The 59,095-nt window shown below is 34.1% G+C and overlaps 4 protein-coding genes across 4 annotated transcripts; 1 reads left to right on the forward strand and 3 right to left on the reverse strand.

Moving 5' to 3' along the window:
- Positions 1-30,303: 30,303 nt before the first annotated feature.
- On the reverse strand, positions 30,304-30,897 carry LOC124935027. The gene has a single exon (XM_047475494.1). The coding sequence runs from the start codon at positions 30,895-30,897 to the stop codon at positions 30,304-30,306; it is 594 nt and encodes a 197-aa protein (XP_047331450.1).
- A 146-nt stretch (positions 30,898-31,043) lies between these two features.
- LOC124935028 lies at positions 31,044-31,655 on the reverse strand. Its single transcript, XM_047475495.1, has one exon. It carries the CDS (start codon positions 31,653-31,655, stop codon positions 31,044-31,046), a length of 612 nt encoding a protein of 203 aa, XP_047331451.1.
- A 2,231-nt stretch (positions 31,656-33,886) lies between these two features.
- Positions 33,887-36,648, forward strand: LOC124936714. The gene is made up of 8 exons (XM_047477233.1): positions 33,887-34,138; positions 34,413-34,626; positions 34,744-34,806; positions 34,928-34,994; positions 35,162-35,262; positions 35,369-35,413; positions 35,538-36,008; positions 36,306-36,648. Exons 2-8 carry the CDS (start codon positions 34,489-34,491, stop codon positions 36,474-36,476), a joined length of 1,056 nt encoding a protein of 351 aa, XP_047333189.1. The 5' UTR covers positions 33,887-34,138; positions 34,413-34,488; the 3' UTR covers positions 36,477-36,648.
- Positions 36,649-46,823: 10,175 nt separating this feature from the next.
- On the reverse strand, positions 46,824-49,070 carry LOC124937096 (homeobox-leucine zipper protein HDG11-like). The gene is made up of 7 exons (XM_047477609.1): positions 48,647-49,070; positions 48,463-48,567; positions 48,176-48,382; positions 47,899-48,091; positions 47,543-47,811; positions 47,388-47,477; positions 46,824-47,298 (listed from the first exon to the last, which is right to left on the reverse strand). Exons 1-7 carry the CDS (start codon positions 49,040-49,042, stop codon positions 46,912-46,914), a joined length of 1,647 nt encoding a protein of 548 aa, XP_047333565.1. The 5' UTR covers positions 49,043-49,070; the 3' UTR covers positions 46,824-46,911.
- Positions 49,071-59,095: the final 10,025 nt, after the last annotated feature.

The following is a 59,095-nucleotide window of genomic DNA, read 5'->3' on the forward strand; positions in this document are numbered from 1 at the left end:
GACAAACCAGCCATCAATCACACAATCCACATCTCATATCGTGACCTCACACACTTTCACACACCTATTATTTCTCATCAAATCAACCACCAATCTCAATCGACCTCTCATATCATGACCTCACATTTTTTACACGCCTCTTATCACACTCGACAAACCAACCACGAATCTCAATCGACCTCTAGTATCGTGAGCTCACATTTTCACATTTCGGTCAATTAAAATTTCATTCATATTATTTGAAACCACTTATATTTCCTTTATTATCGACATCTTATCCCCACAAATCCCACCTCTCATATCATGATTTTTACCCTTATCGCGACCTCTTTTATCACCCATCGATCGCTTATTTTTTGACTCGCACTTTTTCATATTTTTCTTTATCTATTCGGAAAATCACCCATAAATCTCAATCAATCTTTGTTGGGTTGAAATTTTTAATGTTTAAAAAATAACTTAACAATTTTGATTTGATGATTGATGAAATAGTTTTTGGATAAAACTAAGTTCAATAATTGTTAGTCATATCAAATATATAAATATATATTTAGATATCAACATCTTAAGTGGTGTAGTGGTAAGCATGCCCGCCTGTTATACAGTTGACCTGGGTAGTTAAACCGATTTTATGAAAAACGTCTAATAGACCGATTATATGGAAAACGTCTAATGTTAGACGTGGGGGTCTAACTAGTGGAGTTAGACGTGCATTCTAACCAGTGGAGTTAGACGTGCAGTCTAGAAAGAGAAAATTAGACGTATAGTCTTCTAGGCAGCTGACAGTAGAGCTCAACAAATGAATAACCGCCACATATGTCATAATTCAAATTGCATGTACTGCATTGTACTACCACGATCTCAAGAATCTTTTTCTGCTGTACTACCCAGTACCTCATGGATAGTACATCCAACGGAAAGATGACATGTGTCCAAAAGAAGGATTTGACCGTTGAAGCTTTTCAATAATAAATTGCTGCTTAAGACAACGGACAAATTGCTGGCTGAAAAATACAAGAAACAGAGAGCTGCTTCAATTTTCATTCAAGAAAGTTCCTGAAATCAAACATCTCACTTATCATTTAGCTGTGAATACATTGTATTACATACTGTCTTTTCTGTGAGAAAACTTCAGTGTTGTAAGTTGAACAAAGGTTTTTTTGTTCAACAGAGGGTTAGCTAGATTAGTGAACTGTATTTGATTCAAAGAAGTATAGTGAATCCTTCCAGTGGTTGGAAGAAGGGGTGACGTAGGAGAGTTTGCTCCGAACATCCATAAACAACTTCTTGTGTTCTTTACTTTCTGTCATTCATCTTTCATTGGTTCAAAGCTTCAAATCCGACGAACATTTCCGCACTTGAATCTGTTTCAAGAGTTCGAAGGATTTACGAAGAATAGAAAGAGATATTAATTCATAAAAGGATTTCTATCAAACCGTTTATCCGAAGTCGTCATCAATAGCTAGACCCCCGTCTCTATTGGTGCCGCTGATCCTATCAATTGGTATTAGAACCTCGTTTACTATTCTCAAGCTTCTAAGGAATTTGAATCATGTCTATGGCTGTCATCAACAATGTTCTCATGTTCTTAGAAGAAAACTACGTGGCGTGGAAGGCGAGAGTCCACGCTCATTTAGCTTCCATAGATGATGACATGTGGTTTGTCATCACCAACGGTCCAATAAAGATTGAGAAGGCTAGATCTGAGTGGACTAGTGAAGATAAAAGAAAGAACAACCTCGACAACATAGAAAAAGACATCCTCTACAAGACATTAAATGACAACATGGTACGCAAGATCATCACATGTCCCAGTGCCAAGGATATTTAGGAGAAGCTGACTAAACTGTATGAGGGAAACAAGCAAACCAAAGAAAACAGACTCATGGTTGCCACACAATAGTTCAATAACTTCAAGATGCGTCCTGGAGAGACGATGACTGCGTTCGATGAAAGATTTAGTAAGGTTATCATTTCTCTATCCACTTTGGGCAAGAATTACAGCAATAGAGAGGTTGCGATCAAGTTCATGCGTGCTCTGCCTAGAGAGTATGATATCAAGACGATGGCGATGAGGGAATCTAAAGACCTCAACAAGATGGAGCTCTATGATTTTTTAGCCGATCTGAAGGCTTATGAGTTCGAGTTGAACTATAGAAATGAAGAAGAGCACCCCACATCCACCATCATAACAAAGGCATTGATGACGGTTGAGGAGCCATCTACTACCACTGCTGTGAAGACTGCTGCTAATCAGATTTGCAGCGACACCATGGCTCTTTTCATGAAGAAAATCTGCAAATTCATGAAGAAGAGACACTTCAAGGAAGGAAACAGCAAGCCGAAGCGTGATGAGAAAAAGAAAGATGAGAAAAAGAACAAGAAAGAGCTAAAGACTCTCATTGCGAATGAAAACAAAGTCAAGTGGGCCGACAACGACTCAGATGATTCATCATCCAACGATAGTGATGATGAAGAGGTCACTTGCTTCATGGAAAGAGAAAAAGAAAGCTCTAAGGAATTTGAGGTATGTGATTTCTCTCCAAAAGAGTTTACACGAGATGAATTAGTGGCTGGACTCAATGACATGTTCATTGAGTACAAGAAACTGTCAGACTCTTTTGATGAACTAAAATTGAAAAACAAATCTGACAGCTCTTCTTCATCTCGAAATAATGATTCTGATGTTTTTAAAAACAAAATGGCTGAGCTCTCATCTGAGAATGAAAAGCTCAAGGAAAATGTTTAAACTCTGTTTTCTGAAAACCAATGTTTGACATATGTGGTCGGTTCTTGGACGAAGTCTGGAGATGCAGTTAGACAGCAGATAAGTATGCTGAGGCCTGTCGGATGCAAATCCGGTCTAGGATTTGATGGCAATGACTCAGACAAGTCTTGTGAAAAGTTAAACTCAGAAACTAACAAGTTTAAGTCTATAAACTTTGTCAAAGGGAGCTTAGCTGAGAATGGAACTAATCCAAGATATGATGAGCTAACCTTAGACCATCTCCAACCCATAAACCCATTCTCAAACCCAAAATGCAGTAAACATCCCATCAAACAGTAATTCATCTCCAACCCAAAAACTCATTCTCAAACCCAAAAGAATATTCTTAGAATATTTTTTCTTACACTAACTTTTTAACCTTATTAATATTATCTATATATTTATCAACTTTACATATTTAACCCCAATCTTTTCTCTTTCATTTAATAAAATTAAAATAAAATTAATTATATATCAATAATTCATAAACAATAAAATAATTCTAATACATTTAAATAAACAAACATATTATATTAAAACAAACCTTGTTAACATATTAGAAGATAATTTATAAAATTAAAATTATAAAATATAAAGTAAAAATATAAAGTAAATTATAAAATATAAAATAAATTAGATTAAATTTCAAATATAATAAATTTAATGATTTAATTATATATTTAGAAAATAATTTAACTTTTTATCTTAAAAATAAAAAAAATATAAGTTGAAGGTTTAATTTAAATGTAAAAAAATTAAAAGTTAAAAAAAAAATATATAACCTAAGGGCCATTTTTTAAAAATGGCCAAAATGCAGTATGAATAGTCCAAACGCATATATGCGTTTGGTTAGAGGAGAGAGAGTACAAAAACTTAAAATGAGTTTTTTTTTTCAGTACGGTTGGAGCAAAAGGGGCACCCCAAACGCATTATGGGTGCCCGTTGGAGATGGTCTTAAAGGATGAGATTACTTATATTACGCCGACTGTTAGCTGGCTGAAAGTAAGAAGAAAACAACCAGTAAGTCTGGCATATTAAAACCTGACATGAAGTCAAGGAGTTTTAAACAAAAACTACCCTCTAAGGTTAAGGGAACAGTTGCTAGCAGGAAGACGTCTGCTAAGCCTAAATCATACGCACCGATCACAACGCAACATGGGAAATCCATAAAAATAATAAAAGTATGGATTCCCAAGGGACTAATAAGCCATGGACCCAAAGAAAATTGGGTACCAGATTTATTGTCTTTAAATGTAGGTAAAACAGGAAAGCAGCTTGGAAGAGCCAAACGGCATCTGGACAGCCGGCTGCTCGGACATAGCATATGACAATCAGCATCCTGAAGTGGCTGACATCTTCTCAAAGCCACTTCTCGAGTCTAAGTTTTCTTACCTTAGAAATATTTTTAGGATTGTTAGATTATGATAATGCCTAGATTATGTTTAAATCATGAACTCAACTAGTTTTGATAATTTAGTTTAAATAATCAAAAAGGGAGAAATTGTTGGGTTGAATTTTTTAATGTTTAAATTGGTTTTGATAATTTAGTTTAAATAATCAAAAAGGGAGAAATTGTTGGGTTGAAATTTTTAATGTTTAAAAAATAACTTAACAATTTTGATTTGATGATTGATGAAATAGTTTTTGGATAAAACTACGTTCAATAATTGTTAGTCATATCAAATATATAAATATACATATAGATATCAACATCTTAAGTGGTGTAATGGTAAGCATGCCCGCCTGTTATACAGTTGACCTGGGTTCGAATCTCACCAGGTGTAGAATTAATAATTAGAGTTTTTATGAAAAACGTCTAATAGACCGATTATATGGAAAACGTCTAATGTTAGACGTGGGGGTCTAACCAGTGGAGTTAGACGTGCAGTCTAGAAAAAGAAAGTTAGACGTGCAGTCTAACTCCTTCAGACTAGTCTGAAGGGAACCGTAATTAGACGTGGAGTCTAATGGAAAGAGAAAGATGGGGCGTCTAATGCAGATTGCTTCTAAGCAGATGAACAGCTGGCATCTTCCAGGCAGCTGACAACAGAGCTCAACAAATGAATAACCGCCACATATGCCATAATTCAAATTGCATGTACTGCATTGTACTACCACGATCTCAAGAATCTTTTTCTGCTGTACTACCCAGTACCTCATGGATAGTACATCCAACGGAAAGATGACATGCATCCAAAAGAAGGATTTGATCGTTGAAGCTTTTCAATAATAAATTGCTGGCTGAAAAATACAAGAAACACAGAGCTGCTTCAATTTTCATTCAAGAAAGTTCCTGAAATCAAACATCTCACTTATCATCTAGCTGTGAATACATTGTATTACATACTGTCTTTTCTGTGAGAAAACTGTAGTGTTGTAAGTTGAACAAAGGTTGTTTTGTTCAACAGAGGGTTAGCTAGATTAGTGAACTGTATTTGATTCAAAGAAGTATAGTGAATCCTTCCGGTGGTTGGAAGAAGGGGTGACGTAGGAGAGTTTGCTCCGAACATCCATAAACAACTTCTTGTGTTCTTTACTTTCTGTCATTCATATTTCATTGGTTCAAAGCTTTAAATCTGACGAACATTTCTGCACTTGAATCTGTTTCAAGAGTTCGAAGGATTTGCGAAGAATAGAAAGAGATATTAATCCCTAACAGGATTTCTATCAAACCGTTTATCCGAAGTCGTCATCAATAGCTAGACCCCCGTCACTATTAGTGCCGCCGATCCTATCAATCTTTAATCTCGTGACCTCACACATTTTTACAATTCGTTTAGTCAATATTTAATTCATATATTTTAACCACTAATATCTCATTTATTGTTATCCTCTTTTATATTACCACAACTTATTTTTTTACCCCACTTAGGTAAACCAACCACCAAATCTAAATCGACATCGCATCTCGTCATCTCACACACTTTCACACACCTCTTATCCTCGTCAAACAAAACACAAATCACTCAATCGATTAATTGGTTTGTTGGGTTAGTGGTTGGTTTGACGGGGTATAAAAATTGTGTGATTAAGTGGTATTGATTATTGATTTATTGAAGTGGGGGTAAAAGAGGTCGTTTAAGACGGGTGGATTGTTTGCCGAGGGGGCTAAAGAGGCGTATGAAAGGATAAAGAGGCATATGAAAAAGTGTGAGTCACAAGATATGGGTCAATTGGGGGATTACAAAGTGTGAGTCACAAGAGGTCGACTAAGATTGGTGGGTGGTTTTCCAAGGAGATAAGAGGTGTGTGAAAGTGTGTGAAGTTACAAGACTAAATGTGGATTAGGATTTGGTGGTTGGTTTGTTTAAGTGAGGGTAAATATAAGAGGTCTTTTTAACAAATTAGATATTAGTTGTTAAAAATGAAAAATGAATGGGGAAGTAAATTTGGGAGAGAGAATGATGTGGCACAATCTGATTGGTTGACAAAATAATAAAATTTCTCTCTCTTTTCTCTCCTCACCTTTTATCTATTTTCCGGTCAGTGATGTGGTGATACATCATTCCCTCCCTCATTCTCTCTCTAAAATTCCCTCCTCCTATCACTCCTCGTTAAAAATATATAAAATGGTTGGTTAAAAGAGATGTTTATTATCCGAAGTGGACGGTTGTTAATTTGTTGAAGTGGGTGGTAAAAGAAGTTGTGATAAGAGTAAATATGATGAGATGCGATGTGGAGATTTGTGGTTGATTTGTCAGGATAAGAAGTCAATAATGAAAGGAGATATCTCGGCGGTTAAAAATATATAAATGAAATGTTGATTGATCGGATTATAAACGTGTGCCTGGTCACGAGATTAAAGGTCGAAATTAGGTTTGGTGAGTGGTTTACTGAGGGGATAAAGAGATATATGAAAAATTACGGTCACAATATGAGAGGTCGATTAGGGAGATTTATGTTTGATTTGATGAGGAATAAGAAGTGTGTGAAAGTGTGTGTAAGGTCATGAGGTGAAAGATTATATGAGATGAGATGACGATTGAGATTTATTGGTTAATTTGCCGGAAGTGGGGAATAATTTAAGAGGTTGGTAACACATAAGATATTAGTGGTTAAAAATATATGAATGAGATGTTGATTAACCGAAGTATAAAAGTGTGCGAGGTCACAAGATTAGAGTTCGATTATGATTGGTGAGTTATTTGTCGAGAGGACAAAGAGACATATGAAAAAGTGTGAGTCACAAGATGAGAGGTCGATTGAGTGATTTGTGTTTGGTTTGACGAGGATAAGAGGTGTGTGAAAGTGTGTGAGATGACGAGATGCGATGTCGATTTAGATTTGGTGGTTGGTTTATACTCAAGAATACATTCTTTAACATTGATCTGACCTCGCATAGTCATTTCAAATGCTCGTCAAACCAAATAATAAATCTGACCTCACACTTTTACATGCCTATTACCCCTTTTTTAAAAGTTGTGTCACCATATATTATACTCAAGAATACATTCTTTAACATTGATCTCTCAAATATTTAAAATACTCACTTTTAAATTTGTAAATTTTGGGATTCGAACAAAGTCTTAAACATGAAATGTGAACATCTTAACCCTTAGAACACATGAGATTGTTGAAATAATTTTATAATTTTATAATTTTGTTTATGTATATATATATATATTGTATTTAATATTTATTACCAATTAGTTAATTAGTCGACATCTTATGACTCACACTTTCTCATATGTCTCTTTATCATATTTTCACGTGCCTTTTATCCCTCGGTAAATCAACCACCAATTCAATCACATTATCAAACACCTGTTATTCCTTAGAAAACCAACCACCAAGCTCAATCATAGTTTCACACGTCTTTTATCATTCAACAAACCAATAACCAATCTCAATCGACCTCTAATTTTTTGACCTCACGATCCTTTGTTACCAATCTCATATCTCTTTATCAAACCACAGCCCAATCACACTTTTACATATCTTTTATCCCTAGGAAAATAAACCACCAATCTCAATTGACATTTAACCTCGTGACCTCACACATTGGTTAGTCAAATATTTCATTCATATTTATTAATCACTCTAATTTGTTACCAACCTATTATCCCATAGAAAATTACACTCCAATCACAGTTGGTTAAAGGGTTGTACTTTTTTTGTTAGGTTACATGTTTAAAACATTTATATAGCATTTATAATTTAATTTTAACCGTTTTCAATTTATAGGTGGGTCAACCCACGATCCAACTCATGTATCTATTTACAATTACATATAGATCCAAATTAACGACATCTCTCGACCCAAGTATCCTTTTATCTCTCAAATATTTATAATATTCACTTTTAAATTTAATGTTTTGGGATTCAAACCCTAGTATTAATCATGAAATGTGAACACCTTAACCGCTAGATCACTTGAGATTGTTGAAATAAATTTTTAATTTTGGTTATGTATATATATTTTGTATTTAATATTTATTAAAAATTAGTTAATTAGTCGACATCTTATAACTCACACTTTTTCATATGCCTCTTTATCATATTTTCATTCCTTTTATCCCTTGCGAAACCAACAACCAATTTCAATCACATTTTCAAATACCTATTATTCCCTAAAAATCAACCACCAATCTCAATAACAGTTTCAAACGTTGCTTATCCTTCAGTAAACCAACCACCAATCACATTCGTACTCTAATCTCGTGACCTCACACACTTTAACATTTCGGTCAATCAACATCTCATTCATATATTTTTAACCACTAATATTTTATTTGTTACTAACCTCTTAAATTATTCCCCGCTTATAGTAAAACAACCACCAAATCTTAATCGACATCTTATCTCATCATCATCTCATGACCTTACACACACTTTCACACACCTTTATTCATTATCAAATAGAACATAAATCTACCCAATCGACATCTCATCTTGTGACTCACACTTTTTCATATGCCTCTTTATTCCCTTGTCAAATCACTCAACAATCCTAATTTCGACCTCTAATCTCGTGACTACACACACATTTATACTTCGGTAAATCAACATCTCATTTATATATTATTACCCGTTGAGATATCTCCTTTAATTATCGACTTCTTATCCCCAAAAATAAACCACAAATCCCTACCTCGCATTTCATCATATTTATTCTTATCATGACTTTTTTACCCTCGCTTCAAAAAATCCACAACCGACTAATTTGGTCAATCAACATCTCATTCATATATTTTTAACAAATGATATCTAACTTGTTAAGAGACCTCTTATATTTACTCTCATTTGGACAAACCATCAACTAAATCCTAATCAATATTTCATCTCGTGACTTCACACACTTTCACACACCTCTTATCCCTCGCTAAACCAACCGCCAATTTCAATCACATTTTTAAACGTCTGTTATCCCTCAGAAAACCACACCCCAATCACATTTGGTTAAAGGTTGTACTTGTTTTATTAGGTTGCAAGTTCAAAACATATATTTAGCATTTATAATTTTATTTTTACCGTTTTAAGTTTATGGGCGGGTCAACCCACAATCCGACCCATGTATCTATTTACAATCACATATATATCCAAATTAACTACAGCTCTTGACTCAATTATCCATTTATCTCTCAAATATTTATAATATTCACTTTTAAATTTAAAGTTTTGGAATTTGAACTCTAGTATTAAACATAAAATGTGAACACCTTAACCGTTAAATCATTTGAGATTTTTGAAATAATGTTTTTTATTTTGGTTATGTATATATATATCTAGAATTTAATATTTATTAAAAATTAGTTAATTAGTCTACATCTTATAACTCACACTTTTTCATATGCCTCTTTATCATATTTTCACTCTTTTATCCCTCGCTAAACCAACAACCAATTTCAATCACATTTTCAAACACCTAATATTCCCTAAAAAACCAGCCACCAATCTCAATCATAGTTTCACACGTCTCTTATCCTTTAGCAAACCAACCACCAATCTCAATCGAGCTCTAATCTTTTTACTTCACACACTTTTACATTTCGGTCTATTAACACCTCATTCATATATTTTTAACCACTAATATCTCATTTGTTATCATCCTCTTAAAATATTCCCCACTTTCGGCAAACTAACCACCAAATCTCAATCGACATCTCATTTCATCTTCATCTCATGACCTTACACACCCTTTCACACACCTCTTATTCGTTGTCAAATCAAAAATCATCTCCCTAATCAACCTCTCATATTGTGACTCACACTTTTTCATATGTCTCTTTATCCCCTTTACAAACCACTAACCAATCCTAATTTCGACATTTAATCTCATAACTACACACACGTTTATACATCAGTTAATCAACATCTCATTTATTTATTTTTAATCGTCGAGATATCTCCTTTTATTATCGGCTTCTTATATCCCTAAAATCAAACACAAATCTCCACATCGCTTCTCATCATACTTACTCTTATTGCGTCATCTTTTACCCCCACTTCAATAAATCAACAACCAACCACATCAGTCAATTAACATCTTATTCATATATTTTAACAATTAATATATAATTTGTTAAGAAGACCTCTTATATTTACCCTCACTTCAACAAACCAAACACCAAATCACAATCAACATTTCATCTCGTGACCTCACACACTTTTACACACCTCTTACACCCTCGGAAAACCACCCCCTAATCTTAGTCGACCTCTTGTGACTCACACTTTTTTATATGCTTCTTTATCCCCTCGTGTAACCACTCACAATTTTAGTAAACCTCTTTTACCCACTTTAAAAAATCAATAACAAATTCTAATAATTCACATACCTCTTATCCCCTTGTGAAACCAACCACTAATCCCCCAATTGACCCACATCTTTTGACTCACACTTTTTCATATACTCTTTATCTTCTCATATGCCTCTTTAGCCCCTCGAAAAACAACCCACCAATCTTAGACGATATATTTTACCCCCCCCCCACTTCAATAAATCAACAACCAATACCAATTGATCACACACCTATTATACCTCGTCAAACCAACCACTAACCTCCCAATTTACCATCATCTTGTGACTCACACTTTTTCATATGTTTCTTTATCCCCTCGGCTAACAAACCATCCACCACCTGACATCCATCTAATGATCTCACACTTTTAAATACTCGTCAAACCAACCAATAAATCTAACCTCACACTTTCACATGCATCTTACCCCTTATTTAAAAGTTTTTCCACCATATATTATACTAAAAAATGCTTTCTTTAACATCAATCTCTCAAATATTTATAATACTCACTTTAAAATTTGTAGTTTTAGGTATTCAAATAAGGTCTTAAACATTAAACGTGAACACCTTAACCGTTAGACCACTTGAGATTGTTAAAATAATTTTATGATTTTATATTTTTTTGTATATATATTTTGTATTTAATATTTATTACCAATTAGTTAATTAGTCGACATTTTATGACTCACAATTTTTCATATGGCTCTTTATCATATTTTCATACGCTTCTTATTTCTCGGTAAACCAACCACCAATTTCAATCAAATTTTATAATGTCTATTATTCCTTAAGCAACTAACCACCAATCTCAATCACAGTTTCACACGTCTCTTATCATTCAACAAACCAACTGCCAATCTCAATCGACCTCTAATATTGTGACCTCGAAATCCTTTGTTATCTAACTCTTATCCCTTTAGCAAACCACATCCCAATCACACTTTCACACGTCTCTTATTCATAGGAAAATAAACTATCAATCTCAATCAACATTTAACCTTGTGTCTCACACATTGGTCAATAAAATATTTGATTCATATTTTTTAACCACTCTTATTTGTTACCGACCTATTATCCCTTAGAAAACTATACCCCAATCACACTTGGTTAAAGAGTTGTACTTATTTTGTTAGGTTGCAAGTTCGAAACATACATATAAAATTATTTATTTATTTTTAACCGTTTCAAGTTTATGGGTGGGTTAAATTACAATCTGACCTAAATATCCATTTACTCTCACATATATATCCAAATTAACCATAACTCTCGACCTGAAAACCAAGAAAATTCAAATTAAGCATTATTATATATGTATATATATATTAATTAGTTAAAAAATGAACTTACATTGTTGGGAAGGTCGCATGTTTATCAAATTTTTTGTTTAATTTAAAATATAAAGTCTTATTACCTTAGTTGGTTACAAGGTTGTAGTTTTTTATTAGATTGTAAGTTCAAAACATACATATAACATTTTTAATTTTATTTTTAATCTTTTCAAGTTTATGGATGGGTCAACACATGATCCGACCCAAGTATTCATTACTCTCACATATATATATATATATATATCCAAACTAATCACATCACTCAACCCTAAAAACATTACAATTTCAAATTAATTATTATGATATATATATTAGATTTTTAAAATTTTGTATATTAGTATATATCAAAATATTATTTATAAATTAAATATATATAATATTTATAAGAAAATAAATAATAAATAATTAAATTATAAATAATTATGTTTTAATTTTCTTTTAAGAAAATAGATTTACGCAAGTATTATGAAACCATTATCAACAGATTATACAATTTTAGTAAATTTATTTATTTTTTGAAGATTAAATTTTAAGATATAATGGATTATGGCTATTTGTGTCTATCTAAACTTAAAAAAATTCAAACAGATTTAATATTAATTTAATTATAAAAATATAATTTTTAAATGAAATTAAAATATGTTAGAAAAGTTAGATAAGTTAATCGATAAGTAATTAACTATTTAAAGGACTTAATGAAATTCAACTCTATGTGCAGGTACATACTTTCAGCCTGGCCGGTCAAAACTACTCTCCCAAAACAGCACAAACTGAAACAACTTATTTATCCTCTCGGAAGTCCAGCTCGGTTAGAATTCAAGACCGGTTAGATCAAATCCTAAGGCAACATATACTTTCACCATACAGTTTTAAATCAAAACAAGATCAAAGATATGGATACATTGGCAGTTGACGTGTTGATGCAAACATATATTCCTTGGAATGTGCAGAGGAAGGTCTTCAAAGGTTTAGACTGCGTCACTTGTCTTCTGAAACAAGTCTGCTGATTAGACTAAAGGCAGTTGTCAGGTGAATAGTCACCTGACTTGGTATAAATCCAGAAGCAACCTCCAAGGAGCAGGCAACCGACAAATGTACAGTTGCCAAGTGTACAAATACACAAACGTACAAGCTACCTGACTTGAGCCGGCACGATATCATAATTTGGGAAGCTTCCAATGAATTGCTGATCCTTTTGACCAATCATCTTAGAGAGAGAAATATGATTGTTGTCATATTTCTACTATAGAAGGAAGTTAAAGAGCTGAAGAAAAGCTTCTTGGTCGCCTTCTTCTTCTGTTTTGAGAAAACCTTTGCGCGATTTTTTTCACTACTGCGAACATACTTTGAGAAATCTACAAAGCTATTGAGTGATAAAAACAATCTGTTAAAGTTTTAAGTATTTTACATATTTGTAAAAGTGTATTACAATACTGTGTGAGTGTTGTAAAGTGAACATCAAGTAGTAAATAAGACTCGATCGTGTGTTGTATTGTGTAGTTGAATATTCTTTAGTGAATATCCTTCTCGGTATTTGAGAAGAAGGGGTGACGTAGGAGTTTCATCTCCGAACATCCATAAAATCTGTGTCTTGTGTTCTTTAATTATTTCCGACCATTTAACTAACCAAACGGTTTGCCTCTATTCTAACAGACCCATCTCCATTCTTGTTTCTATCTGATCCGTGTGTGTTGCTTCAGGCTGAAATAAACATTTCCTCTTTGAACTCGGTTCAAGAGTTTGTGGTAGTCTGTGTAGTGTTAAGACCGGTGTTAATTCTTAATCGGTTTAGCGCCAACCATTGTGTGTGTCTAAGAGGTCTCCTTTAGCTGGACCTCGGTCCCATATCGACGATCCCGATCCTAACAAGTGGTATCAGAACAGTTAATCTTAACACTCAAGTAACACAAGCTAGCAAACATGACTCACAATGAGAAGCCCCCTATGCTGGAAAGTGAGGAGTTTACCGACTGTAAGATTCAGATGTATCTACATCTGATTACCATGGATGATGAAATGATGTTCATCCTTAAAGAAGGTCCGATAAAGATCGAGAAAGAGAGAGGTGAATGGACAGCTGAAGATAAGAGAAGGAACAACCTAGACAACCATTGCATGAGACATATCTTCAAATATCTGGACAGAAACACCTTCGGGAATGTTAGAGATTGCAAGAGTGCAAAGGAAACTTGGGAAACGGTGATTCAACTTCATGAGGGAAACGAAAGAACTAAAGAAAAAAAAATACTGGTGGCAACTCAGAAGTTTGAAAACATCAAAATGATGCTAGGTGAAACTATGAAAGAGTTTAGTGATCGGTTCACAAATGTGGTGAATGAGTTGTCTACCCTTGGAAAGAAGTATGACAACAAGGAAACCATTGTCAAAGCAATAAGATCTCTTCCTAGTTCTTGGGACATAAAAACCATAGTGATACGAGAATCCAACAGTCTCGGGCAAATGAAACTGCACGATGTCTTTGAAGACTTGAAGGCATACGAGTTCGAGATGAGATCTCGAATCGAAGATGAAGCCTCAACATTAACCGCAACCAAAGCCTTGGTGACATCCTTGGAGCCAACCGTTCCTGCACCGGTTCAAATCGCTGAACAGTTTACCGAGGATGCGATGGCTATGCTTGCAAGAAAATTCAGAAAATTCATAAAGAAGAATCAACCATCAAACCTAGGCGGTATGCATTATACTATGATTGTTATTGATGATTACTCTAGATTCACCTAGGTGATATTTTTGGTTTCTAAAAATGAAGCTACTCCAAATTTGATTAAACTACTTAGAAGATTGCAAAATGAGAAATCAATACACATAAATAAGATTAGAAGTGATAAAGGAACTGCATTTTTTAAGTAATCCGGTATTAGGCACGAGTTGTATATTGCTAGAACTCCTCAATAAAACGGACTGGCCGAGAGAAGAAACCGAACTCTCAAGGAAGACGCAAGGTCCATGATAGCCGATTCGAGTACTGCTCAAAAGTTTTGGGCCGAGGCTATCAATACTACATGTCATACACAAAACCGATCTATGATTAACCAACGACTAAATAAAACACCATTTGAAGTATACTACGACAAAGTTCCTAACATCCGGTATCTTAGGATCTTTGGCTATAAATATTATATTCACATCAACGACAAACATTATTTGACCGCTTTTGATGCTAAATCCGATGTCGGTATAATGTTGGATTATTCGGCAGTTAGTAAAGCATATAAAGTGTATAATACTAGGACTTTAACTGTTGAAGAATCTTCGCATATTGTTTTTGATGAATCGGTTGAAAGAAATACCGCATCCCCCCTTGATCTACACAATAGGTTGGAAAATATGAATATTCAATCTATTGATGAAGACGAGGCTCTGGTTTTTAGAAGGTTTGTCTATGAACAAACGGTTAATGCTGAGACTCAACCGGATCAAGCTGCCTCATAGCAGGAAGTTGACACCTTAGTGTCCACTGAGGAAATCGGTCGGTTTGACTCTAATCAACCTACCGATATGTCTAACTTGATCAGATAATTGGTCGTTTGGAAGACATTACCGGACCGAACCTTAAAAGGAATAAATATCATCCTCCTGAGCTTATAATAGGTAACCCCTCATCACCCACCCCAACTAGGCATAAACTTTTGGAAGAATATGAAAATTTGGCTTTCATATCACAAATTGAGCCGAAAAAGGTGGATGAAACATTGTTAGATCCCAATTGGATCTTAGCAATGCAAGAGGAACTTAATCAATTTGAGAGGAGTAAAGTCTGGCATCTAGTTCCAAGACCGAAATATCAATCGGTTATAGGAACAAGATGGGTGTTCATTAATAAACTTAATGAAAACAGTTTGGTTACGAGGAATAATGCCAAATTAGTGGCCCAAGGATATAAACAGGAAGAAGGCATTGATTTTGAAGAATCATTTGCTCTTGTGGCCAGACTTGAAGCTATTAGAATCTTTCTTGCCTTTGCGGCTTTCAAAAATTTCAAAGTTTTTCAAATGGATGTTAAAAATGTATTTTTAAATGGTGAGTTAAGTGAAGAAGTTTATGTTGAACAACCTCCAGATTTTAAAAATCCAGAGTTAATTAGCCATGTATATCGGCTGTATAAAGCCCTTTACCGTTTAAAACAAGCTCTTAGAGCTTGGTATGATACTTTAACAAAATTCTTGTTTAATCATGATTTCACCATAGGTTCAGTAGATAAAACCTTATTTAAATTTAAGAAAAAGGAACATATCTTACTTGTTCAAATTTACGTGGATGACATAATTTTTGGTTCAACCGATTTTAAGCTATGTGATAAGTTTTCGAAAATGATGACCGACAAATTTGAAATGAGTATGATGGAGGAGTTGAGTTTCTTTCTAGGTCTCCAAGTTCAGTAGATCGAGGGAGGAACATTCATTAACCAATCTAAATATACAACAGAATTGCTAAAGAAGTTTGGAATGGACAACTACTCTACAACTGCCACTTCAATGAGCTCATCCACTAAGTTAGACAAAGATGAGAACGATCAAGGAGTAGATATTACGGCTTACCGTGAGATTATCGGCTCACTATTGTACTTGACAGCTAGTCGACCGAACATTTTGTTTGCGGTCGGAGTATGCGGAAGATTCCAGGCTAATCCTAAGTAATTTCATTATACCGCTGCCAAAAGAATCTTAAAATATCTAAAGGACACTCAAGATGTGGGACTGTGGTATCCAAAGGATTCCAATTTCAACCTAACTAGTTATTCTGACACAGATTACGTAGGTTGTAAAATAGATCGAAAGAGTACCAAAGGTACATGCTAGTTCTTAGGTGACTGGCTTGTTTCCTAGTACAGCAAGAAACAAACTTCGGTTGCTACTTCAACCACAGAGGTGGAATATTTTGCGGCCGGAAGCTGTTGTGCTCAACTCCTCTGGATCCAACAGCAATTGGGGGATTTTTGAATAATTATTGAGGAATCTCCGATTTTCTGTGACAACACTAGCGCAATAGCTATTACATACAATCTAGTGTTGCACTCAAGAACAAAGTATATTGACATCAGACATCATTTAATCCGGGAGCATGTGCAGCAAAAGAACATCCGACTGGAATACATCTCAACCGATCAACAAGTAGCTGATATCTTCACAAAGCCACTACTGGTAGCTAAGTTCTCTTTCTTTAGAAACATTTTAGGACTTGCTGATAGCAGTTAACTTCTGTCTTAAATGCTTTTGCATGCTCTCAAAAACATTTCTCTCATGAAAAGAATGGGGCATGGTCTTGGGGAGAAGCTCACGCTTCTTAAATCATGCTCTTGGAATTTCTGGAAAACTGATCGGATACTTTTCAAAAAGTTTGCATTCCATTTAAAAAACCGGTCAGAATTTTATCCGTTATGTGCATGAAAAAACAATGGGATAAAAAGTCAAGTATGTTAAAACGGACAGTTGTCTCTAGTTGAGATTGGTTAAATCAACTTACCAAATTATCTGTACACAAATCAAGCGGTTCAAGTGATTCAGATAAAATAGATGGAATTATTTTCTAAACTGAATAACTACTCCCTAACTAGCGGTATTTCTTTAGAATAAAATAATCTATCTCGAAAAACCGGTCATGAAAAACTAACCGATTATGTACACCTTAATTTCGGCGAGCTTATTTTCCGGTCAACATGGGACAGCTGGACATTGTTTGTCATGCAAGCTTGAAAATGATCCTGTGAAAAAGGAAATAGTCTAAATCTCAAACAACGTGAAGACACGTGTCCATCACTATTTAAAGAAAGACTAACACTCCACCAAAACAATATGTTTTGAAAATATAACAAATTTATGCCTCTCATCATTACTTCTCTTGGAAATAACAATCATATCTAACTATAAGTATAATACAACTAGATATGTTAACCGATCCCTGGCCGTTTAAGTACCACATCCCTTCTCACTTCAAAAACACACTTTCTATCAAACTTAAGAAAAGCATAAAGAAAAAATGCCTTGCTTTCTTGCAAACAAAATTCTTCTTGTCGACTTCGAATTGGTTTCTCAATCCGAAGATGTTGAAATTCAATGTCTATTTTGACCTCTTAAAAACTCCGGTCTACAAAAATTCTTGGAGGACCGATACGTTATTGACTACAATGTAGTCAATAAATTTTTCAACACCGCCAAGGTCATTCAGCAGGATAATATCCTCACTGAAGTCCACTGCAAAACCTTTCTTTTTAGTGAGATAGATCTTGCACTAAGTTGCGGTCTACCCACTGAGGGTTTACGGATCTCACCTTCTCTCCAATGGTCATCAATGAGATGCGCCATCATTTTTCTGCCTCTATTACTCCGATCGACACTTGGGGACCCAAGAGCTCCCTTCAAAATGAGTTCCAAATTCTGAGTGAAATCCTAGGCAAAAATGTTCTTGTGAAGGCAAACACTCAAAGATACACCTAGAAAATCTTCGAAATGATGGTTTCCATCACCGAAGGAACTTCGGTAAATTGGTCCCGAATTATATTCAACAACCTGAAGGAGATGATCATCTCTAATAAAGGACAAACCGGATATTCTCCCCATCTATGTGGTATGTTCTTTGACATCAACGTCTATCTCGGCCCAAGTGTCACCTTCTACCCAAATCAGTTGCTGACAAAGGAAAGGATCCAAGCATACATTCACCGATTGGACAAAGTAAAAACCAGAAAAACTCCGGATATTGGTCCATCCCACTATTAGTTCTAGGATCTATCTGCATTAAAATGTGTATCTCAAATCCATACCGATTATTTTGTTGGTCTTTTCGGTTATATAGGTTAACGGTCTTAATGGAATCCATTCTTAAAAATTCGTTTCACTTATTAAATGCTAAATTTATAATCGGGCATAGTCTTAGGGAGAAGTTACCGCTTCTCTCATTTCAAACCAAACAATTCAAAAATAAAAGTTTTTTTTAGACAAAGCCTACACTTAAAACATTTTCAAAGAATCTTGACCGATCAACATAGGCAGGACAGTCTACATTACACTTCCCCAAGATACATCTTTGAAAAAGTAATATTTTGTCAAAGTCTCAAGAAGCATTCATTTTGGGAATATTGACAAGATATTTCATAACTGAAAAATCATTTCAATAAATGAAGACATTAAATGCTTTTGAAAGTACTTCTCTATTTAAAGAACCCTTCATCACAAACAAAAATAACAACATCTTTGGTTTCTCACTCTAGATAAAAATTTCTTTCTCTCAAAATTCTCAAGATGAACTCAAACCTTCGATCATCCCTAATCATCGACTTTGATTCCGTTTTATCCACTAGAACAAGGGGAATCATTTTTGAACCTCTTGTCGACTCCGGTCTGCGAAAGTTCTTGGAAGGATCTGACTCCATTCTAGATTCGAAAGTAACCGAATTCTTCGATCGAGCCGCTGTAATGAAAGATGGAAGAATTATTGCATTCTTACGAGATATGTTCTTCCTGATCTCTGAAGAATCATTTGTTGAAGTCTTCGACTTGCCATCCGAAGATTTTTCGGATTTTCCTTCTCCTCTCATATTTGTACATGAGGAGTTTTCATACATAATCTCCAACACTTCCAATCTGGTAGACTATCACAGTTACAAATTTGACATTGCCTCTTATTTTGAAATCTTCTACGACATCATTCAACGATCCATCTTGGGACATGTGACGAATCAGTTCTACACTCGGCATGTTTATGAAATGATGATCCCAATAGCCTGCAACACGCCCATCAACTGGGCCTCACTTATCTTCAACAACTTGAAGAATTTGATCCAATCCTCTAGAAGAAGGATCGGTTATGCGCCTCAGATTAGCCAGCACTTTCATTCTATCATTCCAGACCTTGGACCGGGAACCCCGGTTAATCTAGGCCTTAAGATTTTTAATTTTGCTGGTTTTAACGAACAGCCGATCATCTTGATGTACGACCGGTTGTTATATCTAACCGGACTATGTTTACATTCTTAAAATAAACCGCTTAACTTAAATGAATGTGCATCATTTTTCGGTTCATTATTTTTTGGTTCATTTTTAATTCGGTTCATTTTAATTCGGTTCATGTCAATTTACCGCTTAAAACATACCGCTAAACAACTTTACCGCCCATTGCTTACCATCCACATTTACCGCTGTTTTTTACCGCCAAAAAGTTACCGCAGTAACTTTTGGAGGGAAAGTTAGCACCTTATTGCTGAGAGGGTGTGACAGTTCAGTGAAATAACCGCAACATCCATCATGTTTATAAAGAGATCTTACATATCATTTTATTCACAACGCTTTATCTCTCTAGAAATCTCTTTTGCTCTTACATATTATCTCTCAATTCGTCTAAGTTCTTCCAAACTTCTACTATGGGACGTGATAGTGCACTTTTGTCCATATCATTCAGGTTAATTTCGAGGAGATCCAAACCAATGGAACAGAGGAATTTCAAAGATTGATGGAATCGGTCAAGAACTCAGGGCTAAAGTTCTTCCTTGGAGGCCCATTCGTCTTGCATCAGGAGGAGGTTAAGGTGTTCTTCGAGAATGCAAAACTCAAGAAGAAGGTTATCCATACAATGGTGGGAAGTCAAAATTTTCAGATAATGGAGGAGGTTTTCACAGAGTCCCTTCGTCTTCCAACAGAGGGACACGACTTTCTGACCGATTTATCGGAAAAAGATGCTTTGAAGATTTAGAAATAGATCTCCAATTCTGATGAACCAGTAGAGTTCACCGAAAAGAAAAGTGTCTTGAAGTTTGAATATCGGCTGCTACTTGACATCGTCTCCAAATCCCTTTAGGGAAAAGGAGGTAACTTCGACAACTTTACTCGGTCTAAATTCAAGATTATGGCCGGAATCATCCACGGTGACAAAATAAACTAGGTCGGTGCCCTATTTGAAAATTTGTGTGAAATGGTGGTTGGGAAGAAGGACCGGTCCTTAGGGTATGCGATGCAGATCGGCAAGATTTAGCTACATCTTAAGATTCCAACCACTCCAGGTACTATTCTTCCTAAGAACAAAATTTTAAATTCTGTAAATATCGGGAAAATCTTGGTTAAAGCCGAAAGGTTAAAGCACCAAGAGAAAAGGAACCGAAAGAGAAAAAACCGAACGCTAAGAAGCCAAAAGTGAAAGAAACCAAGGAAACAACTAAGAAAGGGAAGAAGTCGGTTGCTGAGAAAATGGCTAGTGAGGCAACCAACAACGAGAAAACTCATACTGCTACATCTCCCAAACCGTTTAACCGCGAAGGTACTCTTGTCCCCACTCTGGTTGATGATCAGATTCAAGTCGAACCTGTTCAAAATCTGGAAATTCCTATTCATGCTGAATCTTCGGTCAGCGTAACCGACCGATCTAAATCTAAAGAAACTCTCATCTCTAAGATAAGTGCACTTATTCCAGCTACTACCTTTGTACCTACTCTGATATTCCACCTGTTGAGCCTGCGGCTTTAGAGGTCTAATAGAGAACGTCAAATATAATTGATGACATTGTAAATGATGTCAATCGGTTGGTTGAAACCGATGTGACGAGTAACCGTATTGAGAACGGTCAGACAACTGAAACTGATCGGGAAGATAATACTGAACAAGCCGATGAGACGGCTGAAAGAAATGAAGAAGAGGTGTTAGGTGAACATTCTCCAGTGCATGAGAGTGCTCATACCAGGAGAGGTTCAACCGATCCAGTTGGTGAAAAAAATCCTTCAACCGGACCTGATCAAAATCCGACTCATGAGGAGACGGTTAACAATACAGTTATTCCGGATTCTAAGATTCTGGATTCTCAAATGGGCAATGATAGGGCCGATGAAATTTTTTATAGTGTTCTCAAAATGGTTGTGGAAGAAGCTCATGATTTATCAAACTCTTTTTATGAATGGGCGAGACTAAGGACTGAAATACTATTTGAGGACATGCTCCATGAGTATTCTGAAACCGACAAGTGGTCCACCTTGATAAACTTGGAGATAAAGGTGATTGAGCTCGTCAAGACATCATCTGTACCGGTAGCCATGTCAAGGGCAAGGATGATAGAAACCAATGCAAAATTAAAGATACTAACGTCAATAATGGACACCGCTCACCAAAATCATATGTCTAAGGATGAAATAACCGGGGTAGATAAGAGCGTGTTGGAAGCACTGAAATCGGTTGTAGAGAGACTTTTGGCTTATATCAAGAGGATGGAAGAAGAAACAGAGAGAACTGTTGCAATGTACTTTACTCCGGTTGAAGAGGCTGACCGAAACGGGAAACAACCTGAACAGACAACTTTTAATTTTGGTCAATCATCTAGACCGGTAGGGGATCAACATGAAAAAAGTCAACTAGATTCTCCCTCCGCGTCTCCGGAAAAAGAAGATGGTGCAATGGTTTCTCCATCCAACGAAAATGTCCATTGAAAGGACACAACTATTGACAACTCTCCATCGGGTAAGTCTCCTAACTAAAATGAATCTATAGAGAACAATCTTCTAAGACAGACCGACACAATTCTATCTCTATCGGTCCATTCTGCGCCTCCGATACAAAATCAGGCCGTTGTTCCATTTCTGAATGAAATGAAGGCGTTCATTTAGAAAACAGTTCAGGACTCCATGGCCTTGTGGCAGACATCCCTGGAAGCTAGGGCTTCATAGACCGATTCCAAAATTAAAAATGTTGAAAATGTTGCTTCTCAAACTCTAGAAATGGTGCAAGCCATGTCAGTCCAGATAAATGAGTTACGAAGAATCAAAATTGTTACCAATGAAGAGAAAATACGAAGAGATGAAGAAACGGCCAAACAGATTCAGGCCGATGAGGAAGAAAGGGTACGTCTAGCCAAGGAAATCGAAATTACTGATGCAGAATTAGCCCAGAAAATTCAAGACGAAGAGGATAATCCTGAAGCGGCTGAACAAGAAAACGCTGATGCGGCTAGAAACTTTCAACAACAACAAATTTTAGAGGTGGCAGATGAAGAAAGAAGAAAGACACCCACTCTGATTGCCAAACAAACAAGGGCTCCGGCAAAGAAAAGAAAAGGAGAATAAGTAGAAGAGGTTTTAGCTCGTGTTAAACAGACAAATATTCAGATGGTTGCGAATCCAGCCGATGGTTTAAATGATCAAATTACTGACGAAGAAGAGGAAGATATTGCACATTTTAATCCAAGAAGGCGTCAGTCTACAGTTTCAACCACACCGATCTCAACAGCTCCAATCAATATGTTTGCTCCAGTACCCGGTCAAATCAAGGAATTAGAGCAGACTCGGTTGAAAACTTTATGCAGAGTCAGAGAACCTCATCTTTCCAAGCTCCTACTCGACCGATAAGATCCCAACAGTCGGCTGGACGCTCAGGTTAACCGACTAGCAGTTTACGAGATCCTACTGCTCCGAGAACGGGTTTCGTATACGACTGGATCATGGACACGATCAACCAACCGGATAAAAGGGGCCAATAAACTCTCAACCTTTAAGCTTTCCTTTTTAATTATATATATATATATATTATAACTATAACTTATTATATTTTTGAAAATTTATATTATTCGGTTTAAAAATTATATATATAATATAACTTATGAATATTTTGGGAAATTGTGATATTTTGAAAATGCAAAGTTTTCGGCTTCAGTCTCAACTTACTGGTTTTGATACTTTTAAATAAAATATCAAAAAGGAAGAAATTGTTAAATATACAAAATTTTCCATACAAAATTTTTCCTCAAATAAAGTTTTCCTTAAATCAAACCGTTTTCTAAAAACCGGCCAAATAAATACAAGTTTTTTAAAACCGACCATCGACTACAGAGTTTTGAATATTTAACTTAAATAATCAAAAAGGAGAAATTGTTAGAAAAATTAGATAAGTTAATTAATAAGTTATTAACTATCTAAATGACTTTATTAAATTCAACTCTATGTGCAGGTACATACTTTCAACCTGGCCGGTTAAAACTATTCTCCCGAAACAACTTATTTATCCTCTCGGAAGTCCGGCTCGGCTAGAATTCAGGATCGGTCAAGTTATCAACCGATATGTGTCCGGTTAGATCAAATACTAAGGCAACATATACTTTCACCAGATAGTTTTAAATTTAAACAAGATCAAAGATATGGATACATTGGCAGTTGACGTGTTGATGCAAACATATATTTCTTGGAATGTGCAGAGGAATGTCTTCAAAGGTTCAGACTGCGTCACTTGTCTTCTAAAACAAGTTTGTTGATTAGACTTAAGGAAGATGTCAGGTGAACAGTCACCTGACTTGGTATAAATCCAGAAGCAACCTCCAAGGAGCAGGCAACTGACAAATGTACAGTTGCCAAGTGTACAAATACACAAACGTACAAGCTACCTGACTTGAGTCGGCATGACATCATAATTTGAGAAGCTTCCAATGAATTGCTGATCCTTTTGACCAACCATCTTAGAGAGAGAAATATGATTGTTGTCATATTTCTACTATAAAAAGAAGCTAAAGAGTTGAAGAAAAGCTTCTTGGTCTCTTCTTCCGTGTTGAGAAAACTTTTGCGCGATTTTTTTCACTCTTGCGAACATACTTTGAGAAATCTACAAATCTATTGAGTGATAAAAACAAACTGTTAAAGTTCGGAGTATTTTACATATTTATAAAAGTGTATTACAATAATGTGTGAGTGTTCTAAAGTGAACACCAATTAGTAAATAAGACTCGATCGTGTGTTGTATTGTGTGGTTGAATATTCCTTAGTGAATATCCTTCTCGGTGTTTAAGAAGAAATGTGACGTAGGAGTTTCATCTCTGAACATCCATAAAATCTGTGACTTGTGTTCTTTAATTATTTTCGGCCATTTAATTAATCGAACCGGTTTCCCTCTATTCTAACCAACCCATCTCCATTCTTGTTTCTATCCGATCCGTGTTTGTGTTGCTTCAGGCTGAAACAAACATTTCCGCCTTTGAACTCGGTTTAAGAGTTTGTGACAGTCTGTGTAGTGTTAAGACCGGTGTTAATTCCTAACCGGATTAGCGCCAACCATTGTGTGTATCTAAAAGGTCTCCTTTAGCCGGACCCTGGTCCCTTATCGATAATCCCGATCCTAACAAAATATAATTATACTATAATATTATTAAATATATATAATTTATATGTATTTTATTTCTTAACCGTTTAAGTCCTAAAATGGTGGGGACATTGATGTGCACAGATGATTAGCTAAAAGGAGAAGAATTCAACTCATGGAAAGATCATAATATGATGAACTTGAATTATCAAAGGAAATCGACAAATTTAAAAAGAGTGAGTTTTTTATTGATTAAATCTAAATTAATTAATATTTATTATTATAATAATAATCTAACATTGAATAAGTTATTAATTTATAAAATTTGTGCAGATGTAAATGCGGCCAAAAACTATTCTAGATCTCTTCTCTTCTCTTGTATCCATATTAGTCTAATTTGAAACTATATTTATGTTTATTGTTAACTCCATAACTAAATTCAGTTTTTAATATTTGTTAGTTCTAAAAATGTTAAATTTTAAAAAATAATATTTTATTTTTTTGATAAATGTCTATAATTTTTAGTTAGAATTTAGTTTTGTCTAACGTTTTTTTAATAATAATAACGAATTAGTTTTTTTTGTTTAAGTAAATATAATTTTTTCGGTATGAACAGTATATACCAATACCGCACTGAAATCAAGGTACGATAAATGTATTAATTTTATTTACCAAAATTTTCGTCATGGTATTAAGTATGGATAAAAAAACACGGTATACTGTATCGACCTACCCTAATATCTATATCTAGACAACATACATTTTCTTTGAATAATTTATTCAAATATAATATTTAAATAATAACTAATCTAATTTAAAATTTTAAAATAATTCTATAATTTATTTAAATTTAATAATAAATAATTTAAAATAAAATATTTGTAATGCATTATTTTTTCATAAATTTTTAATAAAATTATATACATTATTTGAAATAATATATATATATATATATATATATATATAAATGAATGATCATAGCTAGCATTATCTTACTCAACTTCAGGAGTTTTAGTAACACTAGCGAGGTTTTCGTATAGTTGTACGGTTAAAAAAATAACAATTTTATCCTTGCCTACTTACCAACTCATTTCCGTAAATCAAACAACATATTCCTTATTAGCCAACTTTCTCTTCTTTACCGAAATTTAATAACTCACTTCGGTTAACCAATAATCTTATTTTTACCCACTTACAATCTCACTTTCGTTAACCAATATATTATACATTACCCAACCATCCTTCTCAACTTTACCGAGCTTTATCATTTTATTTTCGACCAACAAAAATATTATTTTCACCCACTTACAAACTCACTTCCGTCAACTAACCAATATATTCTTTAATCCCTCTTTATAATTATTACAAATTTGCACTGGATGAGATTCGAACCCTCAATCTTTATTATGTAGAATGAACACTTAAGCATTACACCACTAAAGATGGTGAATTTCTTTTTATAAATCTATGTATGAATATATAATTGATATGACTAACAATTATATATATATATATATATATATAATGTTATATATATATATATAAAATAAATTATATAAACGAATTTAAAATATTATTAGTTTAATTATTTAAAATGTTGAAGTTATATTATTAGAAATGTCATACGTTCATCAATTTTAAAGTTGATTTTAAAATATAAAGTGATATTAGTTTAGTTAGTTAAAATGTTAAACTTATATTATGACGTTGCAAATTAAAAACTTGTATATATATCATTTTTATTTAATTTTTCAAGTTTATAGGTGGGCGGGTCAACCCACGATCTGACCCAACCCAAGTATCCATTAAATTTCAAATACATATCCAAATTAACCACAATTCTCGATCCGGCAATCCGGACACTTTGAAAATGAAGCATTATTATATATATATATATAAATATATAGATTAGTTAGTTAAAAAGTTGAACTTATATTGTTCAAATATATCGCGTCATCATATTTGGTGTTGAATTTAAAATATAAAATGTTATTAGCCTAGTTAGTTAAAGGTTGTACTTGTTTTGTTATGGTTCAATAGGGGTGTAAATGAGCCGAGTCGCTCGTGAGCTGCTCGTGAGTGCCTCGGTCAAAGTTCGAATCGAGTTCGGTCAGAATCGAATTCGAGTTGACCTCGAACTAGCTCGTTTAAGATTTGAACCAAATTCGAGCTTAGGTAAGACTCGCTTGATGGTTTATCGAGCTTTTTCGAGCTTAATCATATTCAATTTTTTATTATATTTTATTTTTTAATCAAAATTTGAAACATACTCATAAGATTATCTATGAACTTATTGATTATGGGTCTTCCCAAATATACTTATAAGTTAAAAAATATATGTTATACAATATAAATATAATTATACTATAGTATAATTTAATATATGCAATCAAAATTAATTATAAATATAAGATTATTTTTATTTCACTATAAAGTATTTAACAGACCAAAATAATATTTATAAATTAAAAAATATATGTTATATAATACTTATAAGTTATAAGGAAATAAATATATTTGATATTAATTTAATTACATAAACATAATTTTTTAAAATCACATCAAAATATAATTATACTATAATATTATTTATATATAGACTCTCAATTTATTATATTTTATAAGATATAAAATTATTTTTATTTCACTATAAAGTGTTTTATTTTTCAAAATAAACATAATAAAGTCTAATATATTTTCAAGTTCATCTTAAATACAATACACGACTTGAAAGTATTTTTCTCAAACTTGCTTGAACATGAATAACTTCCTTAGATATTTTACATGTATTCTTACGCGAACCAATATGTCCATTCTTACGTGAACCAAGTTCTGGTTGAGAAAGAGTTACAAAACGTAAGAAAAAATATGTTGAGGGTTGTACGGTCCAATGAATGGACTCTCGACTTCCATTATATTTTTTAATATATAAATATATTTAAATTTGAGCCTTTCGAGCCAAACTCGATCCTATAATTATATGATCGAGCCAAGTTCGAGCTTCATTTAAATTTAAAAGCTCGATCGAGCTCGAGCTCGAGCCGAGCCAATAAAACGAGTCGAGCAGAACTCGAGCCAGAGCTAGTTATTAATTTATATAAAATATTAATGATATATATTATCTTTAATTATTAATTTTCTATTTATATATAATATTTATATTATATATAAATAAAAAATTAATTATTAATGATAATATATATAATATAACATGCTTAAAAAAATTAATTAATCTTTATGAAATTTGATTGACAATTTATTTTAAAATATAACCATATAAAATAATATTTATTAATTTTTTTTTAAAATAACATATTACAATATTTATTTTATAAGTTAAGTAGATTAACAATTATTTACAAATAAAAATTAAATAAAAATTAATTATATAATTATTGTTAAAAGGTTATATTTTAATCGTTTATGAACTTATCTCTTACTGAAAGAGTTTTTTTTGTTTTTTATATTAATTTTAACAAATAAATTCAAATAAATTTCACTTATATTATATTAAATGATTTTGTGAAATTAAGTTTTTTTTTTTTTTTTTTTGAAAAACGACTTAGCGTCATTTCATTAAAAATTCCCAAAAATGGGAAAAAAAAACCCACGAGTTTAAGAGATCATTCTAGACAGGCCTAGAATGATTTTTGAAGTCGTAACATTCTGAATAAAAGCTAAAAAGCTAAAAACGTAAATGAATTATCTGTTTACAATGCTTTCAATTCTAGTGAGTTTAAAAAACGGTAAATTACAGTTTCTGCAGATATTCCAGTTCTGCTCCGTGCTTGGAATTCTTCTCCACGTTTCCGCGAGGGCGCTGCAATCCGATACAATATCTTTCCATAACTCGTCAATGCTCCTGCGGGTTCTGTCATATACCCTTGCATTCCGTTCTTGCCAAATGTTATACACCACTGCTCCAAAGCCGCACTTGAACACGCTTGTTGCAAATCTATTTCCCTTGGCTTTGAGTAGTGCTGCTTCTTTGATTTCATTCCATTCGCTCGGGAAACTGATCAGCTTCAGGCTTTTATAGAATCTGTCCCAAAGCTCCGAAGCAATACAGCAGCTCCCAAATATGTGATCTATGGTTTTTCATTTCCTATGCATAGAAGACAGCTCGCGTCCGGGATGCTCATATACTTACTGATACGATCACGAGTGCTGAGTCTTTCCCAGAAGGCGAGCCATAGGATGAACTGGTGTCGAGGGATAATCTTCGTTGACCATACAAGAGGAACCCATTCTACTTTCTGCGCTTTTTCCCGGATTACCTCCCATATTTTCTTCAATACCAGCTTCCCATTGTCCTCAGCTTTCCATTCATGAATATCCGGTCTGTCGTGTAGTTGTATGTTACTTATATGATCAAGTATCCTATTTCTTTCAGGAATTCTTCTCAAGAGCAAGTTCCAATTCCCGTCTTTGATGTCTCTGATTTTCGCTTTTGCGCAGTCCCTTCTGATACGAGTATTTTGAAACTCCTCCTTGTCGATGATAGACTGGTTTTCAAACCAAGGGTCATGCCAGAATAGAGTGCCTTTCCCGTCCCCTAGTCGGATGTCATAAAGATCTGCAATATCGCTTCTTAGTTTAAGAATTTTTTTTAAAGACCAGCTCATACCTTCGTGAATTTTGCAGGTCCAGATACTGGTTTCCTGTTTCATAAACCTCGTATGCACCCATTTGATCCATAGTGACTCCTGATTGCGCTCCAAAGCCCACAGATGCTTGAAGGTTAGAGCCTTGTTCCACTCGATACAGTTCTTCAAGTCGATGCCTCCCTCGTCCTTCGGTTTGTAGAGAGCGGTCCATTTGACTTTCTTTCCTCCTCTTCCACTACTACCCCAGAAAATTATATTGTATTTGATTGTGTTAAATTAAGTTAAAGATAGAAAAGGGGGGAATGTTTTTTTTTTTTGAAAAACGACTTAGTGTCATTTCATTAAAAACACAAAACGGGAAAGAAAATGAACATAGTTTCCTCTAACTTTCTAACAAACATAGAAAGTTAGATTAAAATTCAAGAAACAAACAATTCTAACAAAGAAACACACATGATTTACAAACAAAACATAAAGAACTAGCTAGCCTTAAAACATTTAAAAGATGTGACTTCATCATAATTGACTTTCCATTCGCGACAAAGGACCCATTCCCGCTCGCCTATAGGAACCCGCCTCCACGTTCTAATAGCGCACCACAATCAAATACAATGTCGCTCCACACATGATCAACCTTTCGACGAACTCTACCAAAGACTCTAGCATTTCTCTCGTCCCACAAATGATAAACGATGGCAGCAAACACACTTAAAGACGTTAGCATGAAATTTACTACCTTTAGATAAGACTTGGGCATCAACTTTTATATCTCCCAAGACCCCGACAAGCTCATAATTCCCATGGCTAAAGTGAAAAGATTCCAAATAGACTTAGCAAAAAAACAGCCACCCAAAAGATGATCAATAGACTCCGCAAACCACTACAAAGAACACAATTGGCGTCTGTAATATCCATATAAGCAAGAATATGATCACGGGTACTAAGTCTACCACGGAAAGCCAACCAAAGGATGAAATAATGCCTCGAAATAACCTTTGAAGACCAAACGAGAGCAGCCCAATCGACAATTTGACATCTTTCTCTTATAGCATTCCAAACCATTCTCGACTTCAATTTACCATCCTCCTCATCTACCCAAGAGTGAACATCAGCCCTATCACTTAGACGGATACTACTCAAATAATCTAATACTCGTCTTCCTTCTGGAACCCGTCTAATAATTGAAGCCCAAAGCCCAACAACAATATCGCAAACCGTGGAAGCCGCACAATCCTTTCTAATTTTCAATCCTAGGAATTCCTCTTTAATGATCAACGGTCGGTTTTCGAACCAAGGGTCATGCCAAAAGAGAGTGTCACGCCAATCTCCAAGACGAATATGAAAGATCAAATCAAGGCTGTTTTTTAGTTTCAAAATCTTCTTCAAAGACCAAGTCATGTCGTCAGTAATTCTACAAGTCCAAATGCTCAATTCACGCTTCAAGAACTTGGAGTGCACCCATTTGACTCATAAGGAATCCTTTTTTGTTTGCAACGCCTAAAGATGTTTGTAAGTAACTGTCGGGTTCCATTCCTCACAGCTCCTTAGCCCAATACCACCTCCGTCTTTCGGTTTATAAACGTCAGTCCACATGACTTTCTTCCCCCACGACCTTGGCTGCCCCAAATAAAGTTACACATAATGGTGTCCAGCTCTTTCGTAACTTTCTTCGGGAGAACAATTTGTTGAGACCAATATCCAATTAACCCCATGACCACGCTTCCAACCAAATCGATTCTATCCGCATACGAAAGCTTCTTAGCCGCCCAACCCATAATGACGTTCTTGACCTTTTCAATGAGCGGCCTATAGTGAATAACTTGGATCTGCCTTGTTGTGAGCAGAATACCTAAATAACGTACCGAAAATGACCCTTCAGAGATGCCCATAATGTCTTGTATCCTCGCCTTTGTCTCATCATCAACACCACCATAGAACGCTGTACTATTATCTACATTAATTGATAAACCTGCAACATCAGAAAAGAATGTAAGCACATCTTTTATAGTTTGAATGGTCTCAACATTAGCATGTGCAAACAAGAATAGGTCGTCTGCAAAACAAAGATGGGTGATCTTCTCCTCCTCGCAGAAAGGGTGGAAAGTATAATGGCAATTCTTTAGGAATATCGTTAAGACACTCTCAAAGACCTCCATGATCAATACGAAGATGTAAGAGAGAGAGGATCGCCCTGCCTCACACCATTTTTTCCCTTGAAATAGCCCTCGTGTACACCATTAACGCAGACAACAAAGCGGGAGGTAGAGATACACTGCATAATCCAATCAATATATATTCTAGGAAAACTAGAAACAACAAGAAAGTCATGAATAGTTCCCCATTTAACAAAATCAAAAGCCTTGCGAATATCAATTTTAAATGCAACCCGAGGTGAAATCTTCCTTCTCCCATAACCCTTAAGAAGATTCTGCATTAGAAGAATGTTATGCGATATGGACCTACCGGGAATAAATTCAGATTGTCTTAGACTCACTAACTTAGAAATAACTCTTTGAAAGCGCTTAACAAGAATTTTGGAAATGATTTTATACACAACATTACAACAAGAAATAGGGCGAAAGTCTTGTAATTTTCCAGGCACGAAATTTTTTGGTATAAGATTAAGCGAAGTGACATTCCATTGGGTTAACATTTTCCTATTACGAAAGAATTCAAGCACCCCTTCTGTAATGTCATTACCCACAGTATTCCAATTGACCTTAAAAAATTCCGCATTGAAACCATCAGGCTCGGGGCTCTTATTACCATTGATACTCACGAGAGCCTTTCTGACTTCATCCCTTGACACAACCTTGATAAGATCCCAACTATCCTCAGCAGAGATCCTCTTGTCAACAATCTGATAAAGTGTGTTGAGGTGACTAAGATGTTGACAGGTATTAGTACCCATAAGCCCATGGTAGAATTGGATAGCCAAGTTCTGAATTTGTTCTTGTCCATGCACAAAGTCCCCACTATCATTCTTGAGTCTATGAACATTGTTTCGAAGATTTCTGAAAGAACACTTATTATCAGTTGTCAATCATTTGGTCATAACTATCCTCGAAAACAATTTGGTAAAGTTTATATGAGTTTTCAAGATGTTTGGTTTAAAAAGTTTTCATGGTTAGAGTATAGCATATCAAAAGATGCTGATTTTTGTTTTTGATGTTATCTCTTTACAAACTCTCATAGAAGATGTCGAGTTAGATATGAGACATTTACTAATTCAGGAATAATAAATTGGAGAAAAGCGATTGAAATATTTAATACACATGTTGATGGTGCAGCTAGTGTTCATAATGACACAATAACACAACTTGAGTCTTTTCAAAATCAATGACAAAGTGTTTCAGATTTGTTACAAGCATAGGGGCACGTAATGGAGGTTGCGTATCGTAATCAATTAACAACACCTTTAGATGTTACACACTTTCTTTTGATGCAATATATGCCTTTTCGTAGACATGACGATTAAATGAGAACTTGTAAGACACAATTGTCTCCTTTTGTTTGTATGTCGCCGACTTAGTACTGGTGATAGTACTTTCAGGGTAAAAAAATAATTATTCTATGGTATGTACCTAATTTAAATATTTTTGAGCCATGTTGAAATTTGATCCTGGTTCTAGTTCGGCACTATATATATATATATAGTCCCAGTTATAATAATTTCTATATGATATAAACTATACCTACAATGAAAAGAATTAGAATCGTCAAGGTCATCACCAATGAATAAATTAAAAAAATCATTAAAATTATCCCACGAACTAACTGAAATTTCAAAATAATCATTAAAGTTCTCGAGGCTAGGATTTACATACTCACCTGAATCATTATTGACTTAAAGTTTTCACATCAGTACCGATCAACAAAAATTAGGCGTTTTAGATATTTTTTTAACAAAGTAAACTATCTATTTATTAAAATAGAGGGTACTCAAATATTTTTTTCTATAAAATGATTAAAATTTAAATATTCTAGTTTGAAAAATCCAATTTTGTTATTAATATATTAAGAATGATTCAATCCGACACTTAATTAATTTAATGTTAAATTCAATATTCAACCATTATTATTCATTCAAAAAAAATACTTAAAATGTTTGTTTAATTATTTAAATAACTTTGTTCATATGAATATAAAAAATATATTTAAATTAAAGACTTTAAATATATGAATATATAATAATATATTTTTAATTAATAATATAAATAAATATAACTTAAAAAGAAAATAATAAAAGTCTCAAAATTATTTGAAAATTATATTAATCAATATTCAATACTTACACGTTTAAAGAAATGCGGATAAGAAGGAGAGGAGGGTATTATAGTAAAAATGATGCTAAGAAGGGGCAAAGTCTAAAGAGAAACTTCTGTTCTATTGCCTCTTTCGTTTCTCCCTACTTCCGATTGATTTACAGCTCTTATCTTTCTCACTCTTTGACTCGACCACAGCCGGTCATGACACGTTCTTCTTCGTCTGAAATTGCACGCCGCGATCTTTGAATTTCGGTTTGTTTGCGTTGAAGTCTTCTTCTTCTCTTTCTCTTTCTCTTTTAATCATTCGTCTCCTCCTCTATTCTACTCTACGTTTTTCTTTTCAAATCAGCAGCACTCATTTTGTTGTTGCGGTATGTATGCTCTCAATTCTCTCATCTCTAAATAAATTCTTCAATACCAATTGTTTGCACCCGATCTTATCATATTTAAAGTCATCTCTAGATATAATTGATCGTTTATCCTTAGATCACACCTATTGTGTTGTGTTGTCTATTTTTCCATTTTTTATGTTTTAATGGATGGCTGTGGCGGCGGCTATGTCATACAAGTTCCATTTCTCTTGCTTTAATGAAGGAATCAAAGTGATTTTTACATTATATACTTGCTCATTTCCTACTTCTGCAGCTAGTAACTCATCTCTACCTGTTGATTCGTTATTGAAACAACAAAAAGAGGTCTTTCTTACAAATATTAAGACACAATGCGTGCACCATCACTTCTTGCACAGTGCTTGCCTGGCTTACTACTACCCCATGACCAGGGGAGTCACACTTTGCCTTCCATTTCTGATAGATATATGAATATTTCCTCACCAGCTGTGGAGATTGTCCCATCAAAGGTATATTAATTACCTCAACCCATTCGTTTTTTTGGCTGCATGAATAGAATTTATGTTCTGATGATAATTGAAATGCTTGGAGATTAGACTCGAGTTTTATGGATTTCCTTTGTGCAGATGGCTCATCCTTACAAATATGCAGGAGAGAGTATTGATATACATGGATTCAATGTCTTCAAGGTACCGGGCATTATTCTCTTCAAGTTGTTTTATGATGTATGAGACCTGGCAAAAGGAAATATTAAAATGAAGACACCCTCATTTCTTACCGCTCTATCCTTTAATGTATGTTACTTTGCAGGGACGGGTTAGTGTTGCGGACCTAATTGGGTTAGCTGGTTCAGAAATTACACCTTCAAAACCTGATGGTATGTTGTTATCTTAATTGAACTCTGTTTCTTTTTGTTGTAATTGAAAAACACAACTCCTGCAACCATCAACAGGGATATAACACAGTTTATGAACATTAATTCTTATGGTGTCAGAATGGTACACTTTTTTTTCTTTTGAACCAACCTGAAGGGTTTCATTGCAGGATCTGTTAAATTGTCGGAAAGCTCAATTGATCTTGTTAACGTCCTTAAACATGAGATTCGAGATGGACAGTTGAGCTTTAGAGGGAAAAGGGTGCTTGAGGTATATGATACTCTATTACAGAAGTTAGAGTTGAAGTTTATTCAACTTGAACTAGGTTAACCAATTTGGGAACCATAGTTGATATTTTTTGTTTTTCATTGTTCAGCTGAGCTGCAGCTATGGTCTTCCCGGGATTTTTGCTTGTCTGAAGGTGTGTTATTGCTTATTAGCTTCTCATCTTGCTCTCTTAACTTCTACTTGATTTTTGGTTCAGTTAGTCAAATAAATTTGTTAGAAGAAATAAGTTACTTAATCATATTAAACATTCAAAACAGGGAGCTGCGACAGTTCACTTTCAAGACCTTAATGCAGAAAATATAAGATGCACAACCATCCCGAATGTGATGGCTAATCTTGAGCAGGCTCGGGAAAGACAAAGCAGACAGCCTGAAAGTCCTTTGACTCCGTCAAGGCAAAATCTCACCCCAACAGTGCACTTCTTTGCTGGAGGATGGGAAGAACTTCCTACGGTTCTATCTGTTGTAAGGAATGAGTCATATGAAGTTCCAACTGCTCCAAGCTTGAGCTTCTCTGAGGAGGATTTCATGGATGCTTGTAGCAGCCAAGATGGAAGCATTGTTGCGAACGAATCTTCTTCAAGGCGTTCTCGGAAGCTGTCCAGAAGCAGGGCGTGGGAGAGGGCTTGTGAGACAGACCAAGATGAAGATGGATATGATGTTATGTTGATGACAGAGATACCCTGTTCCTTAACATCTTTGAAGAAGATATATGTCCTCATCAAAAAGGTTTCTCAATTCTCTTTACTTTGATTTTATTTGGTTCTTCTGATTTATATATTTAGTAGCTCGAGTGGTAACAATCTTTAACTAGGAGGCTGAGGCTAATGTTCGATTCCCAATTTCTCGTTTGAATGTGGATCCAGATGGGTTCACATTTAGAACCGAGATGTATTTGAGTTTAATGTGACTAAGATTCATAAATTCATAGATAGTTTCTATGTGAGATCCAAATTCAGAAACAAATGTATTTTGAAATAGGGCTAATCTATCCTGTCCTTAATGATGTCTGTTGTTAATTAACAGTGCTTGAAGCCTCCTTATGGGATCTTATTTGTGGGGATGAGAAAGAACTATGTGGGGTTTAACAGTGCAGCGCGGCAGCTAAGAAGCTTGGTGGATGAAGAAGGAATTTTGGGAGCTCATCTAGTGAAAGAGACAACAGACAGAGAGATTTGGAAATTCTTCTTGAGATGAAGAAAATCATTGATTGTTGCCTTGGATTCTTGCTGGTGATTGATTTCTACTTTCTGGTATGTGGAAAAATACTTGCGGTAAAATTCATTTGTTCTTCGTCTCTTGGAATATCGATATTCGATATAATGCCTGAGAAAAAGAAATGCAGTAGAAAAGAAAGTTTTAATTGCTTAATTGTTTTGAATATGTCTGTTGCTTCACTGTAAATTGTATTGGTTATTTGTTACAAAAAATATCATATTCTTAAAGCAAAATCAAAACATAGTCACACACTCATATCAAATCTATACCATACCATATTAGTTAACAATATTTTTCCTTTTCCTTATAGATGAAGAGATCTCTTTTATTTGATGAATGAATGAATGAATGAATGACTTAGATGACTTATTTCTCTGCTAAAAGATTATTTCCATATTATTGTTTCTTTTGGGGAAACCCATAAATATGACATAAATTATGATATAATAAAGTTAAAGGAGAGAAAAGAAGTTAATTGCATAACAAAGTTGGAAAGAATTTTCTAATCAAGAGCATTATTCAAGTTATTCAATTCACCAACTCATTTAAGAAATACTTTCACTAAGTACTAATTTGAGGTTTAAAGTAGCGATGCATTTTTTAACAAAATACCCCTGCATAGGGTTTTGTTGTCGCTTCTTATTTCGATTTTGTTTTGGAAAATGGAAATAAACATTGTTCCCTCTAACATGTTTTAATTTAATTTTCAGGATTTTTAAGATTCAAAACTCTTAAAGTTTAGTCTTGAACATCAATTTTTTGGATCGTCTTAAAAAGAAGTCGATTTTTTTTCCGACTTCAAAGTCATCACTCTTGAATTCAACCTCTTGTATAAACGATTATTTTTTATTTTTCGAAGGAGTTTGATTAAAATATTAAAACTTTGATAATGATTTTTTATTATAGGCCTTATTTCTAGTCATATTTCTTTGAATATTTACTTAATCTCTATTTTCTTTAGAGAATGTTTCTTTGTTTTTGAAAAAGATGAAATAAGCTTTCTCAATTTGTGGCTTTCAGTTCGGCTTTAAATTTTATTTTTTGTTTTCCACAAAATTTCCTTCAAGAATTAACTCTCCCTCCGTTAATCACGAGAAAGAATTCAATTTGATGTCTCTTAATCGAATTTTAGTGAAACAGTCGAGTTTATTTTGAGATGATCACTTTGAAATAATGATCTTGACTTTATTCTCACTTGTTTCCTAAAATCTTTATTTATTATTTTTTTTGTTTCTTGTAAGTGGGGTCAAAGCCTCATTCTTTCTTACCAAACATAAAAGTTTTAAAAATATTTGAGTGAACCTGAGAATCGGTATCTTCTATTACATCTTCTATTACAGAAGAATCAAGTCCGTAATTCCGTCTTGGTAGATCTTTTATAAAACATTTTCACAAAATGACGATAGAGATTTTATTTTACAAAAGACTATTTTTGTAGAACTAGGGAACATTTCGTCATTTGTGGTGCCCTTCACTCATGTTTTAGTAGAGGGTTTTGTTTGACCTAGACATGACCTTTTGGTTGTCTTCTTCCTCGCGATCGTCGGAAGATAAGAAATGTCCCATCTTTGATTTCTCAAAGATGGAACTCATCCTAGAGTCAACCAATTCGACTGACACAAAATGTGAAATGATCATCCTACCACTGTGATCATTTCTCTTATACCCTTAGACTCAATTAAGGCCTAAACGGGCAATTGGGATGAAGAACAACCAAAATATCATAAATAGATTTTGGTTGATTCAATCCACTTGACTCCCTCAATCAACTTCGAGAGACTACAAATAGCCTATTTAACAATTCCTAAGACAAGAGATTTCATCTCAAGCCACAAATCAAAAGTTTCATAAAATCCGCCATTGTAGTTCCAAGCTTCTGATTTTTTGAAATTTTCGTGTAAGGCATTAAAGCTCGGATCTAAGTATCAAAAAAACTTCCTTAAGTTCTAATAAGTATTCTTCAATCCTTGATAATATTACAATCATCCTTTAATTGATACTTCTAGTTTGAATTTAAATTTTTTTATTTCAGTTTTTATAAGCTTGTATGTTGCCTGGTTGTTGGATTTTTGATTGGAAATTGTTCCTAGGATCATTTATGAGCTTTCTGTGAAAGTCAAGATCGATCAATTGATCTCAAACAAAACACCCAAATTTGAATTTCAAGTAATTTAAAAAACAAATTTTCTATTCTTGGGCTATTTGGATCATGTTTGATCCATCCCAATCATGTTTTATTAAAATCAAAATTTAAAATAAATGAAAATGTTGAATTCTTAAATTGGTCTAAATGAACAGTCAGTATTCATGTTTTAGTATCAATCAAGTATATGAAGTATAAAGTAGCTATTGACAAATCCTTACACTTTAATACAACTTTAAAACCAAAAATCAATTTTTGGCCATAAACTGTTTTGAACAAATTGATCATCACCCAAATCGATTGATACATTGGGATGATATTCTAAATGTTCCTAGGATCTTTGTGAAGCTATCAAGGCCCTTAGATCAAAGAATTCACGACTTCATCAAAATTGCAAAACCTGCAATTTTGATGTTCTTGAGAACCAATAGGTCAGACCGAGGACCAAGAGATCGGACCAATATTTCGTCAAAACTGAGAGGTCCGACCGATAAAACTTAGTTAGGACCGAGAGGTCTGACCGAGGCTTTTCAGCTAAGACTGAGAGGTTCGAGCGATGTTCTTTATCTTGAACCGAGAGGTACGATCGAAGATTTTTATATCTGACCAAAAACTCAGACCTAGGACAAAGGAGCCTCGCACCCGACGGAGCACTCCCGAACCTAGGACCGATAATTTCTACCCAGGACCGAAGCATCCGACAAAGAATTCTAACACCCAACCGAGAATTCTAGTCAAGGACCGAGAGGCCTTAAAGCCCCGACCGAGGAACTCATGCACCTTGACCAAGGATTCCTAACTCGGATCGATGGGTCCCTAACCTAGGACCGAGGGCCCTTCGCCCCTAACCAAGAAAATAAAATCAAGACTTAGGACACCGGTCCTAAGGCCTGTTTGGTTCTCATTTTAAATTCCAAAATTATTTTTGTAATTTTAGAGCCTGATAGGATCGACGTAATCGATAGAGACGGGGGTCTGGCTATTAATGATGGCTTCGGATAAACGAGTTGATAGAAATCCTGTTAAAGATTTATATCGCTTTCTATTCTACACAAACCCTTACAAACTCTTGAACGATTCAAGTGCGAAAACGTTTGCTTGGGTTTGAAGCTAAGAACCAAAGAAGGAGATGATGACAGAATGTAAATGACACAAAGAGTTGTTTATGGATGTTTGGAGCAAAACTCTCCTACGTCACCCCTTCTTCCAACCATCGAAAGGATTCACTATACGTTTCTTAGAATCAAATACAGTTGCAAGGCTAGCTTACTGTTGAATAGAACAAACTCTGTTCAACTTACAGTATATTGAATAATATCACTTAGCTAGACAATACTTTGATTCTATCTCTCTCTTGATGTACACACAGTAAACAAGAAAGCAGTTCGTTCGTGTATTAGCTTGTTTGTTCGCTTGTATGTGTATTTCTCAGTGTTCAGTGATTGTGTCTAGAAGTTCTTCCGTTGTCATTGAAGATCTTTAAATAGAGAGCAGGTACCAACGGTCGAATCTTCTATAATGACACGTGGCGAATTTCTATTGGAAAGCCTCCATAGTACACATGTACAACAGACTCTGAGCACGATGAACGTAGCCGTACCAATCTGGTAGTGCACCGAATATTCTTCTAGGTTTGTCCTGCAAGAAACAAGTAGTGGGAAGAATATTTGCTTACGTGGCATTAGTTAATTGGTTGCAAATGGCTGTCATACTGCTTTGCAAGGAAAAGTGGAGCAGGAGTAACATACAACTAGTTCATCGTGGGTAGATGGATGCTAGCTTCAAGAAACTGCTTAAGCGTGACATTAAACGTTTTTCACTTAGACTAACAAGTCTAATGAAATTAGACGCCCACATTTAATAATAGGATCCATTAGACCACCTGGTCTAATGAGATTAGACGACACGTCTAATTACGGTTCCCTTCAGACTAATTTGAAGGAGTTAGATTGCACGTCTAACTCTCATCTGTTAGACGACACGTCTAACTATGCTTCCCTTTAGACTAATCTGAAGGAGTTAGACTGCACATCTAACTCTAATCTGTTAAACTACACGTCTAACTACGTCTTTATTAGACTGCACGTTTAACTACGTATCTGTTAGACTGCACATCTAACTACGTATCTGTTAGACTGCACGTCTAACTACGTATCTGTTAGACTACACGTCTAACTACGTATCTGTTAGAATGCACGTCTAACTACGTATCTGTTAGACTACATGTCTAACTACGTCTCTGTCAGACTGCACGTCTAACTACGTATCTGTTAGATTACACGTCTAACTACATATCTGTTAGACTGCACGTCTAACTACGTCTGTTAGACTGCACGTCTAACTACGTATCTGTTAGACTGCACGTCTAACTACGTCTGTTAGACTGCACGTCTAACAATGTATTTGTTAGACTGCACGTCTATCTACGTATCTGTTAGACTACACGTCTAACTACGTATCTGTTAGACTACACGTCTAACTACGTATCTGTTAGATTGCACGTCTAACTACGTCTCTGTTAGACTGCACGTCTAACTACGTCTCTGTTAGACTGCACGTCTAACTACGTCTTTTAGACTGCACGTCTAACTATGTCTGTTAGACTGCACGTCTAACTACGTGTCTGTTAGACTGCACGTCTAACTACGTCTCTGCTAGACTGCACGTCTAACTGTGTATCTGTTAGACTACACGTCTAATTACGTATCTGTTAGTCTGCACGTCTAACTACGTATCTGTTAGACTACACGTCTAACTACGTATCTGTTAGACTACACGTCTAACTTAATGCATCTAAAGGCCAATAAGTCTAATGAATTTCATTCAGACTTGGTCTAATATTGCATATTTTCGATATACATGCACCAAAAACGATTAGACAGCTTAAATTAGGTTTAAAACAGACTCATCATCAAAATTTCATTAGTCAGAATACTTTGACCCTTAGTCAAAATAATTTGACCCAACAATTTCCTCCTTTTTTATGACGATATTAAAACTTTGCATATAAAATAATAGAATGCTCAATGACATAGTAGATGACAATAAACTATTCATAACAAATCATAATTTAAATTAAGATTTTTCAAAAATAAACATAGACAAGCATTCAAAAACACCATTCAAAATATAAAAAGATTTCCTTCCCCCTAAGTCTAAGGCTAATTCTTTTTCCTTTCCATTTCCCCCTTTTTAACATCATTCGGGGAGAGAAACTACGTCTGAATAATCGGTTAAAATAAAATGTTATACAACTAATTTTCAAAAGCCAAATTTATAAAGTAAAGACCGTTTTAAACGGGTACGGAGGATGAATCGTGAAAGTCCTTTCTCGAGTATCAACAAACTCGAACTAAAACAAAACTCTAGCTAACAATATGTTTGTACACGTAAGCATTTTTTTATTTTCAAAAATCAATTGACGACTTTATCGTCAAATGAATAATCTTTTAAATTAATTATTTTAATTAATTTAAACAATAAATTTCTAAAAATTCATATTATAATTTGATTACTGCAAATCCCCATATTATTTAAATTTGAACCCAAATTAATTATTGTTATAATCAATTTCAAAAGCTATCAGGATTATTTGAAATATTTTAATATAATATTTTACTTTAAAAAGATTCGTAATACGCAAATCAATGTTGAAATTATTGAACCTCGAGCCACTCTAGGCCCAAAAAGGGTTTTTCTAGAGTTTACACAAACCTTTTGTGTCATTGTGTAAGGAACCAATGCAAAGATTCTAAGAAAACATTCATTGTCTACTTTTACAAAATCAGATATTTATCGAAAATCAAAGATACCCAAGATAAACTTTTATCATCTACTTCCTCAAAATAAGATACCCATCAAAATCCGAGAAGACCTAAAATGAACTTTTATCATTTACTTCATAACATATAATTAAGTATCTCTCGACATCTATTTACTCAAGATCAAAATCTAGCAAAACATTTATCACTCATCTTGCCTTGAACTTTGAAAACTAAACCAAATTAAGCATTATATTTCTCCTTAAATAAATTAACTTGCAATCTACTAACTTTTAAAAAATGTCAAAACAACTAGCAATTCAAGAATATTATTTCAAGATTTACTATCTTCAATTTTTTTCACCATGCTTCAAATGATTATCCATAGTTTATTCAAAAAAAAAATCATGAATATATTCTCATTTTCATGACTAGGAATCTCATTATATTATCGCATTCGATAACAATTCAATGATCTCGTTCGCCTTCAAATTGACCGAATCTCTCATCTAGCCTCTTTTTCATGACTAAGATTCGCATTCAAGGTCTCATTCATCTTCTCGTATTAGACAACAATTCAATGATTTCATTTTTCTTTGAATTGATCGAGCCTCTAATCTAACTCCATTTTCATTACTAAAAATCTTATTCAATGTCTCATTCATCTTCTTGCATTTGATGACAATTCAATGATCACGTTTTCCTTCGAATTGACCAATCCTCTCATCTAGCCAATTTTTTATAACTATGAATCTTATTCAAGTCTCAATCCTCTCTTAAAAAGAGGACAAATCAATCTTCTCATTAATCTAATTTATTATCCTTAATGAATGGATATTTAATATATAATAAAAGAAGTAATCAAATCATCAAATTTGAATTAACCAAGTCTCTCATATAGACTATTTTTTATAACTAGAAATCTCACTCAAGATCTTATTTATCTTCTCACGTTATAAGATAATTCATTAATATTTTATTGGTTCGTTTGAATTGCTCTCAAGATCTCAACACATAAACTTGTAAGTGTCTTTTACTAGTCTTCCTCTTCTTGATATTTCATTCATATTTTTTATTAACTCAAATCAATCTTGTAATTTGTCCCGAAAGATTACCTTGTCAACGTGTCGAAAATATTGTCACCGGTAAACACATTTTTTATAACACTTGTTGTGTAACATTTTTTCCTCCATCAATGGACAATGATACATCTTCACCAAGGTCTTCCTCCTCCTCAACATTAGAAGAAATCTCAATATTCCTATGATTATTCTCCCTTGGTAATGTGCCTTTTGATGATATAACTCCATCTCAAGTTATGATTCATCTTGAATAACCATTTGTATCTCCATTGTGTGTGATGCAACTTTGTCAAACTTTACATCTCGACCTAACATAACATTATCTTCACATTCTTCCAGCCAAACTATATACCCTTTGAAATTATCTAGAAATTCAATAAAGAAGTATTTCTTTGTCATTAGTTCTAGCTTCCCTTTATTCACATGCACATATACAACACAATAAAAAAAATTAGATGAACCAATTTATACCTCAATTTGTGTCTTTAAGCTAAGAGCAATTATGAGCTTCTATTGACCAATTAGCTAAGTTTGTAAATTTTCTCCCCACCATTTTGTTGAAGCTTCCCCTTAACCGAGAAATACCTTACAATTTTGTTGAATTATCATCGGTAAACACATTTTTTTATAACATTTGTTGTGTAACATTTTTTCCTCCATCCATGGCCAATGATACCTCTTCACCAAGGTCTTCCTCCTCCCCAACATTAGAAGAAATCTCAATAGTCCTATGATTATTCTTCCTTGGTAGTGTGCCTTTTTATGATATATCTCCATCTCAAGTTGTGATTCATCGTGAATCACCATTTGTATCTCCATTGTGTGTGTGATCCAACTTTGCCAAACATCACATCTCGACCTAATATAACATTATCTTCACATTCTTCCAGTCAAACTCTATACCCTTTGAAATTATCTAGAAATCCAATAAAAAACTATTTCTTTGTCATTAGTTCTAGCTTCTCTTTATACACATGCACATATACAACACAATAAAAAAAATTAGATGAGCATATGAATTAGATGAACCAATTTATACCTCAATTTGTGTCTTTAAGCTAATAGCAATTGATGAGCTTCTATTGATCAAGTAGCTAACTTTGTAAATTGTCTCCCCACCATTTTGTTGAAGCTTCCCCTTAACCGAGAAATACCTTACAATTTTGAGAGCTCTACCAAGTTCTTTAAACTCTAAGTTCACGTACTCATAACCATTGTAGGTCCTCACCTTTTTAATCCTCTTACCTACTTGATTCTCCATCAAAGTCTTACAATCTTTGAACTTTTGAATTGCTCCACTCTTTTTCTTCATTTCCCATGATGAATTTATTAATTAATAGAATGAAATATTTTGCATTACAATGAATTAAAGTTCTTGCACCAAAAACTTCTTTCTTACCCAATACTTGCAAGCCTTTGAGTGAAGCCTTAGATGTCAAAATATTAATGACTTAGTGACCTCGGAGATAATAGCTAAACATACTTGTGAGTTACCTTTTAAGGAATATACATTGTTTTTCTTTACTCATTCATAAAACTAAAATAACTTTGCTAGTTAGTAATGGGTCATATCTTGTCTTCTAAGCATAACCTTGTTGATCTAACATGCCAAGAAAAATTAAATTCTTCTTTAGTTTAGGGATATATCTTACCTCATGAAGAACAATGGTTCCACCATTTGCCTTATAGTATGAATCCATGATACACTCACAATTGGAAAAATCAATTATGATAGAAAACACCTCTACACATTCACATATCTCTCAACATAGACTTAATTACCTTTTATAGAATGTTTATTTAGATTTAGACAAACTCTTCTGAAGTATTATTTCTCTTAACACCGAAAATACTTCACATTTTTTTAGCCTTTAAAATAGACTTAGAACTCTTATTGTTTTATCTTCTTTCTCATGATATTGTTACCTCTTGCAAATATGTTTTTCTCATTGACTTCTTTTATATAATATTCCATCTTGATTTGTTCCATTGACACCAAGTACCTCGTACTTCTACCTCAAACTTGATAGACATTCATACCAATAAAACTACAACTCGACAACTTTTGGAAACCTCCTTAAAAGTTGTCAAGAATGATCCAAGAATCCTCCAAACTCTTAAGTTTTCTCTCTTCTCGAACAGTCTCGCTCTAATACCACTTGTTGGGATATCATAAGCTGAAGTATCTCTTAATACAAGAACAACAACACCAAAAAATTGCGAAAACAAAAGAGAATAACTAAATAACACAAATACAAGATTTATAGTGGTTCGACCAAAACAAGCCTACATCCCCTTTCGAAACATAAGAGGTTTATAACTTTTATTATCAACAATGTTACAAGAGTATTATAATGATTCACTCGCATTTAAAATTCACTCAAACTCACAGAGAAACAGTGCAGTCAAGACAAAACTTGGCTTTCTAAAGTGTTTGATTCCACCTTTAAATAAGTCATAACTATGTCAACATCAATATTTTGTCCAAAACACTCCAAGAGTTTCCAAAATATTGTCACCATATTTTTCTAGTTGTATTACCATAATAAAAGATCTAATTTTATTTTGTGTTAACCTTATTTTCTTATATCAAGATTATAAATCAAAAGATATAATTTTATTTTATTTAATATACTCGTGTTACAAGATTGTGTACCATAAACATACCATAATTATAATATTATAAATCAATTCTCAACACCGTTCTCCCTCGAGGTTAACAAGTCTTTCATTATCTCCATAATATACATTATTTGATGCATTATAATAGTTGTTGGGAATCGCAAAATGGGCAAGAGATCGTTTGAACCAAAGAGAATTGTGCAAAATGGGCAAGAGTTGTACTAGTGGACCCAAAAACTGAAATGAAATCAATGAGGAAAGAGTGAAATTGCTTTGAGTATATACAAATATGAATCGACATTTCTATAATCATGAAACGCAGTTCATGTAGGGAACTAGAGTTTGTTTTGTCTTCCGATTATCTTAAGAAATAGAGGTCGAATATGTTGTATCAAAGGGAGGAGTGAATTCGTCCTAGCAACCAACTGTGAATAAATTAAAAGAGAAAGATGGATGGATGTAAGATAGAGAAAAAAAGGGAATAATACACTGTTCTTGTTGTGGTTTTGAAGGGTGAAACATGACTAGGACAGTAATGTGAGACAGAATATCCGAACTGCTATAATACTATTTTGCTATAAAGAGTTACTCAACCCAAATAATACTCATCCTATTCTATTGATTAAAATGTGCATGCATATATATATATATAGTATATTAGTATGAAATAAATTCATCAAGTAAAATGCTTAAAGTATTTAAGTTCAAATTTGCATAATAATAAAAAAGAAAAGAAAATGAAACATCCAAGTTCTCAATGTAGAAGTTGATAAAAACATAATATAAAAGCACATGACACTTGGGCATCACACAGAAGGATCAGGGCAATTGAATGCTAACTTGATGCGGTCCACGGTTGAGGAAATAATAGAAGTAAGAATGTTCATGAATTCCATATTGATGTCCCTGGAATAAGACATAACTTGGAAAGCCGTTGTAATGAGCGAACCATTGGGAAAAGCTGGCGCAACATTTCTAGAAGTCGAAGCTCCTCCATTATTGATCCGCATGCATTCAGGGTTTCCATCTTTAGAAATAATAAAACCAGATACAAGCACAGGCTTCGACCAAGAACCATATAATTCCCCAACAAAATCTTCACGATCGATAGGAGCATAGGCTATAACTGCACCAAGAGGATCCACTAGAGTCTCTTGGATGACAAGAAGATTATTTGTAGATTCAACATGAGGCTGTAGTATATAATATATATAATATCAGTGTTTAGTCCATCTCATATTCAAAGAAAAATATAAAGTTAATTAGTCTCATATTAATTTACCTTGATAATAGAGATAGAACTATCTAGTTGATCTCCAAACCTAATGCAAACTACCTCTTCCGCGGCTCCTCCATTGCAAACAACATCCCACTAATGATAATAACCAGATTTAAATTTCAATTACAATGTAGAAACAAAACACAATTGATCAATACCTGAGCTCGTAGGTTAACATTTTTTAAGAAATCGATAATCACTTGACATGGAGCGTCAAGCCAAAACGAGGTAGCAACATTCACAATCAGGCCACTGGATGGGCTAACATTTTCTTGATCTCGGCATAAGGAGAGAAAAACTTCATTGTCATTCAGTCGAAGCATTTCAAGATTGTCTTTCATGTTCAGGTTGCCGCAGAATCTCTTCATCATCTTGTTGGTAATGCTCATTATGCATTTCCTATCATCTTGCGTCATGGCGCCTAGAACTAAAGAGGAGATGTATCATTTAAACATATTTCTTTCTATTTTCTTTTCAAAATAAATAAAGAAAAGATATAGAGATAATATATTACCTCCCATCTTCTGCAGGGGGCTATCAAATTGGTTCTGCAAGATATTATCATGACAAGTCATTCTATGGCAAGACGTTGAAAGTATTTGAACCCATCTGTCTGCACTGAAGGCCAATCCACGAAAGATCACATCTTTATAAAGCAGATGAATTGGGGCCTTGTCTTCAACTTCTACATGTTCCACCCATGTCACCTACCAACAACATTCAAAGGTAACCATTTAATTTTCAAATAATTTTGTATGGGATTCATTCATTCATTATACAACATTAATTACCTGAGAGACTCCATGAGAAACATCCTTAATTAGACAGCCAGAAGGAAGCCTCCATGCACCAGAGGGGGAATTCAAACTACTATCTTTAAAGTCATGAGAGACCTCCACTATTATCCACACTCCTTCAATGATCTTTTCACAAAAACGAACAAAGCAATAATCTCTTGGAATAACAAATGGGGTAAGTAAATGCATCTGCTCATAAACCTGCAAGAAAGCAAACACATCCATTTTAGCCAATTTCTTTTCAATATTGTGAATTTTTCATTCATAACCGATATTTATACCAGTTTTATACTCCCGACTTGGCGAGGCGAGGTTTGATTTTCATATTCTTTGATTGTGAAAGCCTCTGTTATAATGGTAGGGAAAAGATAGTCCACCCTCATTTTCTGTGGAAAAAAAAACAAAAGATAAGATAAGAGTAAAACAAAGCGGTTTTATAAGATTTAATATATATATATGGCTTACCGAATCCATTAGCATTTCAGCCACTCTAGAGGCACTCATTGTCAAGATTGCTTCATTCTTCGAAGATTCAAAGCGAGTACGGAATCCATTCTGATGGCGATTTCTTCGGAATCTGGCGTTATATGTATCCCTATGAATGATGTACCTTCCATCAGTCATATCTTTTAGCCAAAATGGCTCATTTATATTTAACAGGCTCATTAATTCCTCCCTAGCAAACCCAATTGTTTGCATCATGTTCCACGTCTCAGAATCTTGTTGTGGATTCATAATTGTATTCATACTATTGAAATTAGGATTGACATCATTAGCATTAGCGACGATAGGATTGATTGGTTCCATTGAAGATTGTCCTAAGAATGCTCCATTGGATTGATTAAATGAAGAAACTTGCATTGGTGGTAGTAAGTCTTGGATTAACGGGACAGATATTCCCATGGCCGTAGTAGAATTATGTTGATCATAGTACTGATTTGGCAGCCCAATTGTAAGTTTACATAAACCAATACATTTGAAAAATCTAAGTTTGGGTTTTATAACAAATAAGGTACACAACATAGTAAATGAAAATAAATAATTGAACACAACCTGATGCCTCAATTGCAAGTTTAGGGCTTGAAGTTGTCTTACACGAGCGCGTTTTTCTAGTTCATCCGGTGTAAAAACCTTACATGCATTGCATGAGTACACATCAATCAATTTTTTCAAAGAATGATTCTCAACTTTTAACATGTCATTCTCTTCACGAAGAATATATCCTTGTTCTCTTTGATTTCTTTCCTGCATAAAAATATTTATTTATTATTGTAAAAGAGACACTGTAAAGAAAGTTTGATGTTGGCTTCAGCTCTGCCAATCTAGAGTTTTGAACTTTTATAGGTATGAAAATTAAATAGAAGAAAGTGTGACAATTTATTGATGTGCCAACTGTCAATTAACATTATTCCTGAAATTAAAAAGATCCAATAACTATTCAGTGAAATATAGTCACTTAAAATCGAGTTGATTGTACCTTGACATTACTCCTCTTATTCTGATACCAAAATCTGACTTGATTTGGTGTCAGACCAAGCTCCTGTCCGATTCTGCAGCGATCCAATTCGTTTGGAAGTGGACATAAGTTGAAATTCCTTCATTTAAAATACATAAAAAATAAGTATTCATTAATTACATCTACTTAGAAAAGAACAATAAATTGAAATATATATATATATATATATATATATATATATATATATATATATATATATATATATATATATATATATATATATATATATATAAAAAGCCAAGTCCTTAATTGACATGTATAAATCTCTGGTTAATTTTTAAAAATATCATAATTAATAATGTAATCAACAAAGGTAACAAAAGTTGATAATTAGTTAACTATTAATTAGTTTTATGAGTTTTAAAACATAAAATGATGAATTTGTCGTATATTCTTGTAAAAGTCTCATAATTCTAAGGTGATTTGTAAAAAATAAATATATATAAATCTAAGATCTATCATAGATAATCTAAAAAAGAGGGTTCTTGTTAAAACAAAAGATTGAGAGTTCTAGATCTAACAAAATAAATTCAATTTAGGACAAATTTGTTCTCCTTAAAAAAAGAAGTTTAATCACATTTAGGAGAGAAAATATTATTACATATTTCTTTTTCAACCTGTTTTTCTTAAAAAATACACATATTAATTCTATTAAAAAAAATACTACTGTATGAGATATGTGTTCATACATTTCAAGCATTTGAGTCTGATATGCAGTGTGACGATGTTGAGGCCGATGCAGGGATAACTCGTCATTTGAGGATTCTGAAACATCTAACGAGTTTGAAGTCATCTTTCTTTTTCCTATCTTTCTTTCTTATTTTAAACATTTTAATAAAATCACTGTTCTCTTTATATAGTGTTATTATCTTTTTAACTAATAAAATAAAGTTAAAGAAAAGAAAAGAGAAGGTAAAGTATGACCACCATTTAAAGGAAGAAAGATGAGAAAATAAAATATTATAATTTTACAGGTAAGAAAGACATTTATTACATGAATCTTTAAAAAAAAAAATACATTTATTAATTTGATAAAGATAAACATGTAGTTGACAATAATACACTAATTTTAAATCTATCAAATAATTACTTCAATCAATATCATTTATCAAAATACTTTAATCAATATCACCCTAAACACTTTAACAATTACTATATTTATCCATAAAATTAAATGATTTTAATTATTATATTAATTTTAAATCTTTCAAATAATAAATCGTTCTAGTTGAAATTCATGCATTTGGTTATTACAAGTTTGAGTATTTATTAATTTGAGGAAATAATTCTCAATTATTTTTTTATAAGTTCTTGAAATATTTCAAATATTAAATCTTATTTTTTTCATTTTATTGGTTTTATAAATTCTAATAACCAACAGTGTTTAAAAAAAAAATTGAATTATATATACAAAGATTATATAATCTATTTCTAGTGAAAAAGTAAGATTACTCTTATTTTCTAAATCTTCTTTAGATTGTCTAAATAAGTTAGTAGTAAGACTTTTGATTTTTTTAATATTTTTTTATTTGATATGATAAAAAAAACCATTATTTTATATAAGATGCAAATGGTTAAAATTAATAGACATGCAAGTTATTGTAATTGAATTTATGACTTACCAAATATATCATTTATAACAGATCACTTGACAAGAACATGAAATAGATGTCTAGTTCTGCATGGGTGGGGTCCCACGAGAGATAAGCATGCATATCTTCTACATAGTAAAAAAAACTTATTTTTTTGAAAGGAAACTTTTCACCACCTTTGTTGATTGTTGTTATAGGGTTTATAAATATTTTATACTAATCGACATATAATTGTTTACTGAGAATAAAGTATGCAAACATTTTATCCTCTTTTGTTGAATATTATTGTCTTGATTTGGGATACTATGTGATTCACTAATTATTATTGTTTATCGTTTACAAGATTATTAACTTTTTCGTTATTATTATTCATATTTATTCATTTTCTTATTGGTTATTGTTGTGAGTTGATTATAGGGTATAAGATTTTATATTATGAGAATTTGTGTGTTTTGGTGTCTATCATCTCTAATAAAAATAGGTCTTTTACCGAAAGTATAACCTCTCTGTAAAAGCCCTATATCTGTCGGTAAAGGTCTTTTCCCGACAACACGTTAGCATCTGTCGGTAGTGATCTTGTCGGTAAAGGTGTGTAGATCTAACCCGAAAGCTTCCATATCTTTCGGTATAACCTTTTCCGAAAGATTTAGTAAAATCTTTCGGAATTGCTTTTACTTCAATTACCGAAAGATCTATGTATGTCTTTCGGTTTTGCTTTACTTCCTTTCCCGAAAGATTTATGCATACCTTTCGGTTCTGCTTTACTTCCTTTACCGAAAGATATATGTATATCTTTCGGCTTTTCTTTACTTCCTTTCGGCTCTACTCCACTTCCTTCAACGAAAGATTTATGCATATCTTTCGGTTTTGCTTTAATGACTTTACAGAAAGATTTATGCATATCTTTCGGTTTTGCTTTAATGACTTTACCGAAAGATATATGCATATCTTTCGTTTTTGCTTTGATGACTTTACCGAAAGATATATGCATAAATCTTTCGGTTTTGCTTTAATATCTTTACCGAAAGATATGTATAAATCTTTCGGTATTTCCTTTTTACAGATTTTTAATATTTTGTTTGTTTTTACATAACATTAACCTGTTTAATTATCAGTCAAACCAAAAAGTATAATAATCAAACAAATTCATTACATTTTCCAAAATTCTAAATCAATACGTATTACAAACACGTGTTACAAATACACGTGTACTAATCTAAAACATAATCCAAAAACATAATCCTGTTTTGTTCCAAACACGATAACATTATCCAAAAACTACATAATAAACGTACTAACTCGATGGTGGCTGTGGTGGTTGATTCGATAACCTTGCTAATATTTTTGCAATATGTCTTTGCGTGTTTTCGTTATTAAATTGAACTATCTCTTCCAGTTCATTGACCCGCGCCCGAAGATGTTGGTTCTCTTCTCTTAACGACGACCCTCGACGTTGAGAATTGTCGCTTCTTCACCGATCACCGTGAAAGTGCGATGGTCGAACGCCTGACCCCATACCCATCACATGTCCGTGTCATTGGGGCCCGAAGGCTTTCTCGGTCACCTCAAAGTCGAAGATATCGGGTGTTTCACTAATTATTTGTTCCATCTCCACCTGCACATTTTAAAGTTTCATTGTATAAGATGTATATAGAGTAGTTCTATTAAATTTACAATTAAACTTATTTATTAACTTACGATCTTCTCTTGTGCTAATAGGTTCAACGTCGGGATCGGGTTGTCTTTGGTCGGTCTCAGAGTTTGAGTCTTTCTGAACCTCTCTATGATAGTTGGTGGACGTCCGAGTTCAACCGTCTGTACAAATAATTTAATTAGTGTCCATCAGTAAATTAATTAAATTATTTATAATAAGTATAACTGAATAATGTACATACCAATTCTTCTTCTACGCGCGAAAATGGTTTACTACCTGTATGGTGCGGAAACTTCACTTGTTTTCTGTTGTCAATATTGATAGATTTTTTTTTCTGCAATTATAATAAAAAAAGAAGTTAAAACTAGTGTCGTTAGTACATATTTAAATTATGAAATTATACGTACCTTGAAATTCTCGGTGAAGAAGTGGTGTCTGCAGAGGAACTCCCAATCTACTGGATCATAACAAGGTGGTGGATTCGCAAGCACGACCGCCTCATCTCCGTTATGAATCCAGACGTAATCTCGACTCAAATCAGAGCGCCACCTATCCCATATTTGTTTGGAGTGTGCAATTCCGGCCTCTCTAAACGTATCTATGGGCATATCTTTATTCTCAAATGGATCCTGAAATATAAAATCACCAAATGTTATAAAACTTAATTTGAATGTCAATTAAGGTTCAATTTTTTACCGTCATAGCACACCACAGTGAATCGATTTGGTCGGTACTCAAAGCTCTCCACTTTAATTGGCGATGCGAGATGAGTTGAGGGTCCCGCACCATGGACCCCACATGCCGAGACCACATACGCCTCGCATCACCATATGGCCTCCCATCCATGTTTCCGAAAGTCAGTTGCACTTTAGATCCTTGAGCCCTTTTAACAAGCTCAATATTCTTATTCCGGCCCCGTCTACGCGTGGAGGAAGAATCTGTAAAAAAACAAATAATTAATATTATTAGGTCAAAAACATTATAAACAATATAAACAATAAATATTTATAATAAATTACTGGTACCAGTAGTGTCCGGAGTGGACTGGTCATCCTCATTATGCTCTTCTTCATGCTCAGCCTCCTCATTCTTCTCTGCTCCCGCAAATGTACTCTCAACGAAATCATCAACATCTTCCTCCTCTTGTGGCTGGTTTGGTATGAAAGAAGATATTGAGACAGGATTTAACACTGGACCCACTAAAGGTCGCACGGGCTCCCCTGAATGCTTTCCCTAGCTCCCTGAAGACCCCCCTCAGGTCGTAAGGTCGCCTACTTGTGAAATCAACCCCTTGAATGACTTGAAGAGTTTTCTTGGCGGCATTGTACGTACCTGTTAACAAAAATAGTACGAGAATATTTATTAGTATGAATCAATATGATGTGTGAAGTTTAAGGTAAAACACTAATCTATTCTTAACTAAATGTTTGTAAAATGTGGATTTATTTTTGTCACAATCTTCCATTCGGGTCGTGATGTCATATCAGGGGCGTAGAATACTTGTTTTGCTTGACTCGCCAAAATATAAGGTTCCAGCATTTGGGTTTTTAAAAGGTGGTTGACGTTTATACTTTCGAAGCCATATTTATCTACTTTCACTCCACGTTCCCCAGAATGTACATCAAACTACTAACACTTGAAGAGGATAACCCGTTTGTGAGAATAGTATTGTACTTGGATTATGTCCGTTAAAACTCCGTAGTATGATAGAGTATCTGATCCATTGTTGCCTACAACAACAACTCCTCTATTTTGAGTGGTTAGACCTTCGTCGTGTTTTTCTGTACAGAATTTGTATCCGTTTATTTTACACCAAACAAAACTAAATGAATATATAGTCAGACTAGAGCTTAAGATCTTAAGGTCTCTAAAGTTAATTTGAAGTGTTTTAATTGTGATAAACCAAGATACTTTAAAGCAGACTGTATGAAGTCGAGGAGAGAGGACAAAAGGCCCTCCGACAAGAAGAAGAAGGAGCGGAAGACTCTAGTAGATAAGGAAAAAAAAAAGCCAATGGGTTGATAGCTCAGACAAAAGCACCTCGTCCGAAAGTGAAGATGATGGAGTTCAGTGTCTTATGGTTGACACTAATGAAGTATTTAATTTTTCTTCCGAAGAATTTTCGAGAGATGAGTTGATAAATTCACTCAATGACATTTTCATCGAGTACAAAAACCTATCAGACGCCTTTGATGAGAAAAAGGTGAAACAGACGTATGATAGTATCATCTCCTCTCAAGATACTCAATCAGAGTCTTTGGTAAACAACATGAGTGATCTCTCATCTTAGAATGAGAAGCTTAACGAAACTATTAATAATATATAATTAGAAAACCAAAGACTTAATTATGTGGTTAGTTCATGGACAATGTCTGGGGAAGCCTTCAAACAACTGATTGCTCAACAAAGACCTGCCGGATGCAAATCCGGTTTGGGATTTAACTATGGCTTCCCAAACAAGTTCAATCAAAAACTGAACCCAGTAAAAGGAAAGTTTAACACTATAAGCTTTGTCAAGAGACATTTAGCTGATACAGGAACTGATCACTACTGTGATGTATTAGCTTCAAAAGATATGATAACTTATGTAAAGCCAATTGATAGTTGGTTGAAGCCTGCGAGGTTAATAACCAGCTGGTCTGGCAAAGAAAAACCTGACAGAAAGTCAAAGAATTTTTACCAAAAACCATCTAATAAAGCTAAGAAGTCATTAGCAGGCAAAAATGCATCTACCAAGAATAACACTTATGCATTATTAACAAGCCATTGTGAGAAATAAATGGTTATTTGCAGGTTGAACAGGAAAGTTTCTTGGAGGAATCGATCTGGTACCTGGACAGTGGATGCTCCAGACATATGACTAGAAACAGAAAGCTATTAACTGATGTAGTCAAATGCACAGGGCCAAAGATAACTTTTGGCGACAACAACAAAGGTAAACCTATTGGAAAGGTAAGATTATCCATGGTAACTTAACTATTAATAATGTACTTTTAGTAGAAAACATTTGTTATAACTTAATAAGTATTAGTCAAATACGTGACAATGGGTGCATAGTTGATTTCCAAAAGCATGCATGCCTAGCTAAGAATCATCAATGGAATACCTTTGATAGGATCGTTGTAATCAATAGAGATGGGGGGTCTGACTATTGATAAAAACTTTGGAAAAACGTTTTGATAGAAATCCTGTTAGGGATTAATATCTCTTTCTATTCTTCGCAAACCTTCACAAACACTTGAAACGATTCAAGTGCGGAATTTTTTGTTTGGGTTTGAATCCTTGAACCAATGAATAATGAAAGACAAAAGGAAAGAAAACAACAATATGATTATGGATGTTCGGAGTTAACTCTCTTACGTCACCCCTTCTTCTAACAACCGGAATGATTTCACTAAACTTCTTGAATCAAATACAGTTCACTGAATAGCTAGCATTCTGTTGAACAAAACAAGCTCTATTCAACTTACAATATGATTAAGAATATCTCTCAGCTAAAACAATATTTTTTATTCTCTCTCTGAAACTTGAGTATGATGTACAATCAGTAAGTGAGAGAGTGATTCAGTAATTCATGAGTAATGTGAGTAGAGTAACTTGTAATTCTTCTAGCAGATTTGTCCGTTGTCATTGAGCAGCTAAATATAGTGGAAGGACACCAATTGTCAAATCTTCTATATGGACACGTGGCACGCGCCCATAAGATGGCCGCCTAAATAACAGAGTACAACAAGCTCTATGCTTCTAGAACGTGGCCATACTGAACGGTAGTGCGCGGGATATCTTTCTACAACTGTCATGTACTGAACAAGTAGTGGGAGGAATATTTGTGTACATAACGTTCATTCATTTGATGCAAGTAGTTGACGTACTAAACTGTAGGAGAAAGTGGAGTAGGAGTAGTGTATAGCTAGTTGATCGTGGGTAGACGTATGTTAACTTCAGACTGCTGCTGAAGCGAGGCATTAGAGGAGCTCCATTAGACCACCAAGTCTAATAGAGTTAGACGCCAACGTCTATCAGAGAGATCCATTAGACTGCCACGTCTAATGGAGTTAGACTACAATGTCTAACCTTACATCACTTCAGACTAATCTGAAGAAATTAGACTTGCACGTCTAACTATGTATCTGTTAGACTAGCACATCTAACTACGTATCTGTTAGACTAGCACGTCTAACTACGTATCGGTTAGATTTGTACTTCTAACTACGTATCTGTTAGACTAGCACGTCTAACTACGTATATGTTAGACTAGTACGTCTAACTACATATCTGTTAAACTAGAACGTCTAACTACGTATCTGTTAAACTAGCACGTCTAACTACGTATCTGTTAGACTAGCACATCTAACTACGTATCTGTTAGACTGACACGTCTAACTACGTATCTGTTAGACTGACACGTCTAACTACGTATCTGTTAGACTGGCACGTCTAACTACGTATCTGTTAGACTGACATGTCTAACTATGTATCTGTTAGACTAGCACGTCTAACTACGTATTACGTCTAATTAGCCTACTTAGACCACGTCTAACTTAGCCAAATCTGATGCACCTGCATAGAATTAATTAGACGGTTTAGCTTCATTGATTCATAATTAAGTTTTACTCATACATCATCAAAATCACAATGATCAAGATAAATTTGACCCAATGATTTCTTCATTTTTGATGATGTTAAAAATTAATTAAAAGATTGAAGATAACTATATGTATAATCAATAAACAGCACAACAATATGAACAAAAGACCAAAAAATCATGTATTCATATTTTCAAAATATTAGGAGATACATAACATGATTGATAAATGAAAATTTTTCAATGAAAAGTTTTCAAGGATGGCAACAGCAAAAGATGATTTTCTTTCCCCCTAAATCTAAGGCCCTATCTTTTCCTTTCCCCCCTTTTTAACATCATCGGGAGGGAAGATATCTACTGATCATTTTCGGCCAAAAAGAGCTCTCGATTTCTTTTCTTTTGTTTGAGCCTCCTAGCTTGGACAATGTAGTCAAGAACCTTTTAATAATTCAAGACCCTTGATGATTTGATGAGAATCCCAGATCCCCCGACACTAGAAATGATAGAAAGAAGGAACATGCTGAGTAGAGTAGCATATCCAGGGGACCTCCTTTCAAACATCCCCACCAGGTTGCGGAAAATGACCCTCGACCAGTTGATTGTTGTACCCTTAGTGATAGAAATCATCATCTCAAAGATCATCTTCAAGTAATGGTTAGAACATCCCTTGGCCAGAAGAGATCGGGAAATTATGTCGTTGAACTCAACTTTCAGAGAGGTTTGTAGTCCAGAGTTATTGACAGGAACTAGAGCCCCATCAAGAAAAGTGTCAGAGAAGACAAGTCCCATTTCAGATAGGACTTTTTTTGAAGACGTTGGGAACTCGGATATCCCCTCGGTCGGAAGGTTGAAGAATCGAGCAAAAGACTCTTTAGTGAAGGCAGGGATATCATAAAATATTTTGGCTGCGACAAGCATGCCGCCGTATAGCTCAGCATTTTTGAAAAGTTCACGAACCTCAAATTCATGAATGACGACCGGAGCCTTGAGGAATTTCTCATGACATGAAGCTTTGAGTGATTCAAACATAGCTACCATAGTAGGAATTTCCATCATTGATACAGAGTAGAAGTCAATTTGAAGGGTGGATGGCACAATAGAACCCATTTCGAAATGAGAGTGCAGAGATTTCTTGAAGAATACTAAGAGACACACGAAGAACTCTTAGAGAGAGAAGAATATTTGTAGAAAGGAGATACTCAACCCTTTGAGTGTAACCGTTTCTTTTATAAATGAATACTGACGTATGACCATTAAAGCAATGATTATATGAACCGTCAAAGACGAACGGATATATGTTTCCAAGGGACGCATTATTCAAGATAAGCAGTATTTAAGACCATAATCATCAAATTGTCATAAAATTTCATGCGTGCGGATAAAAGTTATTAAAACATTTAGTCATTCTTTTAACGTTGAGAGACACATGTCTCCAAGTTATTGAAGAAATGACTTTTCAATTTTGGTGGAAATAGTACCTGGACAACTACTATAGCAGTGGACAACTGTCCCAACTAGCCTAAAGATGAGCAAAATCCAAGTACACATGTAGTTAGACGTATAACTT

Source organism: Impatiens glandulifera, chromosome 4 (genome assembly GCF_907164915.1).
Source record: "Impatiens glandulifera chromosome 4, dImpGla2.1, whole genome shotgun sequence".
NCBI classification, from domain to species: Eukaryota; Viridiplantae; Streptophyta; class Magnoliopsida; order Ericales; family Balsaminaceae; genus Impatiens; species Impatiens glandulifera.

What these genes read in the sequence shown, in the direction of transcription:
- LOC124935028 (XM_047475495.1), bottom strand. Translation starts at nt 31,655, where the DNA reads ATGGAGGTCTTTGAGAGTGTCTTAACGATATTCCTAAAGAATTGCCAT.
- LOC124936714 (XM_047477233.1), top strand. Translation starts at nt 34,489, where the DNA reads ATGCGTGCACCATCACTTCTTGCACAGTGCTTGCCTGGCTTACTACTA. An exon ending in TGGAGATTGTCCCATCAAAG is followed by an intron (nt 34,627 to 34,743) that starts GTATATTAATTA and finishes TCCTTTGTGCAG; the next exon opens with ATGGCTCATCCTTACAAATA. An exon ending in GAGGGAAAAGGGTGCTTGAG is followed by an intron (nt 35,263 to 35,368) that starts GTATATGATACT and finishes TTCATTGTTCAG; the next exon opens with CTGAGCTGCAGCTATGGTCT.
- LOC124937096 (XM_047477609.1), bottom strand. Translation starts at nt 49,042, where the DNA reads ATGCAAGTTTCTTCATTTAATCAATCCAATGGAGCATTCTTAGGACAA. An exon ending in ATGTTAACCTACGAGCTCAG is followed by an intron (nt 47,478 to 47,542) that starts GTATTGATCAAT and finishes TATTATCATTAG; the next exon opens with TGGGATGTTGTTTGCAATGG. An exon ending in GTTCTATCTCTATTATCAAG is followed by an intron (nt 47,299 to 47,387) that starts GTAAATTAATAT and finishes TATATACTACAG; the next exon opens with CCTCATGTTGAATCTACAAA.
- LOC124935027 (XM_047475494.1), bottom strand. Translation starts at nt 30,897, where the DNA reads ATGACTTGGTCTTTGAAGAAGATTTTGAAACTAAAAAACAGCCTTGAT.